Here is a 72,089-nt window from a genome sequence, read left to right on the forward strand (position 1 = left end):
TGACTTCCCTTTTACTGTTGAAAGTGCCATCGTCCTCCCAGTGACCCAGGCTCGCGACCCAGGTGTCATCCTTGATCCCTCACTCTCTCATCTCCCATATTCAATCAGTTGGCCAAGTCCTGTTGACTGTACCTCTGTATCATTTTGTATATAGGCTCCTTCTCTCCTTCTATACTTGCCACCACCCTAGCCCTCATCACCTCATGCCTGGATTACTTATTGCAGTAGCTTGCTAGTTAGTTTTCTCCTCCAAGTCCTGGCCCACTCCAATCTATCCTCCACTCAGCTACCAAAATAATTTTCTTCAAGGGCAAGTCTGACCATGGTTAGACCATGGACACCCCCCCCAATTCAATTGTTGTCTAGTATATTCAATGCCAAATATAAATTCCGCTGTGATTTTCAAAACTCTGCATGCCCTGGCCCTTTCCTCCCTTTCCAATCTTTTTTACATCTTGGTTCCCTCTAGTTACCGCATGATCCGATGACATTGGCATCCTTGCTCTTCCTCATGCATGACAAACCATCTTCCAATATGTGCCTTTTTCACTGGCTGTCCCCTATCCCTGGAGTTCTCTCCCTTCTCACTGCCCTGGCTTCCTTCAAGGCTCAGATAAAACCCCACTTTCTGCAAGAAGGTATTCTGGACCTCCTTTAATGCTATCCTGTTTTCTGTCTGAGATTACCTCCACTCTATCTTGCATGTATCTTGTTTGTACATAGTTGTTTTCATGCTGTCTCCCACAAAAGACTGTGAAATCCTTGAGAGTGTGGATTATTTTTGGTCTTTGCCTTCCTTCATATCCCCATAGTAGGTACTTAAATGCTTGCTGATGACTTATTATTACTGTAGCTTAATAGTAACACTTATTTTTTTTTTGTCTTGGTGAGGCAATTGGGGTTAAGTGACTTGCCCAGGATCACACAGCTAGTAAGTGTCAAATGTTTGAGGCCGAATTTGAACTCGGGTCCTCCAGACTCCAAGGCCCGGGCTCTATTCACTGTGCCACCTAGCTGCCCTTATTCTATAAGGGTAAACAAGTGCTTTCCTTACCACAGATCTATGAGAGAGGCAATGCAAGTATTTAATCTCCATTCCACAGATAATGAAACAGACACTCTTTGCTCCATAGTATAGGAATGATATAAATGTGGTCTTTTCCCTCATCCCCAATCCACCTCTCTCCCTCGCCCCTAATTCTTTTCAATCACTTTCCAAGGAATTGTGTTCTGGTTTTGAGATGGAGTCCAAATGGTTACAATTTTAAAACTTTTCTCTTTATCCCTGCCCATCATATCTCCTTGATGTCTCGCCATGTCTGTGATCCCTTGGAAGCAGGCTCCGGCCAGCCGGAGAGGGTGCACGCAAAGACTCAGGCAGATGCCTGCGCGGGACGGCTGGCAGCCAGACCCCAAAAGCTGAGGATGCTGAGATGCTTCTTCCCAACCAGGCGAGAGCTGGAAGCAGGAACCGGCGGGGAAGCACCAGGGCTGTGGCTGCACGGGTCTAGAGGAGGTCTGCTAGGCCTCCATCCTCATTCAATGACAGACTTCGAAAGGAGGGCGCAACTCTAAGCTGCCGCGAGAGGTCCGAGACGGTCCCTCCTAGCGCCCAGCCCATCCATCTCTCCGTGGCTGGGCGGGGCGAAGAGGGGCGGGCCTGGCTCTGTCCTCTCCTTCCCCTAGCCCGCCTCCCGCACTCCGGCCAGCCCCCAGAGCTGCCGTCACTTCCCCCAGCTGGTTCTGCTGCTCCTGCTCCTGCTCCTCGGCTTCCTCGGCTTCCCGGGGCCGCTGCCATCCGCAGGTGACCGAGCCCCTGGGGAGCTGTCCCCTCTCCGCCTGCATGCCCGACCCTCTCCTCCGCCAGGTGAAGGTTGGAGCCTCGGAATTCCGAGCGCGTCTTAAGACTCCCCCTTCCTACCTGCTTCCTTGCATCTGCCTCCACTCCTTCATTTCCTGTTTATTGCCTTCCTTTCTTCTCCTCCTCTCCCTTTCTTCTGGATTTATTGTGGTCCCAGGTGCTAAGTGAAGTCTCTCCTGGGTCTGCCACTTTGTCCCTAGCGTCGTTGTTTAGTGCCTGCCCTGGACTGATTGCATGTGGCCTGAGCTCGGCAGGCGGTGGGAGCTAGTTTAGTATAATTCTGGGAAGATCTTCGAGATACTCCATTAACGTCAGATGCTTCTTTCTTAATTTTGTATCTTTGATTAAATTAGGTGACACTTTGAAAGGGCGGGGCTCCCAAGGAAATGCCTTTGGGGAATGGGCAGGTATTTGGGCTTTAGAATTCTCGATTTGGAGGTGGGAAGGCCCTCCAACCCACTGATTTTAGAGTTAGAGGAAACTGAGACCCGGAGACATTCTGTGACTTGCTCAGAACCACACAGATTATAAGTGGCAGAATGAGAATTTGAAGTCAGATCCTCCGATTCCAAATCTATCTCTTTCCACTACCTATGGCACCCTGGGAGTCGGAAAAGGTTGATTTTACTGCTGGACAACTAGATTTTCCGTGAGAAAATCCTCAATGAACTCTTTCAGAAGAGATTTTGTTATTTTAGTTCATCTGGAAACATATTGATCGTAAAATTCGGAACTCTAAGGGATCTTAATGCAGTGGCTAGAGCGCTGGCCCTGGAGGCAGGAAGACCTGAGTTCAAGTGTAGTCTCTGAGGCTTACCAGCTGTGTGACCCTGGGCAAGTCACTCAACCCTGTTTGCCCCAGTTTCCTCATCTGTAGAATGAGCTGGACAAGGAAATGGCAAACCACTCCAGTATTTTTGCCAAGAAAACCTCAAATGGGGTCACAGTGAGTCGGAAAGGACTGAAACGATTCAACAATAGTCATTATGAATGTCATTTATGTACTTTAGTAATTCATAAGTCCATAGATTAAGCACTGGGAAGGATTTTAGAGACCATTGAATACTTTCATTTTACAGATGAGAAAACTGAGCTTGAGAGAAGTTAATGAATTACCCAGGATCATACAGCTAGTCAATATCCAAGGCAGGATTTGAACCCATCTTCCTGATTCTAAGTCCAGTGTCCTATCTACTATGCCAGTTCCAAAATTACTGTATGAACTATGTTGAGACAATGATGAAGGATTATTCCCCAGGGCATTGACTTATACAGGGCCTATGTATACTACATGGCCCCAGAATGCTTTTTCAGCTTTTTGAATTCTTAAGCATGCTTTTTATAATTTTTCTGTCCCTTTCTTCCCAGCTAGCTGTCATTACTTGCTGCTCACATTGAACTTGCTTATAAGCAATCTTTCTATCTTCTTTTAAGTTTTGGTGAGTTTGGAAACCAGATATCTATTAGAATTGTGAGTAAAATAATAGTAAATAAGCTTTCACTTCATTCATAGGAACTCTCCTATTGACATTGCCTTAATATGTGTGCTCTTTGAAAGGGAGAAAATTTATTTTTCCCCCCTATATAGACTTATATAATACTGAACAAATTAATAAAATATTGCTATTTTTAAAGTACATTTACTGTGAAAATTCTTTTAGACATTTATTTAAAATAATGATATTTTTCTTTTTTTATCATCACTTCATTTTTAATTTTTGTCACTTTTGCCAATCTCTTTTTAAGAACATTGTTATTATCAGTGGCATTAGGGTTTTATATGGGCCAGATTTGTAATTGAGAAACAAGGAGTGAGGGGAGCACAGCTTATATTTGGACTAAGAAGGTATGTGTTAATGTATATATGCATAGATATGTGTGTGTATATATAATGTATAAATTAATACAGTAATATATCATAAACATATATCATAAATTAGATTATTATAGTGTATATTGTTAATATATAATGTACACATACACACATTCACACATATACACATCTATAAATTTTATTTATATATAAATATATTAAGTAAATATGTACAAATGTTATTTATATATATATGTGTGTGTGTGTGTGTGTGTGTGTATTACAATTAAGAGGCCTTGATTACCTCCTGGTTTGAGGCTATTCTGCTGCTAGATAGCTGAGTTCCATTTAAGTGGGATGTTAATGTATTTGTACAAAGAAAAGGCAGCTATGTGGCACCGTGGAAAGTGTGGCAGCCACTCATGGATGTGACCTCACCATTGTTCAGCATGCAAACTCTGACCTGCTCTGTTTCCAACCTGCACCAGTCTGCCTTTTCTCAGGCAGCTGCCAGGCCTCCTGCCTCCAGGCAAATGCCGTATTGTTGCTAGGCTTAGCACAGACACCCAATACACCTTCACTCTACTACAGATCAGAATTCCTAAGATCCTAAGATCCACCAACCTCAAATTCCCAGTAACAGGGATTACAGTTCTGTACCACCATGTCGGTAACATAACTACATATAAATTGAAGTAGCTGAGGCTCCATCTCACATCCATATAATTAACAAAAATAAACAAAAATGATAAAGCCCCTTGCTAGTGTGACTCTGAGGCAGCTAGGTGGGGCAGTGGATAGCACACTGGGCATGGAATTAGGAAGACTCAGCTTCCTGAGTTCAAATCTGGCCTTAAACACTTACTAGCTGTATGATCCTGGGCAAGTCACTTGTTTATCTCAGTTTCCTCATTTGTAAAATGAGCTGGAGAAGGAAATGGCAAACCACTCCAGTGTCTTATACAAGGGCAGGTATACTATCATGCTTCAATTTGATTTTAAAGATAAAGTTAGTTAATACAAAATTTTCACTCTCTTCACTTTCCTTTCATATGACTCTTTCTTCTCTAATGCTTCTGTCCATTCTACTACTCTCTTCTCACAGTAAAACATGGCTGAAGACACTCAGAGAAACTTTCGTTCAGTGTATTATGAGAAAGTTGGATTTCGTGGTGTTGAAGAAAAGAAATCATTGGAAATACTCCTCAAAGATGATCCTCTGGGTAAGTTTTAAAGGATGATTCAAATAAGTGAAGATAAATTATCCTGTGAAAACCTTAAAAGAAACCTAGCCCTTAAAAGAAACAACTGCCTATGATATGTTTTGGGTGGAAGGATAGCCACAGGTTTGTACCTTGGAGGGAAATTTGAGTGGTCAAACTTTTATTTTTAATCTTCTTTTGAGGAAGAGTATAAATTTTATTTTTAAAAAGAACTTTTAAGTTCCTTTTTAATGTTTTATTCTTTCCTACCAGACTATTATATTGTTTTCTTTATCTGATATACTCATCATCATTGCATGTAGACACAGACTTTGTTTGTTTGCTTGTTTTTGGACTGGGTTTTCCTGACCAGAAATGCAGGGGCTTCTCACAGGCCCAATTCCACTCTGATCTGCGTAGGATCTTTGGCCTTCTCTGTTTTCCAACTTGCTTTGGTTTGCCCATCTTCAGGAAACCTAGTGCGGCCCCCCCCCTTCCCACTCCCAGGAACTTACCTTTTTATTAAATGAGCACACCTGATTGGCTTAGCCCATTGAAGATCTGAACTCCTGAGCTTATGATATTCTTCAGCTTAAGCCTCCAGGAACAGAGATTACAGGTATGTATCTCCAAACTTGGCTAGACATATACTTTACAAAAACCTGATCTCTAATGACAGTCATAATACAGAAATGAACAACAGCTAAAGAATAAAAATCTATTATATTCCATCCTTATGGTTGTATAGAGACATTATTTTTATGCTATTGCAATCAATTTTTAGATTGAGGTTTTTTTTCCTTTGTATTGTGTTACTTATATCTGGATATCTTCATATTTGTTAATCTTTACAGTAAGTTACTCATAATATGGTCAGCTTAGTCATTCTTTGCATACTAGGTATTTGGGATACACACACACACACACACACACACACACACACACACACATTTGCTTTTGTGTAAAGCAGCCATAATGAGAGGCGGTAAGTGTGGAATTATGTGTAGATGACAGCCTTGAGGTCAGGAAAACCCTTCTCAAGGTTCCCTTTCTGACATATACTGGCTGTGTGATACTCTAATACCCTAGGGTTACAAGTTACAGATGATTTCCCAGTCTGAATTGGTAAAGGACATTTGCTTGCTAGAAATTCCCCATATTGATGAAATAACACACACACAGACACACACAGACACAGACACACAGACACAGACACACACACACACACACACACACACACACACACACACACACACACACAAAATAACACCTCCTCCCTCCAACCATGTATATAACACAGCTGAAAACATCTTTGTAAAATTGGTCTTTACCTTTTTTCCCCTTGGGCTAGACCCTGCAGGAGGATTACTGGGCCAAAGGATGTGACTGGTCTTATGGTTCTTGCTTGGGTGTTGCCCATATATGATCTTGTGAATCTTGTAGAGTAATCCTCAGGCAAATGGCTACTTCTTCTCTAAGACTATACTAATTTGCACAGTCACCAGCTATAGATGAACAAATGTGTATTTTTCATTCCTTCCTTTCCTGAGAGATGCTTGTTGCATCATTTTAGTCATCTCCAACTCTTTTTGACCCCATTTTGGGGTTTTCTTGGCAAAGATACACTAGAGTGGCTTGCTATTTCCTCCAGCTCATTTTAAAAATAAGGAACTGAGGCCAGCAGGGTTAAGTGACTTGTCCAGGGTCACACAGCTAGTAAGTGTCTGAGGCCAAATTTGAACTCAGGAAGCTGAGTCTTCCTAATTCCATGCCCAGTGTGCTATCCACTGCACCACCTAGCTGCCTCAGACTCACACTAGCATGGGGCTTTATCATATCTGTTTATTTTTGTTAATTACATGGATGTGAGACGGAACCTCAGCTACTTCAGTTTATATGTAGTTATGTTACTGGACATGGACATGGACACAGGACTTTAATCCCTCTTACTGAGAAGTTGAGACTGGTGGATCTTAGGAGCTCTGGATTCTGATCTGTAGTAGAGTAAAGGTGTACTGGGTGTCTGTGCTAAGCCTAGCAACAATATGGCATTTGCCTGAAGGCAGGGGGCCTGGCAGCTGCCTGAGAAAAGGCAAACTGGTGCAGGTTGGAAACAGAGCAGATCAGAGTTTGCATGTTGAACAGCAGTAGGGTCACATCCATGAGTGGCTGCCGCACTTCCAGCCAAGGAGAAACAGAGAGACCCAGTTTCCTTCACTTCCCCCTACACAGTTACTAGCGATGTTGAACATTTTTCTAAGGATTTATTTACTCTTAGTGCTCTCTCTTTTGTGAATTCTCTATATCTTTTGACTTTTCCTTTTTCCTTGGGAGATTTGGTATTTTGCATGTAAATATGTAATATATTGTAAGTTTGCAATAACAGTGTGAATTTGTAGTAACTCTTGCCATGACTTGTGTTCTGAAAATGCTGAAGTATTAAGTCCAGTGTATTACATGTCATTTCAGATCCTATCCAAGAAGTATTTATGTGCATAGTTTTTCTGTAGACCATGGATTCTTAACGTGTGTGTGTGTGTGTGTGTGTGTGTGTGTGTGTGTGTGTGTGTGTGTTGGACCTTTTGGGTGCTCTGGCAAAGCCTATGGACCACTTCTCAGAATACTGCTTTTAAATGCATAAAATAAAATACACAGGCTTTCAAAGGAAACCAATTATAATGAAATAACTGTTATAAAAATATTAAAGAAACAAGTTCATGAACTCCACTATAGAGCAAGACAAACAACACTACTTATACTTTACATTTTTTCAATGCTTTAAGAATTTCAAAAGACTTTCTTGCTCTTTGATCTTATGTAATTCTCACTTTCTCTGAGCGGTTTGCAGTATAGGAATTATCTCTATTTGGGCAATATGAGAGCTGAGGTGGAGAGGCCCAGAGTGGGTGAGCAGTAGACCTTTTCTAAGATCTCACATTGAGGGGCAGAATGGGAGTTAGAACTCGGTTCTCCTGACATCCACTGCTGTATTCTTTGCACTGCCTCATATGTACTGTCCTAGATTTAGTTGGCCACCTAGAGTAGGGTGAATGAGACTTTTGTCTCAGATTAGAGACATTGCCCAAGAGTTTGAAATTTGCCCATGAGAGGGACATTTAAAGGGCTGCTGATAAATGCTCTGTAAAGGAGATGGGGCAAAGACTAGTGGTTTAATTTTGAGAAGGGGATGGGGAAAAGTTTGGTATTGAGGGGGAGGGTAGCATTATGGCTGGTAGGTGTGATAGGGTTGTGACAGTTGGGGCCCACTGGGGGAGAATCTTGATCATCCCTTAGGGAATCTCAGGTAGAAGTCAAGTCTTGTGGGACCCGAGCTCTGGTCTGTCCTGGAGATGAAGAGAGATGCCCACCCATGGCCCGGGGAGCTCATCTTCTCATTGCTGACAGTGGTGATCCAAAGGCCATCTAGCAGCTCAGCTGGCAGGGGACAGGGGGAATGCTTGAAAAGTCTTCTTTTCAAACCCTGACTATCCTGTTGGGGAGTGTTGTATGGATTAGGAGGGGAACAAGGCAAGGGAGAGGAGAGAACACCTTTTGTTCTTCTAGAGAGCTTCCTGGGGATTCTTCTGCCTTCCTGATCCTAGAGGATTTTGTCTTTTCCCCAAGTTTTGCCCTTAGGGTTTTTCAGAGTTTATGATAGCTTAGAACCTGAGAGTTGGTCAGCAGGGCTCAGTTGGAAATGTCATGGACTGCCAGGGAGGTAAACTTCAGGGGTCTCTGGCTTTCTGTAAGGGTTACCATTCCAGTTTACCCCCAGATTATCAGTTTTCTTGGATGCCAGATTTGAAGAAACAATTGATCTTATCAACTAATTATCAAGAATAATTAATTTACACAGGAAGCTACCAAGCATTCCAGTTCTTCTGAGGATGGAGATGGGCAGCTTCCATAGCAGTGGCCTTGTAGTAACCTGCAGCCTGTGTCTTCCCTGAATGTGCATACACAATCAGACTGGTATTCATTGTACTGTATGCCCTTAATATAAAAATTCCTAGTTCCGTCTCTGGCTGGCCAAATAATATTTCTTTATCTGAGCAAACAATTTCAGTTGTTAAAATGCAAAACAAAAAAATAAAACCTTACTTCTATAATTCTGTTATCATCCTCATATAAGTCTCATTCTAATTCTTTTTTGTTTATCTCCTCTTTTAGATATTGAGAAACTTTGTACGTTTAGTCAGCGGTTCCCTCTTCCATCCATGTACCGAGGCTTCGTGTGGAAGGTGCTTTTAGGTAGGACTTTAAAAAGCTGCAAGAGACTTAGCCTTAGGAATTATTGGGCACTGAGATAACTTGACATCTTATCAGATAGAAAGTAAACTTGCTGGATAATGATCTGCTTTGGATGTGGGAGGTCATGGCCAACCTGCAGAATATTCAGACCACTCCATTAGGTGCCCGGGGTTGCTTAGTGCCAAAGTTTTAGGGCGCTGGCTAGTTTTCTTCTTAGTGAGAGGAATATTTTGCTGCCTGAAGTATTGTGAACGATATTGGTCCTTGAAGTACTTTTGGGACTAGCAGTGTAAGTCCTGGTCATTGGTGGATGACTGGGAGGGTGGAACTTTAGAGGCAGCCAATTTCCTGTGGAAGAAGAAGGGTTCTCTCACAAAACTGTAAGTAACGAGTAGATACTGATATTAAGCGAAAAAAGGACATCAAAGGTCATCTAATTCATCCACCTGTATTATTTTACAGATGAAGAACTGAGGCCCAGAGAAGGCAAATCACTTACCAGAGTCACATGGGTAGTAATAAGAAGAGCAGGGATTCAAGCTCAGGTCCTCTTTATAAATCCATCACTCTTTTCCCTTGTTCAGTCACTTTTCAGTTGTGTCTGACTCTCTGTGACCCCCTTTGGGGTTTTCTTGGCCAAGATACTGGAGTGGTTTGCCATTTCCTTCTTCAGGCTGTTTTACAGATGAGGAGAATAAGGCACACAGGGTTAAGGGACTTGCCCAGGGTCACACAGCTTGTAAGTGTCTGAGGCCAGATTTGAATTCAGGAAGACTCAGGACCGCAGCTTTATCCATTGTGCCATCTATCTGCCCCACTCTTTCCACTGCCCTAAAGAAATTCCTCCAAGGCCAAGTGGTGCCTATGAACTTTTACCACTGTTAGGACTTCTGGAACAGCCACCCTTCCCCTTATGTTTACTAACTGTAAGCTGATGAAGTTGGAGCTCTATGAAGATGAAATAATTGGTAACAGTGTTAGAAAATCTTTAAGGAGTGTGAAGATTGGGGTTGTGATCTTTTGGATTCTGGTACAGAGTGTTAATAAGCTAGAAAAGGTTCAGTTTTTATTTTGTCAAGCCTTTGAAAGAAGAATCACTGCTAGATTTAGTTACTTAGGAGTGCTGGGTGTCTGACATCTTTGTGAATGACAGGCAGTAGCAGAAATTTTGGTGAGTGACTGACATCACTAGTAGGTTTATGGGACAAGTGGTCATTCGTTTCAGAACAGCACACTGTTTTTTACTAATTCAGATTCAATAATGGATGAAATCCTGCCTGCCCAGAGTCTAGTTAGAGACCCCATTTTCTATCATAAAACCAATTTCTTACAAACCCTTCCCAAGTCTAATTTATGAACATGTAGGAACCATGTAGAAAATAAGAGCTTTGGGGTGGAAACATCCTTTTCATGTGTTTTAAGTCATAGATGGAGAAATGTCTTACTATTTACCAGATAAGCTTAACTCTTTCTGCAAAGGATAGATTTTTGGTTGCTCAAAGATCCTAGCATTTCATCTTCATGAAGGTTCCTCTTATTTGGGTTAAGCTACAAAAAGGGATGGTAAAGACTCAGCACTTAGCAGCCTTACCATCTATACACAACTAGTACTGTGTGTGTGTGTGTGTGTGTATGTGGGTAGTTGAGTTAGAGGTTTGGGAGTTAACTTGGGGAAACCATCTGCCCTTTTAGTAGTATGATGGATGTTCAAATGAAGCCTTTTAATCTGTATTAAGCCAAATTTAGAGAATACCTTAATATTCTTTTGGCTTAATCACAGTTTAACACAATGTAGGTGACTAAGGTGAGTGAAGATTATGTCAGGGAATGAACATCCAGAAACTGATTGCCCTTAGTATTCAAAAGTAGAATCACAAATTTGGAATTTGAAGGCACATGGTTCCATTTCTGAAGCAAGAAAACTGAGGAGAAAATAAGTCTCTTGCCAAGGATTATGCAGCTAATTGATGACAGAACTAGGAGTAGAACCTAGATCCTGGGTACCATGACCAATTTTATTTCCTCTCCATCATATTGTCTTTCATTCCTTTCATTTTTCTTTTGTTATTGGCTTTTGTTTTTTACACCAAAGTCATTTCCTAATATATCTTCTTCATCATTGACCCTTCAACTGTAACAAGGAAAAACAGTTACTCAGAAGAATCAACAAAATGACAACATAGCATATGCAACTTTTGGCTCCCAGTAGGCTTCCATTCGCATATTAAGAAAAGAAAATTTAATTTGGTTAATTTATTGATGGCTTTTGTTTTTATATCACCTGTGAATTCCAATATGTCTCTTTCCTTCTCCTAGAGGGTCATCCTTGTAACAAAAAAACTTTTTGAAAAGAGAAAAAAACCCAGCTCAGTCAAAATAACCAGCATATCAGATAAGTCCATCATTATATGTAGGGTTCTATGCCCATAGTCCCCCACCTTTGCAGAAAAGGAGCAGAGGGATAGTCTCATCTCTTCTTTGGAGCCAATCCCAGTCACTATAAATTGATAGCATTCAGTATCAACTGTATTATTGTTATTTTTTCCATTTGTATTTTTGTCGTCATTGTGGATGTATTTTTCCAAGTTCTGCTTTTATTTTACTTTACATTAGTTTATGTGCCTTTACATGTTCCTAAGTATTCATCACATATTTGTTATAGCTCAGGAATGTTCCATTATGGGGCTGCCAGATGGCACAGTGGATAGAGGGTGGGGCTTGGAATCAGGAAGACTCATCTTCCTGAGTGCAAATCCAGCCTCAGATACTTTCTAGCTGTCTGACCCTGGGCAAGTCACATAGCTTGTTTAGCCATTCTCCAGTTGATGGGCTATGAATATTTTGCTCTATTTGAGATCATTTTAAAAAATCTTTGATTTCCTTGGGATATATTACTAGCAGTGGGATCTTATAAAAGGACAAGGCCATTTTAGTCACTTTCTTAGCGTACTTGTGAATTGTTTTCTAGAACGTTTAGACTAGTTTAGAGCTCCACCAATGGTGCACTAATGTGCTTGTGAAAAATGTGCTTTCCTAATACGTTCTACGGATCAAGATTGATCATTGCAATTGATTTGAGTTTGACTGTCTTTTACTGTGTCACATGTGTTTTCCCTTGATTCTACTTCCTTCCCTCTGCACTAGTTTGTACAGGTCTCCCTACTTTTCTCTGAAATCCTCACATTCATCGTTCCTTATAATACTGCCATGGATTTTCCATGCTCAGTATTTGAAGAGAAAGGAGTGTACATAGCTTCTTTCAAAGATTAAGCTATGGAAATAGAAGACCAAAAGAAAAATTGGTGAAAGCAGCACCAAATGCCAAACTCAAGAATTTAAAAACCTTAAGCCTGTCCTTCCTCTTAACTTTCCAGTTTTGTTGGGAGTACCATCATCCTTCCAGTCACTTAGGCTCAGAGTCCTCTTTGACTCCTTTCCCTACATACCTAATCAGAAGCTAAGTTTTATTGTTGCTCCCACAACAAACCTTGTACCTTTCTGTTCCCCTTCTCTCTACTCCATCTGTGATGCTCATTCCTGCTTGTCTAGAGTATTCCTAATTGAATTGGCTTTGATCTCCCCTTTCCACTTCGTTTTCCACACAACTGCCAAGATAACTTTCCTAGGGCACAGGTCTGACCATTACACTCCCTTAACTAAGAATCTTTAATAGTTTCCCATTATCTTTAGGATAAAATATTAATTCCTTGCTTGGTATTTAAAGCCCTTCATAGAGTTGTCAGTTTATGTTTTCAGGCTTGCTGTATATCATCACCCTTGAAACACACATTCGAGCCGTAGTAGGTTTCTTCAGAGTATTCAAACTCAGCATTCTATCTTCTTTCTCCACACCTTTTCATAACCTGACCCCATGCCTGGGATGTACTTTTCCCTCACTCTTGGAATCTCTGCCTTCCTTCAAGGCTCAGCTCATATATGCTTTTCCCAACTCCTCTAACTCTCTTGTCTCTTCAAATTATCTTGTATACACTCATTTGTCATATCCTGAAAGATCTTTGGAGGATAAAGACTACTCTATTTTTGGTTTTGTACCCCTTGTACCCAGCACACACTGTCTTTAAAGGGTTTTTAATTTTTGTTGGTTAGTTGGATAGAAAAAGTATTATATTTGGAGTCAAAGGACCTGGGTTTGAATCTGGCTTTATCACCTTTGACCTATGAGACCTTTGGCAAACCACTTGAACCTATCAATGTCTCAGACTCTTCACCTGTTAAATGATGGGATTGGGTTAGATAGCCTTTAAAGCCCCTTCCAACCCTAAATCTGTGATCCTATGAATATGTCAATCAATCAGTCAGCATTTATTAAGTGCCTGCTATGTGCCAGGTGCTGTGCTAAGCATTGGGAGTACAAAAAGAGGCAAAAGGCAGTCCCTGCCCTCAAGAAGCTTGTCTGTGATCTTTTTGGCATCTTGTAATTTCAAACCCAGATCAGCAATGATATTACTAACTAATGCCTCGGCACTTTAAGAATATGAAAAATGGGTTCTGATGGATAACTTCCTAAGAGTGATTCTCCACAGTTAGTAAATGTGGTTGTTAGTTCTTTTGTGTGGACCGAGCTAGCTTTTCTGTTTTCAAGGGTTTCTTTTCCTAGCAGTGCCTTTGTTAGGTAAGAAGAATTTGGATTACTGACTCTAGCTTAGTGCCTGGCTTTCTTCTCTTTCCTAGGAATCCTGCCTCCTCACCATGAATCTCATGCTCAGGTCATGATGTGCCGGAAGGAGCAGTACACGGATGTGCTGCACGCCCTGAAAGTCATTCGTTTTGTCAGTGACTCTACTCCGCAGGTGGATGTCTACCTGCGCATGTATCAGCTAGAATCTGGAACGTTGCCTCGAAGTCCTTCCTTTCCTCTGGTTGGTGGCTACTTTGCTTAGATACTTAATTTTGCTCTAGGCCATCCCCCTGCCATTTATAAACAATTAGGACCAGTCTTAAGGCCATCACAAAACTAAAGTCACTAAGTAGCAAAGGCATTAGCATGCCAATGTCCTCATGGAGTAGAGGCACAATTGTGAAAGTCTACAATAATTATATTGTAATGGGAACACAGATTAATCTTTCCTTCAAATATTTGTGTCTACATTAGCACAGAAAGTCTTTTTAAGGTCAGGGTTTTCTTTCTTTTTGCCTTTGTAGGGAGTGAGAGTGCAAGAGAGGGAAGAGAAAAGAAACCAGGTAAAGGAAGAATGGGGGAGATTTTTTTTCTTTAAACATTAAAATATAATTTTCTCAAAAACATATAATTTTTTTCCCTTCCTCTCACAGATTGAATTGTATAATCACTGGGAGAAGAGTAGTTCAGAGCCACCAAATGCAGTGATTTAACTATTAGTTGTAGTGTTCTCCAGTATTTATTTATTTATTTATTGATACACTAGATCTACCATGTTTGTCAACCTATTGAGCGTTTGATATTTAACTTGTTCTTTATTTGTAAAGTTATTGATGCAGGGCTACTGATAGACCTTACAGATAATGACCCTTGCCCATCTTTGTTATTGTTGTCAAGGGAAACAAGGTCTCTTTGGAAGTCATAGGAATGCTCAGCAATTTCCGTTAAATTTCACTTAGCATTAATAAAATGAAGTTGATACCATTGCATAGATTCTTAAGATTGGTTTAGTATGAGTAGTGCATATTTAGTACTAGATAGACCTGTTATACTTTTTGATCTATCCCTATTCAAAATTCCTTTTTACTTAGGTGGTCCTGTGGGCCTCCAGCACACAGTACTCCCTACTTTTAGACACAGAGTCCTTTCAGAAGCAACCTGCTTCCTCCTACCCCCTTTTTTAAATGGAAAACTGTCTTATGAGCATGTTATTAAGGATTTAGGAAAGTTGTCTTTTTCTGGTTATGACTCTTTGTTATACACACCTAAATTTGTATACAACTCTGAAACACATTGAAAAGTAGGCCTACAGATGAAAGAGCTGGAATTTTTAAAGGACTTAGTATTTTCCAGAATAAGAAGATAATATTTAGTTTGGCTTTAACTTTGAAGCATTACTACTGCTTAACGCAGATAAGATTCCAAAGTACTTTCAGCAACGTATAATATTTGAGAACAAAAGATGTTCATACACTCTTTCAGGCCTCTCAGAAGTCTTTTGGGGAAATGTACTTGAGGAATTTAGCTCCATGTTTTGAATGGCATTTTGCAAGATTCTGAAATGGTCGTTCTTTTGATCTGTATAATCTTGGTTCTAGGGCATATCAGATCAAAGTCACTTCAAGTTGGTTCTTAAAGGTAGAATAAAATATTGAAAGGCTTTACTAATTCTTAGAAGTAGGGCTTTTAAAATATTATTAAGTGTCCTCTTAATATATAGTATATAGTATTCATTGATTATAGTGTTGATAACAGAGACAGTTTAGTGTAGTGAATGGAGTGCTGATTTTGAATCACAAAGACCTGGATTCATCAGACTGTAGATTGGAAGGGACCTTAGAAGCTGTCAGATACATTATCCTCATTTTACTGATGAGTGAGCAAGGCATAAGAGGATGATTGAGTTGCCAGAGATCACATAAGTGTCTGAGGTGGCCCTTGAATTCCAGGCTTCCTGTATCCAAGTCCGTGGCACAGCCCACTAGGTGACTTCACCGACACTTATTAGCAAGTTGAGTCACTTAACCTTTATGTAATTCAGGTGGCTTCTTAGGATGCATTTACTGACTTACAGACTGGTTGCAATCTGCATTGGTGGATGGAGTCCTACATGCTTAAAAAATCACAGATCCATATTGTATTCACGTATTACAGAGACAGATACTTTCACTTGTAATTTTCACATCCCTTTTGATTAAAATCTGTAGTCCAGGGGCTCTTAACTTTTTTTGTATTGTGTTCCTCTTTGGCAGTTTGGAAAAGCCTATGGACCCCTTCTCAGAATAATGATTTTAAATACATAAAGTCAAACACATAGGATTACAAAGGAAACTATGTTGAAATGCAGTTATCCTTTTTTTTTTTTAAATTAAGTTTACAGACCCTAAGTTAAAAAGCCTTGGTATAGTGTAATTCAAACTTTATACCTGAGGATTCAATCAGTAAGCATTTATTAAGGACTTGCTATATGCCAGAGGCCACTAGGTGGCTCAGTAGATAGAGTGCTGAGGCCAGGAGTCTGGAAGACTCATCTCCCTGAGTTCAAATCTGGCTGTGTGACTGTGGACAAGTCATTTAACCCTGTTTGCCTCAGTTTCCTCATCTGTAAAATGAGCTGAAGAAGGAAATGGCAAATTGCTGCAGTATCTGTGCCAAGAAAACCCTAAATGGGGTCATAAAGGGTTGAACATGACTGAAAGCGCCTGAATAACACCAGGCACTGTATTGCGGGTTCAGAAAAAGAAACCCTGAATGTCTTTCTCTTCAAACAGCCAACATTCTGTTGTGAGAAAGAAAATGTTCATAGGCAAATATAATTAAAATATGTGTGAAGAAAAGAGGAATCCAGATGGTCTGTGAAACATGTGAACCGCTGACGATTTATCTGTGGTAGACCTATCATGGAACATGTACTAGGCTCACTGAGTGCTCAGACTCTTGCTTCACTATTTACAAAGCTGTCTTAGACTTCATGATTCCTCATCCTTCTTATCCATGCCCTCACTTCTCTTTTTAATGTTCAATTTGATGTGAAGAGTTTATGATTAACACTATAAGCCCAGCTACAATGAACACTGATCAGCCGATGACCATACCCAAAATGGGATCAACTTCCAACCAAGGCCCTCTGATTTCAACCTTGCTATGCCAGTCAGATAATCAGAAAGAAAACACTGATATCATACCACGCTCTTTTTCATTTTTATCCTGTTTACTGAAGTTTACACATATTTATAACAGCCATTCTATAAGGTGGGGCAGTTTTAAACTCAATTGGAATTAATTATGCGTAGATAAATTTTGTAAATTTGCCTTTGATTTAACTGGTGATAATTTAAACTATGCATTTTAACAAAGTACAGTCAATGAAAGTGTGGAGCTACAGGAAAGCTCCTGGATTAAAGAGCCCGAGGACCTGGGTTCAAATCCCAGCTCTCTTCCATTTACTACTGATGTGACTTTGGGCAAGTTCACCTAACCTTTGTGGACCTCTCATCCCTACTGAACTAAAATAATACTTTGGTCCTCTCAAGTTGTACCTTTCCTTGGGGTCGAGTTTTCATCTTCACATTCTTCTGTCAGGGTCAACCTTCCAGAAAAATGCCATTTCAACCCTTATCCAGCCCTAATTCTGTGATGCTATGATCAAACAGACAGACAGAAAATAGATTTACCTTGTGTGCCCTTTAAATCCAGCTCACGGGCTATTTCTTTGTGCTTTGTTATCTTTTCTTTTTTTTTTTTAATAGTAGTGGTTTTTTTTGTTTATTTGTTTGCTGATTTTCCTCAAGTCTTTTTATGTTTCCTTGTATTCTTTATACATATAAATTTTGTGGCAGCATATTACATTAATATACCATGAATTATTCTTACCATCTTTTAATTGTTGGACATGTTGTTTGTTAAGTTTTTCAGCTACGGAGTGAAGTAGCCATGGATTTTTTTTTTCCTTTTGGACAGAAGGCTGAAGACATATCCTTAGGGGGCACTTCCAGATTTAAGGGTCAGGAGGAAGATGAAGAGCCAGCAAAAGAGACAGAGAATGATTAGGCAGAGAGTTAGGAGACTCATGATGCTGCAGTATGTGCTATCTCAGGTGTTCAGGGAGCAGAAGGTACTGTCAGTACTATCAAATGTGGTTTGGCTTTTGCTGCTGGGGCAGCTAAGTGGTGCAGTGGGTGCTCTTACTGGGCCCAAGTTCAAATGCGGCCTCAGACACTTGTTAGCTGTGTGATCTTGAACAAGCCATTTAAACTCTGTGTACTTCAGCTTCCTCATCTGTAAAACGGGAATAATAATATCACTTTCTTAAGTCAGTTTTCTGTTTTCGCCACAACAGTGTAATTTGATTTCCAAAGAGGTCAAATGCTTCCTAGCTTTAAATGTTTCTGTCATTGCTCAACTGTATTGTCTGTAACAGAAACATATCTGGAATGTTTTTCTTTTCCCTTAGAGATTATAGTTCTTAAAATATTGCTGTTTTTAAAATTCTCACAGATTATATGATTTAAGCAATTGAATAATGTATATACAATTGTCTTACCTCTCAACAAAAGGTACTTATATAAGACACATATGTTCACCCACATGTACATATACACACATGCATACAATGCACACACAACACATGCATGCATACACATCCACGTGCATGCACACACATGTGTGTATACATATATGTACATATAGGCACACACTAACATATGCATGCATGCATGGTGTGTATATGTCTGTACATATTTTCATGATCACATACACATATGTGTATACAAACAGATGTGTATAATGCACATATACATGCGTGTGTGCAGGCACACAATATGCATATGTACACACAAAGATATGCATATACATGTATACATTTTGCATATACACATAATATGCATATGCATATATGTACATATGTATCTATATCCAATACATTTACATGCCACAGCTATGCACACAACAGAGAGTACTTATACACATGTATGTACATGTACACATGGTACACGTGGTAAACTGCACACACATACACATGTTCATACACACTGCATATTTATACGAACACATGAGCACAAATGTGTATATACACACATATACAGTGTATATATACACATATTATTTGTTATGAGGCTCAAATGAGACAATGTTGGTAAAGTGCTTAGCAGAATGCCTAGCACATAGTCAGTACTATGTAAATGTTAGCTATCATCATCGTCATCATCATCATCAGCTACAGTAAGGTCAAAAGCATGAGGACTGAAAACAGGCTTTTAGATTTTGCAATAAAGGGGTCATTCATCACATTACAAAGAGCTGTTTCAGTGCAATTGCAAAGATGGTTTCCTTCTTGTTAAGAGCATGTGTGGTGAGGGTTTAGAGGCAGTGAGTAGAGGCCTTGACAGGGAAGAGAGTGGGGATGAAAACTCAATGCCAAGGAAAAGGATATTGTCAACATATAACTTGAGAGGCCCAGTCAGTTAACTTAAAGAAAATACAATTTTATTAAAGAAAAATATATTCTCTCCCTCCTTCCCATCTACCCCCAAATTAATTTGTTCTTTTTCTTTCAGGAACCAGAAGATGAAGTATTTCTTGCCATTGCCAAAGCTATGGAAGAGATGGTTGAAGATAATGTTGACTGTTATTGGCTTATCAGATGCTTTGTGAGCCAATTAAATAACAAATTCCGGGATTCCTTACCCCAGCTGGTGAGAAGTGTTTTTTGATCTTGGTGGGGGGGGACGGGGACACTGGGGCTAATAGGTGTCCTAAAGCTACTGTGACCCTTTAGTGCTGCTGCTGGCGAAAGGTGATTCCCCCCAGTCACCTTGTTTGTGGCCCACATCCAAGTGACTATAGAAGGGGGCTCATCTTGGACACACAGCTGAGTGTCTATCCTATTGCTTTGGATGAGGAATGGTTCTTTGCCTTTTCTTTGTCATAATATCACAGTATCTTAGGTTTAGAGCTGGAAGGGACTTTGAGGGCATGCAAGCCAGAGCCAGGCTGACGGAGGCCTGAAAAATACCCACGTGCAGGCTGAACCAGATCAAAATGTAATTGGGAAATGTTTAACAAAATAATAAAAATACAACATACGTCATGTTTATTTGTGATTTTCTAAGTCATTCTACAATGGGCTTGGAATCAGGAAGACCTATTTTCATGAGTTCAAATATGGCCTTAGATAGTTACTAGCTGTGTGACCCTAGGGAAGTCACTTAACCCTGTTTGCCTCAGGTTCCTCATCTGTAAAATGATCTGGAGAAGGAAATGGAAAACCGCTCCAGTATCTCTGCTCCAAAACCCCAGATTGGTCACAAAGAGTCAGACACAACTGAAAATGACTCAGTAGCAACAACAAATCATTCCACTGCTAAATCAACCATCATGTTTTTACAGTTGAGGAAACTGAGACCCAGAGATGTTGAGTGACTTGCTCAGGATGATATAAGTAATGAGAAGCAGAACCAGGATTTGAATCCAGGTCCTCTGACTCAAGAGCCATTACTCTTTCCACTATACCATGATGCCTCACCATCTCTTTTTCCTGTTTCTTACACCTTTCATTTTCTCCATTTATTCTGACACCTTTTGAGGCATGGCATGATAACTGTGTATAAGGATATATATGAATAAGGATGACTATGTATAAGGATAACAAATAAGGATGAGGATATTTATTGATTTGATTAAAATAAAGCTTTATTAAGTATTACTGTGAAGTAATTCTTACTTCTTAACTCAATTATAATCTCCAGAATTTTCCAAGGCTTCCTTAGTTGCTCTTCCTGTGTAATCCAGTGACTTTGGACAGTTCACTGTTAACTCAAGGTGAAACACCAGGTTGCTGGGGCGACCACATTTAACGTGCTTATTCTTTTAGATTCTTGAAGTTTAAATAATGGTATAGTCAGTGCTTTTAAAGAGAGAACAGAGAAAATTGTGTCATTAGAAAGGTAGTGCACTTATAATCAATGGTAATTTCATTTTTGTCCAAGACATTTTACAGGTTTCAAATTTCCTATGGAACCCAATACCAGTAGAACTAAATAGTTATGAGGTTTTTAGAAAAATCTTTGCTAAGCATAAAGAAAAGCTAGCCAGTGATTGTGCTGATATTTGTCTTTGTCCTAAATTCATTTATTTAAACGTTTCTGTTTGGTTAAAGTGTGAGCTTCTTTTTCTTTTTTTTTTAAACTTATAATATGGATTTTTCCTACCCATCCTCTTACAAATGCAGAGTTGTCATTATCCTGTCATCTTCTCAGATTTTTAAAGCCTTGCCAAACAAAATTGCATTCACAAAGCAAAGATCATTCTAAAATCTTAGGGAAGTAGGCACATGATGGATAGAACAAGACATTTTGGCATCAGAAAAAGGACAGCACACACCTGAGCACTCTAAATATATTTCAACTTTGTGATTCACTGGATCCCACCAACACCTCTTCCCTTCAGACGGTTTACTGAAATCTTGTTCTCTCATAGATGAACTCACTGCCATATATAAAAAGACTTTGTCAAAATTGCATAAAATCATAAGGCACAAAAGGATTTCATAGGTAATCTCAGGGGATCTTAACCTATGATCTGTGAAATTTTCCCCTCCATGTTACTTCAATATAACTAGTTTCCTTTGAAATCCTATGTATTTTATTTTCTGTATTTTTGTATTTATGCATTTACTGTTCTGAGAAGGGGCCTACAATCCTTACCACATTGCAAAAGGGGTCTGTGAAACAAAAAGAGTTAAGAACTCTTGATCTATCTGATCTTAGACTATATAATGGTCAGGGGTTGCCTTCCTTTTGGCATAGCTATGCTAAGTCCTTGAAGATTCTCATGATAAAAAAAAAAGATTTTTATAAACAAGCTTATTGACTTGTTTCTAGTTTTTTCAATAAATATTAGGTCAGCATCATTGTCCATGGTACTAGGCTGGGTATGGAGGGGGAATACAAAGATGGATGAAAGTTCCTGTTTACATTCTACTAGGGAAGGTAACATGCACACAAATACATGTAACACAAGATAAATAGTAAAGTAGGCAAGAGAGAAGTCAAAGGTTAACCTAAATTAGTCCACCATGCAATTAAAACTATTTCCTGTCTTCTTCCCCTACCCCTTTCCTTTCTTGCCCCCAACCTAGTCATTGATGATATGGCATAGTGGATAAAGATCTTGAGACAGGAAACTCTAAATTCAAATTTTACTTCTGATACTTAGTAGTTATGTGATCGTACATAAGTCATTTTATCCCTCTGAGACTCAGTTTCTTCATTAATAAAACAGAGCTAGATTTTTGTCCTCATAAATTTTGTCCTCATATATTATGACAAAATAAGATTAAAATATGTAAAGCACATTGTAGACCTTGAAATGCTATATACATGCCGCCTTATTATTATTATTGTTGTTGCTATTATCAATATACATATTTACATACCTAATGGATATATCATAAGGCTTAAGTAGAATAATGTTTGTAAAGCAAACTGAAAGCTTTAAAGTGTTTGGTAAGTATCAGCTGTTATTATTTTCTTAAATTCTACTCATTCCTTCTTCCTGAAACTGCAGACATATGACATTGAAAATCTGTGTTAGAATTATACTCTACTGCTTCAAAGTGATGTGGATTTGACCTTTGGTTCTCAAAGGCCCTGCTCATCACCAGAACTCGGTGATGAAATTTTGCTTGCAGAAGCTCAGGAAACTGTCAACTAGAGCCAACCTTAGTGGAAGTCTCAGCGACCTGTGCCAAACTCAGGAAAGCTTTGAAAACATGGGAGATGTCATTGAGACCATAGTAAATATAGTCTTGGAGCAACTCTCCATTGATTGACCAAACTAGAATATTAAAATATGTAAATTTTAATGTTTTCAAGGTGCTGATTTAATATCTTTTTTTAAAAAAAATTCCTCTTAGTTTGTTCTCATAACTGTAACAACACTTAAAAAATTCTCTCCTCCACATCTTGCAGACTTCTGCTAACCTTTGGTGGTTTTCTTTGTACCAATTCTACATATTTTAATCTCATTTTATCTTGATATTTGAGGACAAAATTTATGAGGACAAAAATCTAGCCCCATTTTATCAGTGAGGAAACTGAATCTCAGAAGGATAGAATGACTTACCCATGATCACATAACTTAGTGGATCTTTCATTTTATAGACTGGGAAACTGAGAGGTTAAATGATTTATACAAAGTCATACAGCTAGATGTTATCTGAACTGGAACAATGACCTAGGTCACCAGTGTGACTTGAGGTCTTGAACCAGTAGGATTTTAGGATTATAGATTTAGAGCTGAAAAGGACCTCAGAGGTCACCTGGTCTAACCATCTCACCTTATAGATGATGATTCTGAGGCTAAAAAGGGATTCTTCCCGCCACATGTGTTTCTCTCTTCTTTTCCAGTTTTCCTGGACCTCCATTCTCATGTCCCATTTCTTATCTTTTTCTCTCTTGTTTCCACTTCTGTACTTTTCATATCCTTCCTCTAGTCTTGAGTCTTAGAGCTTAAAAAAAGGACTGCTGAATCAGGTTGGTCCGATTGATAGATTTTTGCTTGAGGGGACTATGTCTGCCCAGGTCTAGATGTGTCCAATATTAGATTTTTAGCTATTTGTAGCACTTGCTTTTATTTAACACTTAGAAGATTTTCAACATGTCCTACATATCAGCTGATATATTTTGTATCATTGGAAATTTCTCCCATCTCTTTCTGTCTCCTCTAGCCAAAGGCTTTTGAACAGTACTTGAATCTTGAAGATAGCCGTCTCCTGAATCATATGAAGATGTGTTCTGCAGTAACCAAACTGCCTTATGACCTCTGGTTCCAGAAGTGCTTTGCAGGTTGTTTACCTGAATCCAGTTTACAGAGGCAAGTATTTCTTTTGAAGGTAAACAACCTGTGGTTTTCTGTTGCCTTTAGGATCAAATATAAACTTTTAAAGCCCCTGCACAGCCTTGCCCTAGCCCACTTTTCCAGCCTCATTGGACCTTGCTCCCCATCCCACACTCTGGGAAGCAGCTCAAAGAGCCTTCTCTCTGGTCCTCATACAATACTCCCTCTCTCATCTCTTTTGCCTTTGCTGTAATTGTCCCCCATGCCTGGAATGCACAGTCTCCTCACCTCTTGATGATGTTGATGTTAATAATAATAATAATAGCCAGAATTTACATGAACATTTTAAGATTTGCAAAATGCTTTACAAATATATCATTTATCCTCACAACAACCATGGGAGGTAGATGTTATGATCCCTGTTTTATGGATGAAGAAACTCATCTGCAAACAGAGGGTTTAATGACTTGCCTAGGGCCACACAGCTGGGAAGTGTCCGAGGCTAGATTTGAACTTAGGTCTTCCTGACGCCAGGTCCATTGCACTCTACTTACTGTATCACCTAACTTCTTCCTTTAAGCCACAGCTAAGTACCTCCTTCTATCAGAAGCCTTCCCTGATTTCCCCCTAACTACTACTGCCTTCCTTCTTGTACTACCTTTTATTTAACTACTTCTTATTTATTTGTATTTATTCTTCATATATTTCATAGGTATGTTACCTCCCCTGTTACAATGTAAGCCCAGTGAGAATGAAGATTGTTTCACTTGTAGGCCGCTAGGTGGCACTGTGGATAGAGCTCTGACTCAGAAAGACTTCTATTCAAATCCTTCATCAGATCCTAACTAGTTATGAGACCCTGGGCAAGTCACCCCTTTCATCCTCAGTACCCTCATCTGTAAGAAGGGGAGGATAATAATAGCAGTTACCTCCAAGGGTTGTTGTGAGCATCAAAGGAGATTAATATATGTGAAGCACTGTGCAAACTTTAAAGCAATATATAAATGTTAGCCATTACTATTAGTAATATCAATATTGCTATTAATAAAAAATTTAAAAATAGTAATATAGCCATTCCAATTATTAATTATTATTAGCAATAATAATTGTCATTCATTGCTCAGAAATGCCAGGCATGTGGTTAATTGAACAAGCTCCTCACAGGACTGTTTCTTATTTCTCATGGTATCTTCTTCATCACTTGGTACAGTGCCTTGAACATGTAGGCACTTAGTAAATGTTTATTAAATGAATAAAAGAATGAATGAATGAATGAGAAGAGGATAAACCACAGTCTCCTGCCCATCAAATAAAGTGTGAATTTTCTCCTAAGGAAAAAAAAATTATTTGAAAACATCATTTTTTTGCAAAAACAAAATGGTACTATTTCTGCTTAGCAGTAAGATAGTATAACATTGCATGATTTATTATGGTTTCTTATTTGAGGGCCTTCAAATCGTAAAGGGGCAGCCAGGTAGCACAGTGCTGGGCCTGAAGACAGGAAGACTCATCTTCATGAGTTCAAATCTGGCCTCAGACACTTAATAACTGTGTGACTCTGGACAAGTCACTTAACCCTGTTTGCCTTAGTTTCCTCATCTATAAAAAGAGCTGGAGAAGGAAATGGCAAACCACTGCAGTATCTTTGCTAAGAAAACCCCAAATGGGGTCATGAAGAGTTGGACATGACTGAAATAACTGACTAACAAATCATAAAACTCATAATGGACACAATTTCTGAGACTTACATAGAAGAGCTGCTTTTCTTACTCATTAATGTAGTGGAGATCAGTTCTGAGAATGGATTTAGAGACATAGAACTTCACTGCAGTATCATTATGAGCTGGTTTATAAAGAAAAAGAACTGAACATGAGGATGCACTTCCAAACACCATACCAGTCAATCAATGTGTATTGAACTATAAATCTAATTTTTATTGCTATTTTTTGTTTTTACAATACCCTAATTTCTGAATGCATCCCTTCCCCTACCCAATAATCTATCCTATATAGCAAAGAATCAAAAAAGAAAGATTTTCTAAAAAATCAGTTCAGCACAATTAACCCACACATCAACAACATTGGATGGTGTGCATAGTGTTTCACACCTATTGTCCTCCATTTCTATGATGAAAGGAGGGAAGTGTGTTTTTGTTTTCTAAATTCTTCTCCAAGGCCAGGCTGAGTCATTATAATCATACAGGTAGTGTTTTTCTTCCATTTACCTTATTGTAGACATTGTGTATATTGTTTTTTTGGTTCTGCTTATTTCATCATTTATCAGTCCATATAAGTCTTCCAATGCTTCTCTGTATTCATCACATGCTTCATTTCTTCAGTAATATTCCACTATATTCATGTACCACTTGTTTAGCCGTTCCCCAGTTGAGCATCTGCTTTGTTCCCTGTTCTCTGCCCTACAGAATGGGTTGCTATGAGTATTTTGGTTTGTATGGGAACTTTCTATTATTGAGCTCTTTGGGGTGTATAATTAACAATAAACTCTCTGGGTCAAAGAATAGGGCCTCTTTATTACCTTTCATAGCATAAGCTTAGGTACCAGTTTGTTTTGTTTTGCATTAATTACATTAAAAAAAATTTTATTATTGTCTTTTGTTTTTATGTCACCTATAGTTCTCCATATATCCCTCTTCCTTCTCTGTTATAGAGAACCATACCTTATAACAAAGAATAAAAAAAGGGGGAAAACGTGTTTCATAAAACTAACCAATATATGGAAAAAATTCTGACATGTATATGCACTACTCTTATAGTCCTCCACTTTTGCAAAGAAATTGCAAATCTCCAATTTCAAAGGGAACATTAGAAATGAAATTTTTACTAGATTTATTGTAGACCGGCATATCTAGATGGTGTTTTTCTTCTTTTCCTTCCAATTTGTAACTATATCTAAGATAAATTCAATTGAACTCGAAATGCTTCATGAATGTCCATTTTGAAATTTAATGATGATTCTCTGGCAAAATTAATAGTTAAAACAAGGAATAATTTTGGATTTTGAGGGAATTTCAATAATTTAAAATTCAGCAGTATCACTTAATTAAATGTTTTTATTTTTGTAGAGTTTGGGACAAAGTTATAAGTGGTTCCTGCAAGATCCTAGTTTTCGTTGCTGTGGAAATTTTACTAACTTTTAAAATAAAAGTAATGGCATTGAACAATGCTGAAAAAATCACAAAGTTTTTGGAAAATGTAAGTGTACTTTATCTTCTTTTGCTCATTCAGCAAGTATTTCATAGAATTGTAGGAGCATAGATAGAGAGCTGGAGGCAGCTAAGTGGCTCAGAGAATGGAGCACTGGGCTTGGACTCAGGAAGACCTGAGTTCAAATTTTGCCTCAGACACTTATTAGCTATGTGACCCTGGGCAAATCATGTAACCTCTGTTTGCCTTAATCCACTGGAGAAGGAAATGGCAAACCACTCCAGTATCTTTCCCAAGAAAACCCCATAGATAGACAGTATTGGTGTGCTATAGCCCATGGGGTCACAAGAGTCGGACAAGACTGAATGACAAAAGATAGAGAGCTAGAAGGGGCCTTGGAGATATTCTGGTCCAACCCTTTTGTTTTATAGAGGCATTTGTTTTATTTTGACTAACAAAACAAAGTAGATTCTCCACCTAACCAGATTCTGCCAATACACAAGCTATTACTCCCAATAATAAACTATAGTATTTGTTGGATAATAAAGTATCTAGTCAAGAAGAAGGCTACAGATATTGTTAATCTGGATCTCAGCAAAGCAAAAGGCAGAGTTTCTCATGCTATCCTTGTGAACAAGATGGCAAGAGGTTGGCTGGATGACATTGCAGTTAGGTGAATTAGAAATTGGTTGAATGACCAGTCGCAGAGTATAGTACTAGCTTGATGGATCACTATTGGTTTTGTAAAGGATCATGAGTGTATTGTCCTAGGGCCCTATTCTTGTCCCTGCTCTATTTAATGTTTGTATCAAGTATTAGAAGAAGGCATAGATCACATTTTTAATCAAATTTGCCGATGTCACAAAGATGAGAGAGATAGCTAACGTGTTAAATGATAGAGTGAGGATCTAATACAGTCTTGACAAGCCAGAACATTGAGATGAATCTAATGAGATAAAATATAATAAAAGATAAATGTAAAGTCTTGGCCATTAGAGTGGAGGATGAATAGAGGGCTGAACTTGCAGTCATTCAGATGCTGGCTCAAGTCCTGCCTCCAATATTTATTAGCTGTGCAACCGTGGGCAAATCGCTTTCCAATCAACAGTGCCTTTGTTTTGATGGCTAGAATTCCTATCCCCCTAGATGGAATCACAGATGCTTGATGTATTTATGTAAATGTAAACTCCTCTGCTTGGGTTAAAAAAATATAAGCTTCAAAACATATTATTAAGTAAAATAAAATAAAATTTCCTAATGTTCAAAAAAAAAAGAAAAAGAAAAAGCAGCTTTGCAAGGATCCAGGTTACAGGGAGGGGGAACCTGTGGTCTGGAGGCCACATGTGGCTTTTTAGGCTCTTAGGTGCGGCCTTTTGACTGAGTCCAAGTATTATAGAACAAATCCTTTTATTAAGGGGATTGACTTGCCCAGGGTCACACTGCTAGTTAGTGTCTGAGGCCAGATTTGAACTCGGGAAGATGAGTCCTCCTGACTCCAGGCCCAGTGCTCTATCTACTGTGCCACACTTGCCCCCAACAGTGTGATAGGACAACCAAAAAACCTCCAGAAAACAAGAAAACAAAAACCCTAATTTGGTCTGCAAGTATGTTAAAAGAGGCATAGGGTTTACAGAAGGAAGTAATAGTTTTCACTGTACTCTGCCCTAAGCAGATCCCCACTGGAGTATAATGTTTGGCTCTAGGTATCCCTTTTTAGGAAGGACTTTAAGTATCCTTCCTGGATGGTGAAGGTCACATGGATCATGCTATTGGAGCATCAGTTGAATGAACTAGAGATGTTGAGCTTGGAGAGGAGGTGATTTGTGGAGGTCATGCTAGCTGTTGTCAAGTATTTGGAGGGCTAGAATAGAAGATGATTAGATTTATTTTGCTTTGACTAAAAAGGGCAGAATTGGGATCAGTGGTTGAAAATTGTAGAGATGCAGATTTTGCTTCCAGATAAGGAAAAATTTCCTGACCATAAAAACTGTCCCCAAATGGAAGGGACTGCCTTAGGAAGCTGTGGGCTTCCCCTTCACTCTATCTAGACTAGGAGTTCTTAACCATTTTTGTGTCATGGACACCCTTTTGGCAGTATGATGAAGCCTGTGTCACCCTCTCAGAATAGTGTTTTAAATGCATGAGATAAAATATATAGAATTACCGTGGAAACCAATTATATTTAAATAGTAAACAAAATTAAACAAACACACAAACAAACAACTAATACATTTACAGGCCCCAGGTTAAGATCCCTGCTCTAGAGGCCTTCAATTAAATACTGGATTGTTCATTCTTGAGGGTGTTTAGAAGGGATTCCCAGGTGTGACTGGGACCAGACGGCATCTGAGGAACTTTCCAACTCCGACATTCTGTGATTCTTCCTCGATTTCCTCGCTCCTCCCCAAAGGAGAGTTGGTATAAAGTTGGCCTATGTCTTAGAATCATGTTATCCATCGCATCCTTTGGAGGTGATGTCCTGAACAACATGCAAACGTGGATTTGGGGGCATGCAAAATGGGACTGTCTGCCTAGTGCAATCTTTGCTTACAGCTTGAGGTGCCTTGGCACAAATAATTTCTGTCAACGGAACAGGAATCCTTGGAGGTTAAATAGAGTCTAGGGAAGATTATTTGGGTCCTTTCTTATTTCCAGTTTAGTAATGAGCCAATGTCCGCTAGAAACTACCAATTCCCAAATAAACACACGGTATTCCTTCTCTCTGTTGCTCAGAATCCCCGATAGTTAGATGTAATAGCAAAAGGGGGTTCACAGGGATTTGGGAGCTGTTCCCCTTTTTGCATGGGGTCACTTCTTGGACCATTTTATTTGATCCTATTTCCTTTGTCTCCTCTTTAGTAGTAATTAAAAGACTGTTGGAAAGAACTTTCCGTACCACAGTGAATGGGATGTTTTCATATTCTATACTGTGATTACAAATGTATAGATTTCCCAAGTACCTTTTTTTTTTCTTTCTGCTCTTTCACAGATCCCTCAGGACAGTTCAGATGCGATTGTGAGCAAAGCCATCGATCTGTGGCATAAGCACTGTGGGACTCCAGTGCATTCCGTGTGAGCCCTTCCTCACTTTTTAAACATCGACCTGGTGCACTCTGACTGAATGCATGCTTGTCAGAGGCTGACTACAATTCACTGTGCACATTCTCCTGAGCTAACTGAAAGTGCTTTGGGATTTGTTTTCAATTTTTGTTTTTTTTGTTCTAATGTTGAAAATGTAAATATTTTTTCAATAAAACTATTTAATTAGAACACCTGCTATTTCTGTGATATGGATCAGGGTGCTTTTGGGGAGCTCAGGTACAAATTCAATTCCCTCTGGCAACCATTTATTAATGGATAGCATTTTCCATCATGAGTCTTTTGGAATTGTCTTAGATCATTGTATTGCTGAGAAGAGCTAAGTCTGTCAAAGTTGGTCATCACACAGTATTGTTACTATGTACCTCCTGATTCTGCTCACTTCACTCAGCATCAGTTCATGTAAGTCTTTCCAGGTTTTTCTGAAATCTACCTGCTCATCATTTCTTATAGGACAATAGTATATACCACAACTTGTTCAGCCATTCCCCAATTGATGGGCATCCCTTCAATTTCCAATTCTTTTTTTTTTTGAAAGGCAATTGGGGTTAAGTGCCTTGCCCAGGGTCACACAGCTAGTAAGTGTCAAGTGTCTGGTCTGAGGCCAAATTTGAACTCAGGTCCTCCTGACTCCAGGGCTTCACCGCCTAGCTGTCCCTAATTCCAATTCTTTTGCCACCACAAAAAGAGCTGCTGTAAATATTTTTGTACATGTGGGTCTTTTCCCCTTTTTTATGATCTCTGGCATACAGACCTAGAAATGGTATTGCTGTATCAAAGGGTATGCACAGTCTTATAACCCTTTGGGGGTAGTTGGAGGAGTATTTTTTAAGGGCTGCTGGGAAATGCAGCCCAGTCAGAATGGATGCATTAACAAGCAAGGCAGGAACAAAACTCACCACTCTGATTAGCATCAAGCTAGTTACTTTCTAAGGTCTATTTCAGGAAGGGAGAGACAGTTCCTTTTATTAATGCTTCAGAATTTGGCTCTTTGTTGGTATAGTGCTTGTTGGTGAAGGAGCAGGCTCTCTGTTAGTTTCAGCTTGCTAAAGATACTTTTTTTTAAAAAGAGATTTGCATTTTTTTTCCACTCAGTTGCAGAATGAAACATTTACCAAATTAACTCTATCTAAATGTATTTTGTTGGAGGGAATGTGTAACCCATACAACAATAACAATAACAATAGCTAGCATTTATATAGCATTTTGTGATTTGCAAAGCACTTATAACTATCTCATTTTATTTTCACAACAACTCTGGGAGGTAGGTGCTATTTTTGTCCCCATTTTACAAATAAAGAACCTGAGGCTGAAAGAGGTTTAGTGACTTTCCCAGGGTCACTCTGCCAGATTTGAATTTAGGACTTCCTGATTCCAAGTCTAATGCTCTATCTACTAAGCCACCTAGCTGGTGTTTGTCCAGTTTGAGACTTTCTATTGATAGATAATTAAATGCCCTGGGATGTAACAGCATGTACTAAGAATGAAAGAAAGCAAATTAAGGTTAATAACCCCTCAGTTGCTTCGTGCCTGTGGTGACAGCTGTGCATTGAATAGGTTGCCCAGAGCATGAGACAGAGTTGAATGAAAATGTGCCTTTTCCTCTTCAGACATGGAGGGGAGGCGAAGGGAGAAGGAGCAAGCAATGCCACTGTGCTAAGCACTTACAAATACTATGTCATTTGCTTCTCACAACAACCCTGGGAGATGGGTACTATTATAATCCTCATTTTATAGTTGAGGAAACTGGGGCAAACAGAGATTAAATGACTGCCCAGGATCACATAGCTAGTGAGTGTCTGAGGCTGGATTTGAATTCAGGTCTTCTTGAGTGTCCCACCTTAATCCACCCTCTACTCAACCTACCCAGTGCTCTATCCGTTGTGTCAGGTAGCTATCCCTGAGCATAAAAGACTTGGCATAAAAGATCATAGCATATAGAGATATCAAGCCAGCTATCAGACATGTGGTAGGCTGGATAGTTTGATTGTTTCTACCAAAAAAAAATATGAACTATTTGTGCCCAATGTGTGGTAGAGCCTTCTGAGCTTATGTCAGTCTGATTAATCACAGTTGGACACAGTGTACCTTGAATCCAATACAGTGATATCGTTTTGGTCTCTTTGAGAACACAGGACAACAAGCCAACCAAAAGAAAAAAAAAAGGAAGAAAGGGATTTTGAAAAGAATGCAAACTAGATTTATCATAATTCTCCTGTGTATTTTACCCTACCGTGGTATGCAAATGGCTGCTCAGAACGATGACAGAGAGGAACAGAGTGTATCCAGACAGCTGTTATTTCTGAACATTATCATATGTCAGAGTTTTATATTTGTTAAAACAAAACAAGTTGCTAATTGTAGAAAAATCTCTTTAAGTGTGCAACTCATGACCCCAAATGGCATCCCTACCTCAAGCTTATATAGATTAGACTCAATCTTGGGCCCAGCCTTAAAAGATCATTGTCTGTCTTTGTTTCATTTTATCCCCTCTCAGAGTCTAATCTAGGAAAATAGAGCTTGTGTTCAATTTGCATTTAGGTTTCCAGGTCTTCTTCAAGCACTTAAAATAGCAATGCATATGTCAGGTACAGGACAGCCTTTATATTGCCTCACAGAAAATTCAAAAAATAACATAAAGGATTCACAAGAGCCCATAAACAAAGCACAAAGCACATAAAGAGACTTACATCATTTTACAAGCAATCATCAGATTTTTCTTCCTCTCTGAAGAGGGCTGCTCTCCCCAGGGTCCTAAAATCTTTCATACTCGTAATGTCATCCTGTGGCTTAATCTTGTCTCACAAGGCAAATGAACTTGGTACTTCTAAATAGGTAACACCCTCCTATTCTGATAAATCGTATTTACTTTTGCCCCCAGAATACCAATGCAATCTTAGGGTATTATTGTGACAGCAGAGACTTTCCTGATAGGAAGACAAACCTGAATTTGCTGGAAAGACCACCCATTTTGCATTGGACATATACCATCTAACAGCAGAGACCAAACTTTGGTCAGTCAGTCACCAAGCTTTTATTAAACACTTGCTAAGTGCTGGGGCTAGAAAGAAAGGCAAAAGCATGGTCCCTGTTCTCAAGAAACTCAGATTCTAACTGAGGAGACAACACACAAGTAATTACATACGTTACAAAATATATCCAGTGTAAATGGAAGGTGATTTCAGAGGGAAAGCCCTGGTGGAATGGGTGGGGAACACATCAGCAGGAGCCTCCTGTAGAAGATGGGTATTGAGCTAAGTATTCTAATAGTATTTTGTTTTTTCCTAATTATATGTAATGACAATGTTCATAAAATTTTGAGTTTCAAATTTTTCTCCTTCCATCCTTCTCCCCCCTCCCCTCTTCCTAAAATTGTAAATAATTTGATATAGGTTATATATATGTGATCATGTAAAACATATTTCCATATTAGTAATAGTTCTGAAAGAAAAAAACAGCCCAAAAAGAAAAAAAAATGAAAAACGTTAAAGTGAAAATAGTATGCTTCAATCTGCATTCAGAGTCCATCAGTTCTTTTCCTGGGTGTGGATAGCATTTTCCATCATGAGTCCTTTGTAATTGTCTTGGATCATTGTATTGCTAAGAAGAGCTAAGTCATTCATAGTTGATCATCACACAATGTTGCTGTTACTGTGTACTATGTTCTCCTGGTTTTGCTCATTTCACTTTGTATCAATTCATATAAGTCTTCCCAGATTTTTCTGAAATCTGCCTTGGGCTAAGTATTAAAGTAAGATAAGGAAGCCATATGAGAGTGGCATGGGGGACACTCAGTGCATAAATATGGAAATAGGAGTTGGAGCATCATGTGTGAAAAACAGAGAGGCTAGTGTGGGTGGATCTTAGAGTACATGGAGGGGAATAATAAGGTATAAGAAGACTGGAAAGGTAAGAAGGGGCCAGATCCTGAAGGCCATTGGTAGCCAATGGACTTTATTGAGTTAAATATGTGATTTGGTCAGACCTGTACTTTAGGAAACTCACTTTGGCAGCTGAGTGGAGAATAGATTGGAAGATGGCAGGGAGACCAATTAGAAGACTGTTGATATAATCTAGAAAAGAGGCGATAAGGGCCTGAGTGAGCAGAGAGAAGACAATGTATAGAAGAGATTTAAAGATGGAAGGATCTGGAAGTCTGCCAATGGTTTGGATGTGTGATGTGAATGCAAATGAGGAGGTGAGGATGGCACTGAAATTGTGAGCTTGGGTGAGTGGGAGGATGGTGGTGACATCCTACTTGGCCATAATAGAACAGTTGGGAAGAGGAAAGGATTTGGGATGAAAGATACTGAGTTCTGCTTTAAACTTTGAGATACTTAAGGAACATCCAATCTGAGATGTTCAAAAGGCAGCCCTAGAACTCAGGAGAGAAGTTAGGGCTAAGAATCATTTATGTAAAGATGCTAATGGAAGCCATGGGAACCGATGGGATTGTCAAGAGAGATTGTCTAGAGGGAAAAGAGAAGACAGGTCAGGACAAAGCCTTAGGGAATACCTACAGTTAGTGTGTGTGAACTAGTAAAGATCCAATCAAGGAGAACCAGGAGAGAGCAGTCACACACTGAGAGTCACCTGCTTCTCCCAATCCTGGGGGCCTCAAGGAACAGCAGATAGGAAGAATTAAAAATGGATGGAAGATTTGTACAAAGTGACAGAAAGTGATGAGAGTGAATCCAAAGGAACAGTACATGCTGACTATCATTGTGTCACTGAAGATAGCTTTAAATGGTCACAAGTCTCAGGTTGGGGACAATGAATAGTGTTGGTACTGCCTTAGTCAACTGAGAGCATGTGCATCCTTCCTTTCTTGATACAAATGGTAAATTACCAAAGCATAGAGCGCTATGAACTTAGTCTCAATCTCTCTTCTGTGCTAGTTTTGCACAATTGTGCTATTTTAGGGGGATTATACTTGGTGATTTATGCGCACATTTATGTTTGTCTGATTTGTTAATGACAAAATTTATCCATTAGAAAATACTGCATTCTCACTTTGGACTGAAAGGGCATCTGTTTTTTGTCTTTTAATTCTCCTGCTTTGCTGTCACATTGTAAGGGAGAAAAGCAGTCTCTGAGGAGCTGGTTGGGAGTAAGGTATGTTCACTGTGAGATTCTTTGGAGGAAAAGGATGAAACATCTTTGGCTTTATCTATGTATTGTAGAAGTGAGGAGCCAGAGGTGAAGGGAGGGCTTCTGTTATAGCTTCTCACAAAGATTATAGGGAGAGTTTTCTTTCCTTTTAGTAAGCTAGAATCCTAATGCAGATAGATAGATAGATGTAGAGACAGATAGATAAAGATATCTCTATGTATCTACTGCATTACAGTTTAAATTATAAATATACTCATTATGTTAGAATTTGGATGGGTGACTGATAGGGAAATTCCAAACCACAACATTCAGAGAAAGACATAGATTACATTATAGATGCATTCGTTCAACAAGCATTTATTTAAGCCTCTGCTAAGGAATTCTTAACCTGGAGTAAATTAATTTGTTATTAAAAAATTATATTAACAACTACATTTCAACATTAACAACTATAACTGCATAACAACTAATTGGTTTTCTTTGTAAATCCTATGTATTTTATTTTATTCATTTAAAAACAGTATTTTGAGAATGGATCCATAGTCTTCACTAGACTGCCAATGAGGTCCATGACTCAGAAATGATAAAGAATCCCTGGTCTACAACGTTCTAGTCATTGTGTGTGGGACTGGGAAAACAAAGTGAAAAAGGTATCCTCAAAAAGCTTACAGGCTACCGAGGCAAAGAACGTAACAGTTTTTGGATTAGTCATTGAAATGATAATTGATGGGGAAATACCAAATCATGTGATTCAGAGAGACTTCCTTAAATTTTTGTTACCTTCCCCTTGAAAGCATACTCACTATATCTTCGATTGCTTAACATCTCTCACATGCTGCTAAATTTATACAATGTGACAATCTTCTGTTTTTCATAGGGTACTTATATATGTAATCTGTGAGGTGAGTAGTACATATATTATTTCCATTTTACAGTTGAGGAAACTGAGATTCAGAGAGATTAAATGACTCACCTGAGCAAAGCTGGAACTAAAGTCCATCCTTTTTCTTTTGTCTTTAAAAAAAAAATAGAACTCTTGTACCCATAGTGATCACCTCCCAGTTTTCCCTCCTCCTTTTCTCTCCTCCCACAGACTCCAGCCTTGCAACAAAGAAATACAGTTAAGCAAAATGAAAATATTAGCTCTGTCTGATATTCTGCCCCTATGGTCTGCTACCTCTCTGTGGAAGGGAGACCTGTGTTTCATATTTCATTCTCTGAAGTCAAGATTATTCACTGAATTCATCAAGTACTGATGTCTTTCACTGTTATTTTCCTTTACATTATTATAGTCGTATAAATTGTTTTCTTGGTTCTGTTTACTCCATTCATCATCAGTTCTTACAAGTTCTCCCAAGTTTTTCTGGATTCTTCATTTTTGTTGTTATTTATGGTATAATAACTTTCAATGTTCTTCCTACTATGCCCATTTTTCATGATGTCAATATTTTCTTCTCCTATTACTTTACTTGGCATTTCTAGTTCAGCAACTGCTTATTAGATTCTGACTATGAGAGAACCAAATAGTTCTGCTAAGGGCTGCTGCAGACAGAGGAGAGATATGAGAAGATAGATCCTCTAGCTCCTTTGCAAAGATGGGGGTCCGCAGGTGTGGAACAATGTGTATAATGTCTGGTTTTTCAAAATGTTTTTGGTTTTGATGAATTTTTTCTCTTATTTTTCTTAATTTTTTTTTGTTTTGTTATAAGAGCTGGGAGCAGGGTGGGGGAAGGGATATAGAGGGAAATGTAGAAAAAAAAGATACCAATAAAAAACTATTTTTAAAAAAGAGACTGGGTGTTTACAAAGCTCTGTGTTAGCTGACAGCAAATTACAAAACATGGTTTTTGCAGAAGTTGTGAAATTATGAGATATAATACTCAGGCTCATGATAAATGTACTCCTTGTATTAGATGTTTGACTATTAAATGGTAGGGAAATCCCAAGTCATAATATTAGACAAAGAGTTACTTGAGCCTTTGTAACCCAGGGCTTACAGACCACTCCCTGTCTTTTATTATATACGTGCTGTCCCCTTACACAATGTAACCATACTCTTTGTCCAGTTTATGTAACAGCATTTTGTCACTCTCTATGATGACCACGCAAGTCAGAGAAAGTTGTTGGAAGAAGAACCACCTCTTCCTTGATTGGAGCTTAAGACATGTCTGTGATCCCCACTGAGACAGCCACATATCTCATTAGGGTCTGAATCTATACCCACAGGCTGCTTCTCCTGGCCCGCAGTCAGGCTCAGAATTTGGCAATGCATAAAGTTCAGGTCCTATTAACTTCAGTCAGAGTTGCAGACAATAGGGCAGGTACACACAGCCTGCGTCTACATTTTGTATCAGCCTTTGAGCATACACAGTGTTTCAAGATTAAGAAGCTTTTTGGTATTCTAACAGAGATCTATTTTTCTTTGTTTGCCTGTTTTTAAAAAAAAAATTTAAAAGATTTTTTTTTTATTGCAAATGCCACCTTTCTGCCCCTGGCATGTAAGAGATAAAGGGAAGTTTTATAGTAGAGTTTAGGAGAATTCTTCCTCCATGGATGAAACAAAGAGCATTTGCTCCCTGGGACTCATGCATGGCCAATCGAAACTGGCCTGTGGCTGTTGGAACAAGTTATATCTTTCTAGATCAAATGTTATTTTTCCAAAGTTGATGCTTCTGCGGTTGGCTCAGAATGCAGAGAGAAGGAGAGGGAGTCAATTGCTTTCTACTACTTTAATATGTTATGGTTGAACCAGTCTACAGCCAGAAGTACTAGGATAGCATCTCAATTCTACCACTTACCAGTTACATGACTATGGGCAAATCACTTTATCATTCTTAGCATTAGCTTCCTCATCAGCAAAATGGGAATAATCAGCTTGTGATGCCTTCCTCATACGGTTGTATTGAGGAAAATAATAAACTCTAAAGACTGTAATATTGTTATTATTTCTTTATATCTTTTAGTCAATCATGAAATGGTAAAGATGTGTGATGTATAAAAAGTTTGAAGATATACAGTTTCTTGGTAATTAATCTTTTATTAATCACGCTAACAATAATTAATAGAAGGGGTTAATGACACTCTTGAATGCCAAAGACCTCTCATAGAACTTACTCAATGCTTATATGCCCTTGGATGAGTGGGCATTCCTAAGGGTGGCAGTTGACTCTGATTGGTTAACTATTAACGAGAAGAATGAATATTATAATGAGAGAGGGACCTATTCTAATGAAGGGCTGGGGGACATGACTGATCACTCAGTCTTGGACAAAGAGATTTATCTTTTATGCTAGCTACCCTTGCCTAGGGCAATCTAGACCAAAAGGAGTCTACCTCTGCTCAGGCCTGGCTTAGTGGAACACAAGGGGCTGGAATTCACTTTAGATCAAATTCTTTGTAAAGTTCTCTAGTTGGGTGGAGTCTCCCTACCAAATACTGTGGGTGGCATACACCACATATGCCCCAGGGATTTGGGTAATCTCATCCATTAACAATGCCCTTTGGTTCCATGTAACTCAAAAACTGATTATTATTATATAAGAAAGAAATAATCATTTCTCACAGATGTTGATTACGAGGAAGTATTTTGATTTGCTAGAATGAAACTCTTTTAAAAACTTTTTACAACAAAGTATCTCTTGTCTATCCATCAAAATCATGCAAAGATTCTTTAAAAGTTGCAATAACAGAAATAACCCTTCTCAATGACCCTATGAGGTCATTAATGACACATTAGAGAAGGTATATATAGAACAGGAAGAAGTAGGCTCACCAAAGGTCTCAAAGAGGGATTCCCTGTGTAGGTCCTTTAGAGCTTCCTGTTTGTGGATGACATAGTGTTATTGCATAAAGTCCCAGAACATTGCAGAGCCTCTTGGAAAATATGTGTAATCACTGAAAAGAGTTTGGCCTAACTGTCCACCCAAGAAAGATGAAGTAGATGAAGACTATCTATTGCCCAAATTTTGAATAACCTATAGGGTTTGTCAGTTGTGTGTCTATTGGCAACAGATAGTACAGATGGAAAATGATTTGGGCCCATGGCTGAATACGAAAGGGAGACTTTGCTGGATTGCCTTTGGGAAATTGCAAAGCTTCTTCAGTGACCCCAAGCTCTCCATGAAAACAAAAACTCATCCTTTTAATACCAGCACTCTACTGTTTGGTTCTGTGTGGCAGTGATAAAGGGAATGTGATAATCTCTGAGGAATTAAAAGATTGAAAAATAATCATACACAGATCACTGGAGAGGAACATGGAATATAGGGAGTAGGGTGCAACATATAATCAATGAGTCTCTTCAAAGAAGAATAGGAGTAAAGAATGTCATTGGGGATACATATGTATATACACATATATTTATGTACATATATGCACACACATACACACACATATATATGTATATATATGAAGAGAAGATGGTCCAGTCACATATTGAGGGCAAAGGAAGATGGTGGATAGTCTGAGTGCTTCACTGGTGCCCTGGCAATGTCAGGAGAAAGTGAGGAAGGCATCCAGCACATTGGGTGGACTCCCTCTGGCAAACTTATGGAAGAGCATGGACAAGTTGCGCAGGTGTCAGGTGCAGATGGGTCGTAATCTGAATTGATGGTGGGAATTTCCGAATCAATGAAATCACAGATCCATTTGAATGTTATTGTTATTGTTGTTATTGTTATTATTGTTACTACTATTATTATCATTAGTAATGGGGGTATTTTTTATGCTTGACCCATGGAGATGAATGTCAAGGGACAATTGATAGTGCAAATAATGTTCTTCTAATTCCACTCTTTTAGGTTAGTTTAGTGCTGGATTAATGCATTGATTTATGCATTAATGTGAAAAGGGTAAATAAGGGAAGGTGGTAGACAGAGGAAAAAGGTCCCTCTCCAGAGGGACAGACTCAGATCATCATTGGTTTAGAGGATCTTCATGGGCCTAGGCTAAGAGTGATATTACTCTAGGACTTGACCTACAGCCAAATTTCCTCTAAAGGGATGTAGGTGTGGGTAGAAAAGGCAGGGAGGTGGTGGTGGGGAGGTATATTTATAGAAGTATGTCTCTAGTTGCTTCCAGAGTTCAGAACAATGTTGGCTCTAATCCCTCTATCTGAATTAGGCTCTCTATTTCCTACACTCATTCCCATGTTTCAACTTAAAGGTATATGCTATAGACTTAGATACAGGAGGATATCTGATCTAAATTCCTCATTTAACATAGGAGAAAGAGGTTCCCAGAGGTGAAGTGATGTCATAGGATTTCTGAATTGGAAGGGTTTTCAGAGGCCATCTAGTTTAAACCCTCCAAGAACAAGAATACCACCTATAACATCCCCAACTAGAAGTGAACTACCTTTGGCTTGAATAGCTCCATATTAAATCCCTCCCTTCCTCCCTGCTTCCCCCAGCTAATTTCACTTCTCAACAGTTTTAACTGGCCTGACCTGCAACTCTAACTATTTTTTTAAAGAAAGTAATGAGATTAGTTTGGCATGACCTATTCTTGGTGAAGCCATGTTGTGCCATGGTGATCACTGCTTTCCCATTTGAGTGCTTATTAAATGACATAGGTTGGACTCAATGAGGTTTCCATTCCTGTCGCTATCCTAATCGCTTTCCTCTGTGTTCATGCTTCAGCTTGTCAGTATCCTATCTGAAATGGGGTGCCCTGAACTGAACACAATACTCCAAATTCAGTCTGGGTCTGACCAGTGCAGAGTACAAAGGGACTGTCACCTCCCTTATTCTGGATGCCTTGCCTCTTTTAATACAGCTGAAGATGGCTTTAGCTTTTCTTTTTTTTTTTTTTGGCTTCCAAATCACACTGTTAGATCATTTTGAGCTTGTAGTCCACTAACGCCTACAGATTTTTTAAGCTGGGGCTAATCATATCTACTAAGGTGTCTCCCATCTTGTACACATGGAGTTTGTTTGTTGAACATGATGGACTTCACATTTATCTCATTAAACTACAACTCGTTCAATTCTGCCCATTGGTTTAAACTGTTGGGATTTTTTTTTTGAATCATAACATGGTCATCTAAAATATTGCTCCTCAGTTTTGTGTCATCTATAGATTATATATATATATGTAATGTACATATATGCCATGTATATCATTTTACAAGTCACTGATAAAAATATTGAATAGCAAAGAGCCATCACAGTGAGTGATCACTTCCTTGAACACTCCACTGGTGACCTCCTTCCAAGTTAACACTGAACCATTAGTTGACTATACTTTGGTTTCAGTCATTCAACCCATTCTCAATCCACCTAACCTATATAGTCAATTAGCTGACATCTCTCTATCTTGTCCATGAGGCAGGTTTTGTTATGAAATCTAGGCATCTTTTGCCTATAACATTCCCTTGATCTGCCAGCCTGGTTATTCTATCAAAAAAGGTAATGAGGTGAGTTTGGCATGAAACCATATTATCTCGTAGGGATCACTGCTTCCCATTTTAAATATTCATAAAATGATATGGATTGGATTCAATGGCCATTATGAACTCTTCTACTTCTGAAGTTCTGCAAATTCTGTGGACCATCCCATTAATAATGTGATACAGAATTTTGCCAGGAAATGAAATCAATCTCTCTGATCTTAGTTTGAAGGCTTTATCTGCTTCCCTTTTAGGGAAATTGGAACATTTTCCCCTTTCTAGCCTATATCATTGTTGAGGTTGTCATTTGTCCTTCATTCTCAATGAGGACCCTTACATCAGAGAAGTGATTCCATGAGATGCAAGTGAATTGGATTTAAGTGAGGGAGGGCTATGCAAAATCACCAGCCTCATTTTATCCTCTGGAGCCATCTGGTTCCTGTAGCCAGATATAGATCAGGACAACTGGAGATGGCCCTCTCTAGTCCTGTGAGACGTCTTTTTTTCTCCATGATCTTTCAGAGATCAGAGAGAGTGGTTATATAATTACACTGTCCATTTTTTTCAGGACCCAAGGGTGTTTGTCTGATCTGGTGAATTGAACTATTGAGGGTAGCTAAGTGTACTCTTGCCATCTTTATGCCTATTGTGGTCTCACTTGCCAAAGGCCACAGAACAGAGCAGCAAAATGACCATGCCTCAGATGCTTCCTCATCCTGGAATGTGCCCAAGTTTCCCTCTTCTTCTATAAGTGAGTTTCTCCTGGAGCCTTCATTTTGAGAAAAGAGCTCTAGATCTGCCATCCTTCATTTATCTCGCTTCTCTACTTCTGACTCTCTGGACTGAATTCCCATGATTTCAGGTGGGATTTAGAATTGGAAGGAACCTTAATGATCATCTCCTCTAACCCTTTCATGGTAAAGATGAGAGGCCCACAGAAGCTGAGTCATTTGTTGAAGACCACACCGGTAGTATTTAGCAGGATCAGGATTCTAACCAGGTCTTTTAACCCCAAATCCAGCATGCTTTCCACAACATTCTGGCTCTCAGTCATTAAAGGTGAATGACTGAGATCTGGTCCTTTGTTCAGAGCTGCTTTTCAGAGGATTTGAATCCTGGGCTCTTAGAAGTGGGCAGAATGCTCTAGAGTGGGGAATGGGTGCAGAAATAGCAAGGCGGGGGCAGCAGGACTCACCAGTTTGGAAGGTCTGTCCTGTGGGCAACATCTGTGGTTTTTAAAGAAAGAAAGAAGTGACTAAATTGTCCTGTACACATTATTCTTCTTGAGGTCATTTTACTTCCCTAGTTTCCTCATTTCAAAATGGTCCTCATTTCTGAGAGGAGGTGTGGGAATTGGGTAAAGTTTCTCAAATAGCCCTATCAAAATAATGAGAGCCATCTTGAAGAGTAGCAGGCTCATCTTGGTTCAAGTATGTACATTTGCACACCGGCTGTTTGAAATATAAAGAACCTCAGAGTTTGTATAATCTAAACCCCTTGTATATATGAAGAAATTGAGGGTCAGAGTGAGGAAGAGACTTCTCCAGAGTCATATAGAAAATAAATGGTCTTCTAGCTGTTGAAGTCTTTCCCCACCCCACCCCTCCCACTCCAGTTGTCTTCTGTTTTTGCTCTGTATGTGCATTGTAGCATCCTATGTATATGTGTACTGCCTCCCCCATTATCATGGAAGTGCCTTGAGAGCAGGGACTTTTTCATTTCCCTCTATCCCCAGCACCCTTCTCAGTGCCTGGAATGTAGTAAATGTCTAATATATGCTTGTTGATTGATTGATTGGTTTGTGGCAGAGTTGGAGCTCCCCTATAGCAAGCTAAGAGCACTGGAGGCTTCCTTATCTTGGCCTCTCTGAGTCAGTGGACATTGTATCTCTATCAGAGCCTTAGGCCAGGGTTGAGTTCTCAGCCATAGCCAGACAACCTGAGCAAAAATGGCACTTGCCCACATGCTGGCCACAGAATTGAGCCCAGGTCCATCATTCTCCTTGACCTTTCTTGCAGGATTTGTTTCCTCTTGGAATATCAGATTGGGAACATGTATAGGTTGACCTTGGCTGCTCAGAAGGCAGCAATATCCCCTGGGGTCCAGAGGTGATGCTCTTTACCTTTCCAAAGGTTAGTTACCTTTGGGTCAAGTTTTTTGGCACAAGCTCTCTTCCCACAGGGATGAGTAGAAGCTTTCAATTTGTATTGATCTTACTGCTTCTTCTTCCTCTGTGAAGCAAGGCTACTAAGAAAAGAGTAGCAGTCTCATCCCACGAGACATGTATTACTACATTGTCAGTAGCACCCACAAGACTGGCCTTCCTCATTGGTAAAAGAAATGAATTGGAATAGATAATCCCTAGAGTTCCTTTTCAAGGTCTACCAGGGGTGGGAAACCTGGGGCCTCAAGTCCACATGTGACCCTCTAGGACCCCAAACTTCACAGAATAAATTCTCTTAATAAAAGGATTGTTCTCTAAAACTTGGATTCAATCAAAAGGCCGTACCTGAGGACCTAGAAGGCCACATGTGGCCTCCAGGCCATAGGTTCCCCACCCCTGAAACCCTATGTCTTTAGTAGGTATCCTAGAAACCTCCTATCTATGTGCTCTGCCTGACATTAATTGGTTCCATAAAAACATGACCTTAGGTGAAACACTATCACAGGTGGCAGGAACTATGTTAAATTGGGTAGGCAATGTTATCACATGATTTTGTGTTGCTAGGTTGAGATTTGGGGCTATTTTGAAACAATGTAGTCAGGGTGGCCTTTTGAATGGACTATATACAATAAAATGCACTCACTAGAAAGGTTTGATTAATTTAGAATTCAACCACATATTAAGCAGCCACAGGTATGTAAGGCCCCACTCCTGGCCTGAGTTTGTGGAGGTACAAGTGGATGAGGGAGAGGAGTGTAGGGTAGGGTTGATGCCTACATAAAAGAATCTCTCACAGATATCAAAATGTTGGAGGTGCAAATTAGGCCACCAGCATAACCAGAATTTAAATCTTGAACTCTCTCCAAATAACTCAATTCAATCAGTATTTATTAAGTACCTAATATATTACGACTATATTAAGTCCCCTATGACCCTGGGACCCCTCTGAATGGAGTGTAGAGGGCCTCCATTTAAGGAACATCTCCAGGCCAGCCATCTCTCATTTCCCACCCGGCTATACCACTTTGGGCTTCTCCATCATGCCCTGGGCCTGGTACCTTGCAACCTCTCCTGCTTCAGCTTCTTTTTAATGTGTCATCTTCTCCCGCTAGACTGTTAGCTTCTTTATTTAAATTTGTTTTTTTAAAATTTATTAGCTTCTTAAAGGCAGAGACTGCCTTTCTTTTCCATATTAGTATCCCCAGAACTTAGTAGGGCACCTGGCACACAGTAGGCACTTTATCAATGTTTATTGACTATTGATTTTTTTTTTGGCTCTGCTAACTGTTTCTGCCTAACTTCATAACACCTCTCTAGTAGACCCCCTCCTCTCCTCTGACACTGCCACACCACACCCTGGAACAGGATCTCACCACCTCACACTTGGACTCTTGCAGTAACCTGCTGATTGGTCTTCCTGCCTCAAGTCTTTCCCCACTCCAATGCATCCTCCATTCAGCTGTCAAATCCATGTTCTTCAAGAGCAGGTCTGATCACGTCCCCTCCTTCCCCATTCAATGAACTCCAGTGCTCCCCACTACCTCTAAGATCAAATATAAGATTCTCTGTTGGACTTTTAAAGCCCTTTATAACATAGGCTCCTCCTACCTTTCCAGTCTTCTTACATCTCAATTCCTTTCCCATATTCTTCCATCCAGTGACACTAGCCTCCTGGCTGTTACCCTGAACAAGATGCTCTATCTCTTGACTCTGGGTATTTTTACATAGAATCCTATGCCTGGAACTCTCTCCCTCCTCATCTCCACCTTCTTCCTTCTCTGGATTCTTTCAGTTCTCAGCTAAATTACCTTTCTAAAAAAAAAGTCTTTCTCTATTTCCCTTGTGCTAGTGCCTTCCCCTAGAGGTTATCTCCAATTTATCCTGAATATATCTTGTTTATACACAGTCCTTTGCATGTGATCTCTTCCATTACATTGTGAGCTCCTTGTCTATTTTTTTATTTTTATTTTTAGGCAATTGGGGTTAAGTGACTTGCCCAGGGTCACACAGCTAGTAAGTGTCAAGCTTTTGGTCTGAGCTGGATTTGAACTCAGGTCCTTCTGACCTCAGGGCCGGTGCTCTATCCACTGCGCCACCTAGCTGCCCCCTGTTTTGATTTCTTTGTATCTGTAGCCTGTAGCCTAGCAAAAGCAGATGCTTGATGTATAAACTACATAGGATTGCTTAATGTCTCTGGGAGGAGGGAGGGGAGAGAGGGAGGTTTAAAATTTGGAACTCAAAACTTCTAAAAAAAGTTAAAAAAAACTGTTTTAACATGTAATTGGGGACAACATAAAATATTATGTAGGTATAAATATATATCATATATATATATATAATATGTATCATATATATATATGATAATCTGCTCAAAAAAAGTGGGTGCTTAATAAATGTGTTTCACTTAACTGTTTGCCCAAAGTCACACGGTCACTGAGTATCACAGGGGAAGTCTGAACCCCTATCCCTAATACGGTCTTTAAATCCATTTCCTAATCTCTGGGTCCCACTTAGAGAACATCCGGGCCTGACCTTTGCCACTCTCCCTAGCCTCCTTCCCATTCTATTTCCTCTGTGACTGTGCTTCCTTCAGGTTTCTACTTTTTGGATGTCCTTGATGGCACATAATGTGAATTCAGTCCTTCTTGCCTCACCTAGTTCTCCTCCAAAAATATCTCTCCAAGAGTTTGCCCATTAGACAGATGGGCCACAGCTCTCAGGAAAGCTTCGGCCCCACTTATCCATCATGGTGCTGCGGCTGCGGCTCAGCTCAGGCTGGGAAAGGCCCGTTGCGTCCAAGGCTCCTTTGTTGTGACCGATGGATTCACAGCCGCCCCAGAACAGCTACGTGGGAACATTTCATTGTCCGGCCTATCCCAGCTTGGTGTCTGTGTTCATTTCTCTGGCCAGCTGTTGTCTGATCGGCTGTTACCTATGTCGTAAGGTCTCCTTGCCCCAGAGAACATGGTCATTTACTAAGTGGAAGGAGGGGAGGGTCTGCATTCTGGGTACTTTTTCTACAGAGACAAAGGACAACAATGACCTATTGCCTCTGGGTTAACAGCCCAGTAGCTTGGCATCCATCACTGGAATTGCCGCAGCCTGCTTTGGGGCACTAGTCTTAGCCACGCCAATGACACTGGAGTTAAAATGAAACAAAAACGTGATTAACCAAGCCACAAGGAACCTTTGTTGGCAAGATCCAAGTGAACCATGAGAGGATGGGGCTGGGCTGGCAGAGACCATGGTAAACATTTTAATGAAGGCTTGGAGAGCTGGCCCCAACCCTGAGGCAGTGCTCACTGGAGCCTCTGAATGAAGTCTGTCTCTCCCGCAGCACTTCGAGCAGACTTGAAGCTGCTATTGTAACCCCTGGGTCTCCTCCCCAGGAGGTGGCCCCAAGCCTTTGTTTATGCTCCAGGGGCAATTCAGAAAGCCCAGGTGTTGCAATGGCATTCCCCTGGTGCTTTGTGGTTCTCTGATAATCACTGCTGGACAAACTGCAGAGGAAAGGGGTAGCTTAAAGGAACCAGGATTATCTATGGAGCTTCTAGGGGAGAGAGGAAAATTGGACTCTGGCTGAGGCTGGGAGTAGATTTTTTTTTTTAACTGAGATAAATTTTACAAAATTATAAGGTGCTTAAGCCACATGGCTGAAAAGCTGCTGTTGGCCATTCATTATCATGACGAATAGGACTGGTTTATATATCTTTACCTCCTGTAAATTGTTAGGCTCTGAAGACTGGTACTTTATGCAGCATTGCTCCCCTTCAGAGAAGACCCCAAGCTACAAGAGTCCAGTTTCTAACATCATCCTCCAGGGTTAGAATTGGCTTTGGAGTTAGGGTTATAGGTTCAAATTTCCCCCGTGATGCTCAGTAACTGTGTGACTTTGGGCACGTTCCATCATCTGTAAAATGATGGGGTTGGATTAGATGGTATCTGTGATCCTGTGGGGTTCTAGATCTATGATCCCAAACACATACCATGCTTCTTGGTAGCTATCTATTCCTTGTCTTCAAAAACAAGGAAACTAAACTACTGAACTCATCTCTAGTCTAAAGTCATTACTCTTAGGAGTCACCTATGGAGTCAGGATAGGCCCCCTGGTGTCCTCAATTCTCCGCTGGTGTTAATTCATAAAAACTTTGTCAGGCCATCTAGCCCAAGAGCCTCCCTGGTGTAGCAGACCCTCCTGTAACACATTTGATAGGTGACCTGTGAGATGCTGCCTGAATGTTGCCAGAAATGATTCATAGATTTAGAGCTGGAGGGATTTTAAAAGTCATCTGGTCCAACTTTCTGATTTCCCTAAGTGTCTCATAGGCACTAAACTGCAGAGCTGAGATTTAAAACCAGGCCCTCTGTCTTTGCAGTAGATAGAGCACTAGGCTTGGAATCAGGACGATTCATCTTCATGAGTTCAAATCTAGCCTCAGACACTTACTAGCTGTGTGACCCTGGGCAAGTCACTTAACCTTGTTTATCTCAATTTCTCATCAGTAAAATGAGCTAGAGAAGGAAATGACAAACCATTCCAGTATTTTTGCCCCTCAAATGGGGTCATGAAGAGTTGGACATGACTGATATAATTGAACAGCAGCTTCTGACTTCAAATCCAATACGCTTTCCCATGCACTTCATGAGGGGAAGCTCAACCTTATAAGATAGCCCTGCCCACTGGACAGCACTAATTGTTTCGTAGTGCTCCATTATATCTTTATCTTCTTCCTTGACTAATGTTCACAATGGGGAAATTAAATGAGCCAATTCTCCAGCTCTGTGCTCTGTTATATACTTTCAAAGACTATTAGTTAATTTCATTGAAGTCCTTTGTCTTGGCAGTGTTACTCCATAAATATATTTGATGATCCTGGCTCCTTGCTAGGAAATACAAACAGCTTTCATTTATACTAACAGCATATAGTCTGAGTAAAATCTTGTATTTACACGAGCAGACATTTAGCTTTAAGAGTAGAAGTGGAAACAGAAACACAGTTGAACAATTGATGAGCTGTTCTTCCTTGTTGAACATTAGCCAACATGCCTTTCTTAGCCGACTCTCTAAACAACCCATTAGTAGGTTGCATATAATTTAAAGCCTCTGTGAATGTTTGATCTATACTTGTTTGACATGAACAATTATGGAACTTTCACAACCTGTCCATATGTGTGCCGCTGGGGAGATGGGTCAGGTATTGCATAAGCCTCCAGTAGAATCAGAGAATCTCAGTGTGGTGGGGTCTTGTTTTGTTTTGTTTTGTTTTGTTTTTGGCTAGGCAATGGAGTTAAGTGACTTGCCCAGGGTCACACAGCTAGTAAGTGTTATGTGTGTGAGGCCAGATTTGAACTTAGGTCCTCCTGAATCCAGGGCTGGTACTCTATCCACTGCGCCACCTAGCTGCCCCGTGGAGGGGGTCTTTGGAAGTCATCTCCACCATCTCTCACCTGAAGCATGAATCCCCTTCTATTACATTCCTTAAGCAAAGCCATCCAATCTTTTCTTGAACTCTTCCAGTAATGAGGAATTCAGTGTTTCTGGAGGCATTCATTCCTCCTTTGAAGGAAAACCATGAAGTCTTTCCTAATATCATGGCAAACTTTGCATCACTACAAATTCAACCTTTTTTTCTCTTTCTAGTTTTGTCTTCTGGGGCCAAGCAGAACAAGTCAAATTCCTTTTTCACAGACTGCAATTACTTGAATAAAGCTACCAAGTGCTCTCTAAGCCAAAACACCCCTAGTTTCTTTGAGCTTTCTATGACCTGCTTTTAGCCTTTTTAAAATTATGGCTACCTTCCTCTGGATACTCTCTAGCACATCCATGGCCCTTCTAATATGTGGCACTGAAAACTGGACATAAGATTCCAAAGTGATCTGATTAAGGCAGAGTATAGTGGGCCTATAATTTCTTTCATTCAGGGCAATATTCTTATTATAGTAAGGCAACCAAAGTTTATAATTACAGTTATCCATTTTACATCTTGGGGGAGTGGAGGGTGGGAGTGAGGTTAGGGGTGTGGTGCCCTTGAGACTTAGAAAATCCTTGTAAAATTTTTTGGCCTTTCCTTTATACCAGAGAAGAAGTCTGAATTTTTTCTTTTTTTGTAGGGTGTTTATAGTACTTTATTGTAAAATTTGGGTTAAGTATTTGGTCATAGGCTCTGCATCACTTGCTGGGCTTCACGTCATCTGCAGCTTCCACAAAACTCCCCCAAAATTCCCACTTTATTTCTTATGTTGACCCGAAATAAGCAAAAATAAGTAGCTATGTGGAAGAGACAACTGTAGTTCTTTTGGCTGCCATATTATGGTGTTAACTCACCTTGAACTTGTAATCTATTAAAACCAGAAGGAAGCAGGGATAGCAGAAGCAGTATGATGGAAGGTATTGGTAGCCTTGCATCACTGAACATGAATTGTCTCTATATATGTGTGTTCTCACATAAGTTCCCTATTTACGTATCCCTCCATTTGGGCACCTAGGTGGCAGAGTGGAGAGAGTGCCAGGTTTGAAGGCAGGAAGACTCATCTTCCTGAATTCAAATCTGGCCTCAGATACAGGGGAAGCCACTTAACTCTGTTTGCCTCAGTTTCCTCACCTGTAAAATGAGCTGAAGAAGGAAATAACAAACCACTCCAGTATCTCTCTCCAAATAATGTCATGAAGAGTCTGAAATGACTGAACAACAACAATAACCATTTGTTTCCCCAAGGTGTGCATACCCTTCCCATTGATGATATAGGTATTTATAGGAGAGTAGGCCCCAGGTTTATGGAAGAAATGTTGTATTATTACTTTTATTACTATGCTATTTCATTAAATGCTTTTCTTTTAAATTAGTTTAATGCTTTGCCTGACCACTAAAATAAATGCACTTGTTGGGGGCTGGGACTATGGCTCTGAGTGCACAGTAGGGCCTTACATGGAAGAAAGGGTATTATTGTGCTGTGCAGATAAGGAAACGAAGCCAAGAAAGGAAAGGAACTTGTTCAAAGACACAGGCTATGTGTCAAGGGGCCAGTCTTGTTTGAATGAAACCCACTGGATTGAAGATCTATTCCCCTGAGCTAGTGACTAGCAGGCAAATGGAAAACTTTCAATTATTCATTAGTAAAGTATGCCTTCCACCAGAGCAAGTTTCTGGTACAAAATATCATACATGACTAGTGGCAGAATAAACAATGTATAGGAATCTCTCCTCCTCCTCTCCCCTTACTTGGACGTCACTTATCCAATATCCTTATTTATTTGGAACATAGCAAGAAATATTCCCCCCCCCCGAAAAAATAAAAGTATCTCAGTAGCCAAAATAGTTATCACAAAGCCCAAGCACTTTACTATATAGGCCAAACTCTCTGGCTTCCATTCAAAGAATTAAAACTTTAATATACTTAAACTATTAACTTTAAATTTTTAATTTTAATAACTTAACTTTAATAAATTTTAAATAAAATTTTTTAGTAATTTTATAATTTAAATATGTTTATGCATTTTAATTTTATAAAGAACTCAGATAAGTCTGTTTATATGGTTCTCTAGCCAAATGCACATCTAATATGGAAGTGAAAGGAGGTTGGTTGAGTAGTCAAACAGTAAATACTGATAGCCTGACAGCAAGGGAGAAGGTTAAAAAAAAACCCTATAAAAACATACTTAAACTTCAAACATCTAGTAGTCTGGCCATATAGTAGACTTGGCCATATAGCCAAGTCCTTTCTAGCTCCAAAACTAAAATTTTATGGTTCTGGAGTAAACAGCTCTATATGACTCAGCAGCTCCTGAGAATATTGCTTGACACAGTAGGGAGAGAGCAAGGGAATAAGCATTTATTAAGTCCCTACTATGTGTCAGCATTGTTCTAAGCATGTTACTAATATTGTCATTTATAATAAATTATTTCAGTATAAAACAAGTGCTCATACTGATGTACTGAAATGTCAAGAAAACTAAATTACATTCCCAATATTCAAAGATGGCAGGAAAGAATTATAATACATTTTAGAATAGTTTCCATTCTAAATGGTATGAAATGAAAAAATAAATATTTTAAGGTAAGCTTCAGTTATCTGGAACCTGAGTCCCTACTTTCCCCAGGGAATGTTAGATGAGAAGTTTTCCTGTATCTCTTCTTTCATCTATATCATTTCTCTACTAATGAGAGAAAGCCCTGTGGAGGTAGAGAACCTGGGTTCAAATCTTCTGATGTTTACTTTTTGTGTAACCGGAACAAGTTGTTTAATTTTCCTGGGCCTCGGTTTCCTCACCTGTAAAATGAGGGTCTTAGAGTTGATGGCCTTTGGAGTCCCTTCTAGCTCTAGAGTTATGCTCTTCACTGGGAGCAGAGTGGCAGTTCTGTGAATTTGTTTTATTTAATATTTTGGTAACTATATTCCAGTAGAATTGGTTTCCTTCGTAATCCTGTGCATTTTATTTTATTCATTTACAACCATTATTCTAAGTAGGGGGTTCCATAGGCTTCCCCAGACTAACAGTTAAGAACTCCTTTAAAACGTCAAGTGCCCATAGGTATCTTCTGCTTAAGAATGAGCCCTGTAGCTGAAGAAAACAGACAAGAGACTGTGACACTTTTTTTTAAAACCTTTTTTTGTTGTTAAAGAAACTGCATACATCATCAGAGACAAACAATAATTTAAATACCATGCAGTTTCTGTATGTACAAAACCCAGGATACAGAGATCCAGTTTAATTGTTTTCCTATTTACAGATAATTTCTTGTTCATGATCTGGTCAATTACAATACTTGAAGAGCACAGGATTTGACAGCCACCACACTCACTCCTATACAAAGACGAGCTATGTACAGACACTGCAGCTGGTTCTGGATTTAATAGACACATGGGAAAAAGCCATTTCAGGTGCCCTCGGCTAACTCTCTGTGCATGAAGGAATGTTAAAGATACCATTCTTCTGAATGCGTGCCACCATATTGACTCTGCAGTTTGTAAATGCTACTTTCTCAAGAAGGGAAAAGAATGAAACCTTGACAGTTGTTTCTATTTCACTGACCATCACTCTGTGCAATTCCTCTAATTGAATGGAAAGCCCCAGGTTTGGGGGATCCACTATGTCCTTGGATGCAGAAACAATGTCATTTATGTGGAGTAGTGGCATCAGACTTGGGAGTCAAGAGACTTAACACCAAATCCTAGAGCCTCGACTTACTATGTGACCTGGGGAAAGTCTTGACCTCTCTGAGTTTCAAATTAAGAGGTGGAGCTAGATGATTTTAAAGGTCCCTTCCAATTCCATTCTGTTGTAACTGAGGACGAACTGGCCTTAGAACGAAAAAAAAAATGGAAATATACATAGTGATCTTTTTCATCCAGCATTAAGGAAAGTCTATGTTTGGTAAAGTTAACTTTGGCTAGAAATATCACATCATCCCCCCCCTTCTTAAAATAAGCCAGATGTTCAAATATTCGTTTAGAAATAGTACATATTTTTCTTATGATAATCCAGATGTTCAAATAGATTTTTGAGTACTGGGAATTCATATCACATGAAAGAAGCCTTCATTAAAAAACTACAGCTTCCTCTGAAGAGGGATGCAGTTTAAACAGAATCTAGGCCACACCTCTTCTGTCTGCATTGGAGTTAAAGTCTTACACAGTAATGTGTATTGGCTCAGTTGACATAGCAATGTGGTAAAAAAGAAATGACAGATTTCCACAGAGAACTCAAGGTATTGCAAAAACAGCCATAGATTAGAGGGCCTCAGCCTGCAGTCCATATTTGTTGGTGCTACCCATGGCAGATGGTGGGAGTTGGGTGGGCATAAGAACCATATAAATGAAGCTGGAAATAGCCCACCTTGGCTCTGCAAACACATTCCCACTGTTGTCAGAGGGCTGTGAGGACACACATCTGACAGTGCAAATGATGCCTGGGAAAAAGGTGCTTTGCAGGAAGGCAAAAACAAATTTGGTTAATCTTCCTGTGTATAAAGTGGACTGCAGCAGTTGGGCACTTTGGGGAGAAAACCCAGATATTCTGCTGGTTGGCTCCTTGTGAGATACAGGAATGTTGTTACATCGAGCCCTCGGAAGACTTGAAAAGCAGAGCAGAGGCATCGATAAACCTTGGTGAGAGGTATCTAGCCTGCAGAAGATGCTTCCCCCTACTCCAAGGGAAAACCAGGGGTATTGTATCTCTTGAAGAAGTTACTGGAAGTTACTGGAGACAAGACTGGGGTAGGCAAAACCAATTCCCCTCAGCCTGGAAACCAACACAATTCCAGCACCTTCAATACTGGGTAGAGGAATCAAACAATAGGGTCCTAAATTTTTCATCAAGTCACTTTCACATTCACATGTCAGTAAGCCTTTTGGGAAGATCTTATTTACAGAGGTATTAAAATCCTGACACATTCTCCCTGAACAAAATATCTCTCAAGACAATAAATAGTGGAACTCAACATTTGAATAAAGACAAAAAGCCTCAGGAATAACATACACGCCAAGATGACCCCCTGCAATGCTCCTTCCTGATGGCATGGAGGAACTCATGGGTGAAGGTCCCTTAGCTGGTGAGCTCTGCCCTGAGGAACTATCCTGAGCTGGCCTAGATATATGCTGACCCCCTGAAAGCAGCACGACCCCAGCTACTGGCAGGAATTTGAAGAGGGATTTCCTCCTGCCATAAATCAAGTATCCTGTGTATGGTGGTGGTGGTGGTGGAGGTGGGGATGGTGATGGGATTACCTCTCTTTTTGCTTGTATGAAGACCTAGTTAGTTTACCTCTAAGCAAAATGTACATGAGGGGGAGAATCCAAGGATCACAATAAGTTATTAGAGTGACAAGCAAATTTTCACAGATATCTGGGTAGAACTTTGCCATTCAGGACTTTTGGCTCTCTCAAAAGCAAAACTAAACCACATATAATTCCCTTGAGAGATAGTAGTTGTTATGCCCAGAGTTGCCTTTTTCATTATAACACATTGAGAGATCCATATTCCCCCAAGATCAGTGCATTTTCTTTTTACTGCCCAGATCAGGCCAACCATCTCATAGATAAACTCATTCTTATGTGCATTATGAAAGAGATGAAAAAAAATTCATGCTGGTTTTAAAGGATCGATAGGGTGCACCATAGGATGGCTGGTGTTCATAGCTGTACAGTTCTGATGCATGCTGAGCTCACGGAGAATCGTCAATATGTCTCCAAGTGAACTTTTCAAAGCAAAAGATGAGGGAATGGAAAGTCACCAAGTGTGGTGTTTTTAGAGGAGGGGCCCATCTGTTATTTAAGGACCAATGTCAGTGGCATGAACTTCTGCATTCAGCCTTCAAACTCTGGTGCTGTGCCCAGTTCACTTCCAAGACACGTATAACCTTAAAATGGTGCACTTGACAAAAACAGCATTGGAGCATGTTAGGAAAATTAAGAACATTAGCTAAGCAGAGTAGCTACCTAGGCCCTTGTTCCCATAAAGCAGGTGTTACATGTACATGCCCACATAGCCATCATACCTCAATAACATTCAGGGATGTGTGTGTGTGTGTGTGTGTGTGTGTGTGTGTGTGTGTGTGAGTGTGTGTGAACACCAGTGACATTCTGATCTCTTAACACTTGTGGGTCATCCACTTTTCGTCAAGAAATAAAAATGCTGACTTTATTCATTCTAAGCAAGTTTTGTGGGAAGGAGACACAGCTTTGGTCTGAGGTGATTCTATCAGTTACCCAGGATGAACTTTCTTTTCTTTTTTTTTTTTTTAGGCAATTGGGGTTAAGTGATTTGCCCAGGGTCACACAGCTACTAAGTGTCAAGTGCTTGGTCTGAGGCCAAATTTGAACTCAGGTCCTCCTGACTTCAGCACCCATGCTCTACCCACAGCACCACCTAGCTGCTCCCAGGATGAACTTTCTACTCCTCAAGGCGCACACACCTCTTGTGACCAATAGTAGATTATAAACTCAGGTAGAAAAGGGTTTTCCATTGTGTTCAGTACGTGGAGGATGGAGACAGGGATGGAATGCAGGGAGTGTAGGGAAAGCGGTCACTGAGAGCAGCACTCCCCGACTGCTTCCTCCTCCCAAGGTGCTCCCCAAAGCAGAAGCCACGTTTGGTTTAAGTGCTTGGGACTTTACTTAAAAGGCCAGTCTGAACTTTTTTACTTTGTACAGTCATTCCCGGAAAGAAACCCATTGCCTCAGCTTTCTTTGGAGTTGAGTGATAGACGCTTGCGAGGATGAGGGTGGCTGAAGACAGAATGGATGCAGTTACCAGCTGGGCTTGGACAAATAGGACACATCCACATGCCAGAAAGTCTTAAAATGAGGACGCCAAGCTGTTGTCCTTGGCCCTGCCAGGAGTGGGGTGAGGGGTATTTCACTGTCAGAAGTTAATGTCAGCAGGTCTGATGACTGAATGGTAACCATCAAGTTTACAGATATGTATAATATTATATATAATATATATATAATCCTCATTATGTTTATTTTTTCTTCTTTTCTCTTCTTTTAAAAAAAGGCAGTTCAGAAGATTTACATGGTAATGGGAGAAGTGAATAATACCAGCACTTATGGTTCTTATAAATTCATGTTTTGAAGACAGCATAGCACTCAAGTGGAATTCAATTGCTAAGGTCGGTGAAACCTAAGGAAACAAAAGCCAAAAAAACAGGGAAGTGAGTGGATAGGTGATGACATGACCCCTCACCCCTCAAAATGGGGTCCTCAGGCACACTTGTCTTATTTGTAATCCTGCCTTTACAACATTAATCAGTCTATAAACATTTGTTAAATGCTTACCATGTTCCAGGCACTGGAGGTATCAAGACAAAAAAAAAGGGCTTTTCCCTCAGGGAGCTTCCATTCTAAAATCTCCAAAAAGTGGTTATCTAGCCTCTGAAGGACTTTAGTGATGAGAAATTTGCAGTAATTATATTGGATCATAAGCTTCTTGAGGACAAGATTGAACTTAAAAACCCAAAAAACTTTTTATATACAGTATCTAGCATAGTTCCGTGACATAAAGTGTCTAATAATTGTTTGTTGAGTGCAATTGGACCCAATTTTTATCTTTGTATGTAAAAAAGAGGAAGGCTCACACTGACCCTTTGTTTGAAGCAAGGTCAAATACCCACAGGGAATGGAAAAGAAACTGATGGATGACTCTCAAAGAGCAAGGCCGGGGAACTCCTAACACTGAATACCTGACAATACCTGACAAAGGCATTTTTACCTTTTTTTTCTCCTTTGTAACTAAAGACCAAGAAATGGACCAAGTATCATTTTAGGTTCCCAGTGATCACTGGAAAAGTTGCTACCTCTGTGGGCCTCAGCTTTTCTATGTCACATGTTGATGATAAATATCTACTAGCTCTACCTCAGATACTATAATAAGCCTTCTGCTCCTCTGCCATCTTCACAATCATCCCACTGGAACCCTGGATTCTAATCTTGGATCTCCTAGCTCTGATAGATGAACTTTCATCTTATTTTGCTGGGAAGGATTCCATGCCACTTCCCTGTTGTCTTCTCACCATGTCACCCCCCACCCCCACCCCCCACTCAAACTTCCAGTATCTCTTTATATTTTGTCTTTCTATGCTAGAATGTAAAATCCTTGAGGGCAGAAATTTGCTTGCTTGTTTGTATTTATATCCCCACCACTTCATGCTAAGGAACAGTAGTACCTGACAAATAGTAAGCATTTAATAAATGTTGTATCTCTCTGTCTATATCTGTCTGTCTAATCTATCTTATCTATCTATCTATCTATCTATCTATCTATCTATCTATCTGTCTGTCTGTCTGTCTGTCTGTCTGTCTGTCTGTCTGTCTGCCTGCCTGTCTGTCTGCCTGTCTGTCTGTCTATCTATCTACCTACCTATTTATCTTCCTACCTACCTATCTATCCATCCATCCATCCATTCATCTATCCATCAATCATCTATGTTGATCTCTATATCATTTATTGGGAGAGTCAAATTAGATTAGACTTTGGAAACTGTAATGTGCCAGTCAAATCAAAGGTCATGATCCTTTTTGGTATTTGGCTTTCCTTCTGGGGGAGCCTGATAGGTGTCAAATGCATAGAGATGATTCTTTTTTTCCTGCTTTTACCTTTCATAAGAATAGTCTCAGGGATGCCTGTAAACGAAATAAGCTAGGTATTTACATTTCTAAGGTATTTTGATAGCACTCCAGCATGTTTTTGAATTTGGAGTTTATGTCTACCCTCCTCTGGGGAGGAGGAAGAAGATAATGGTCCAAGAGTAGAAGGCTTACTGTGGTTGGCCTTCTGAGCTAGCCCCCATAGGTAGTTATCATTGCTGTGTGACATGTAGAGAAGCTGAAGGCCACAGAGGTAGCAACTTGCCTGTGGTCACCTGGCTAGTTCTAGAACTAGAACCCAAGAAAACTAAAATCTAAGGTTCACAGAAAATGGCTTTTAGCCCACATCTGACTTTTTTCCACTGAAAAGCATGACACAATTTCACATCCCTAGGGAATAACCTAATGTTAAACTCTTTCCTTCTGACCTTTGATTCCCTAGTCCAGAACAGTGGGCTGGGAGTCAGGAGCCCTGTGGGTTAGTGTCTAGTCATAGAACCATCATTTTCTAGCAATGTGACCATGGATAAGTCACTTGGCCCCTTTGAAGGTCATTTTCTTCATTTATAAAAAGGGTGATAATAAGTTCTACTTCCTTCTCAGGGTTGCTATGAGGAGATTACGTTATAAAACGTCACAATGTAAGTTCTCATCATTATCTGTTAAAAAAACAGATACCTGTCAACAAGATTTTAGTAAAGATAAAATGAGTTAAGATACTTTCACAGTATTTTCTAAACTCTTAAGCACTAAACCAACCATGTCTATGTAAGGCAGCTTCAGGGATAGAGTGCTAAGCTTGGAGCCAGGAAGACCTGGGTTCAATCCAGTCCTGAATACCTTTTAGCCATGTGACCACGAGCAACTCACTAAACCTCAGTTTCCTCTCCTGTAAAATGGAGATGATGACGCCTCATCACAGAATGCTTCATTCCTTCACCACTTCTTCATTTTCCTGGCTTCCTTCCAGACTTAGCTCAAATCCTACCTTCTACAGGAGGCGTATTCTGGTTTTCTAAATGCTAATGGCTTCCCCTTTCAGACTTACTATTTAACTCATGTGTTGTCTCTCCCATTAGAATGTCTGAGGGCAGTGCCTTGCCTTGCCTTTCTTTTCATCCCCAGTGCTCAGCACAGTACCTAACAGGTGAAAAGTGCTTTGATAAACTGCTTATTGACTGACTGACTCAAAGGCAGTGATGTTTGTCAAGCAACTCTGCAGACTTTAAAGTGCTGTATGTTTTAAATGCCAGTTATTATTATTAATAACAATGATGATTATTATCATTCCTCATAACTACACCAAGGACACCAATCTTGAAAGCGGGAAAACTGTCTAGTTTAGAAGCTGACATTGCTTACTGGTAATTTTAAAAAAGTTCTTAAAAAGCACCTACCACCCACCTTGTTAGATGTCTACTTAATTCATGAACTTCCATTTCAGTGCTTTTAAACTCATTGAGCTCCTTCCGAATGGCAGCCTGAAATGAAGAGTGGCCCGTAAATATGTAAATAGGAAGACGGAGAGAAATACATTAGTTTTATTTCAAGCAATAAATTTTCTTAAGCCATGGAAATAAAAGGGCCATAAAATGGATTCCTTTACACAGAGAAGAAAAAGCCCAACACCTGAGAAGCCCCTTTAGAACCTACAAAAGAATACCTAGACTCTATAAACTGCAAATCATGGAGGGAAATGCATTTCTTTCCCCTCTCCTGTCTCCCCCTTTTCTCTTCTCTTTCTTTTTTCTATCTCTTTCTGTTTATTTTTCTCTCTCCCTCTGTCTCTGTCTCTGTGTCTCTGTATGTCTATCTCTCCAGACCGTCTACATATAGTCATCAAGTCAATAATGGATGTACATCTCCATGGATAAATCATGACCATGCTCAGGCTTAAGTGTCAACCCTTTTTCTCACTGAGGTGAATAAACAAAGTCGTTGCCGGCTACCAGGATTCCTCCAAAAGCAAAATGCAAAAATACATCGAGAAGTGCAAGAGTTCACTAGCTGTCTCCCGCTGCCCCCTCCCCCCATTCTTTATTTATGAATACTTTCTCTTGTTACTTTATCAGCTCCAAGGTAATATACTGTCATTAGCCTGCAGAAGCAAGTATATGTTTGGGAAAAAAATAAATCCCAATGTTTTCTACTCCACCCTTCACAAATTCATTCCCACTGCCCTGCCCAATGGTGAGGTTAGAACAGAGAGTGATCAGGATCTTGCGGTGCTGGGCATAGTGAGGAGAGGATGAGGTTGAGTTTGGGAGAGGTTGAGGGGGAAGATAACAGTAAGAAGTTCTCATTTTTTTCTTAGGGGTCAAGACTTTAAATAAATGTTATTATATTAGGTATGCCCTTCATGTTTGATTTTATGGATAGATTGAACAGCATGGAAGCTCAAATATGGAAAAACACCAGGTTCTCAATGACAGCAGACCCACAGGAAAGGAGAAAGAGGCAGAGAGGGGGAGGAGGTGGGGGCAGAGAGACCATTATCTTTAGCTAGCAAACCAATTACGACAAATGTATGCACGTCTGTCAGGGTGTTACTGTTTCCTCTTCTGTTTCCTGTTCATGTTTCTCTCCCTAGCCAAATGGGAACATTTTGAGGAAGTAGGTTATCTTATTGCTCAAATAATTAGACATCATCTTATCATTGCATATTCACATAGAAATGGGCACAGGTCTATATGATGACATCAGTGACATCAAGCCTGTTCCTGGGGTGCTTTTTCTGGATTTGAGATGATTAGTCACGCTATGCTGTGGCAAGAATACTGGACTTGGAGATATTTGATGGTCTGAGTTTGAGTCTAGACTCTACCACTTTCACATATGAGCTATATGATATTTAGTAAATCACTTGCCTCTTCCCTTCACTGTTTCCTTTGCTGTAAATCCTCATATCTTAGAAAGTCACTATGAGATGATATTCTCATTATGTATTACAGCCAGTAAAACAATAGAAAACTCCAACGCTAGATTTGGAATCAGGAGACATGGCTTCAAACCTCAGTTCTGCCACGTATTACCCATGTGACTTGCCTCTATGGGCTTCAGTATCATTATTTTTAAAATGAAGGGGTCGGACCAGATTTCTGAGGTTCTTTCCAGTTCTAAATCTATGATCTTATCTTATGTAAGCTCTTAGCATCCCTTGGTAAACTAGCAGTTGCTGTATTAATTGAGAAGTGAGAGGAAGGTACATGGAGAGCTGGGCACTGAGAAGCTCAGTTTCAATACCTGCTCCAGGTCCAAGTGCCGTAGTAAGAGAGCATCGTTGTTATTGCTGTTCAATTGTTTCAGTCTGACCCTTCGTGACCCCCTTTGGAGTTTTCTTGGCAAAGATACTGGAGTGGTTCGCCATTTCCTATTGGGTCACACAGCTAGTAAGAGTCTGAGGCTGGATTTGAACTCAGGAAGATGAGTCTTCTTAACTCTAGCCCCAGTACTCTATCCATTGAGTCATCTAGCTGCCCAATAAGAGAGACTGGATATATAAATTGCTTCCTTTATGTGGAAAGGAAGAATTAATCTATTCTGCTTTCATAACTGTCCATATAAAGCTGTAACTAGAAATTATATATTTAGAAAAAAGCATCAATAAATTAAGTTAGGAGAAAGAACAAGAATGGTGGTCTCTCATGAAAGTTTATAATTTGTGATAAGAAAATAATACAAGAAGCAATTAAGACAAATTCAACTGAGTGTGCGTGTGTGTGGGGTGAGATGAGAAGCGGAGTCAGTCATTATATTGGCTTCTTTGCTACTAAAGGAGTACATGTGTTAGTTTTTTGCACACTCTAAATTTTGGTGCTCTAGAGCAAAGCCTTTGTCCTAGTTATAACTCTGGATCACACAACGACATCAGTATATTAGGGCCAGGAGAGACAGGTACACATAGAAAGTACTGGTTGCCCAATCTACTGCCATGATCATGAAGAAGTTATACTCTTGAAGAATTTGTTATAAGATACGCTTCAAGAATTCATGATATGGAACTACTTTTAGAATCTTTGGTCCAATTTGCCTAACTCTTTAGTCCCTACAATGCCAAGTGGAAATACGGAAGTTCTTCCTTTAGCAAGGCCAAGGCAGACCTAGACAAAAACAAGGTTTAGGTGTTGCCATTCTTATCAGTGAATTTCCCATAGTCCTTTCATTAGGCATAGGACATAATGCATAGTGAGTTATTTCTCCCCCTCTCCCTCTCTTACTCTCTCTCCTTCCTTCCTTTCCCCCCTCTCTTTCTCTCTGTCTCTGTCTCTCTCTTTGTAGAATGAAATGTGGGAAGTTCGGGATATACTAAGGGCAGTACCCGGAGCCCAATCCTTGGCAAGAGTGTTCCCACTTAGATAGTACCTGGAACTACCAACACTTGGCTGTTCTTTAGGAATTTATTCCTCTTACCTTCAATCTAGTGGAGACAGTAGGTAAAAGAGGAGGTAGTAGTAGGAAACATATATTAAGCACCTACTATGTACCAGGCACTGCGGGAAGTGCTTTCCAAATTTTATTTAATTTGATCCTTTCAACAACCCTGGGAGGTTGGTGCTGTTATTATTCCCATTTTACAGTTGAGGAAATGATGGCAGACAGAGGTTAAGTGATATGTCCAAGGTTCCATTGTTAGTAAGTGTCTGAGGCTGGATTTGAACTCAGGCCTTCCCAACTCTAGGTCCAATGCTTTATGCCTCTATGAAGAGAAGGACCAGAGTAACTCTAGCACAGATAGATAAGTGTTGCAGGGCTAATGTTGCACTGATGCTTTTGAGGGCCAGGATAAGGACAGATGTATGTGGGGCAATAAGTGATTGGCAGTCTTGTAAAAATATTGAATTTATAATTCAATCTATTTAGAATTTACTAAGTACCTACTAGGTGTCAGGTATTGTGTTAGGTGCCAGAGCTACAAATACAAAGACTATTTCAGTCTTTGTCCCTACTCTCAAGGAACTAACACAGATCACTGGAAGTTGGGCACAGATTGAGGTTGGCATCAACCATACACTGTATCTTTTCTGAAGAAATCACTCTAACTTGCTTTATTCTTTAAGAATGAGGATTAGGTTAAGAGTATGGCCGAGAGGTCCACTGCCTCAAGATGACTGAGTTAAAAGTGCTATAAGTAATTATCTGTCACTGACTTTATTCAGAAGGCTGGCAGGAAGAGGGAAAGGCAGAGCGTGAGGAGTGGTGGCTGGTCTATCAGTTACCGGTAGTGAGGAACTAGGACGCAGAAGGGCCTACCTCTTTTGGAGAGTGCAAGCTCCTACCAAGCATATCCTTTAAAGATCAGCTTTTGAACAACATCTAGCGTAGTGTTATATAGGGTGTACCAAAAAGTCTTAAAGTTTACTTTTGAGACTCCTTGTATATACACATAGGTTTTTAGTTAAATTTTTTAACTGATTAAACTATATAAAGTAGAATCCATGTGCAGGAGAGTCCTAAGCTCATCTGGCCATTTAGCAACCCCTCTGCAAACATGATTACTATTAAAATTGCAGTAAATTACAGTAAAAACTCATTGAGATTCCACTAATTAAAACTAGTGTTACTGAAGACAGAGGATGGGTTAAAGTTTTCAATCTAACAATCAAACATTTATTAAGGGCTTACTATGTGCCAGGCACTGTGCTAAGCCCTGGGAATATAAAAAGTGGCCAAGAAAAAGTCCTTGCCTTCAAGGAGTTTACAATCTAATGGGGGAGATAATATGCAAATAAATATATACAAAGCAAGTTATATACAGGATAATTAGGAAACAAAAGAGAGAAAACACAGCAATTAAGCAGGGTTGGGAACAGCTTCTTGTACAAGTTAAGATTTCAGTTGGGATTTAAAGGAAGCCTGCAATGGTCAGTAGTTAGGGTGGAGGAAGGAGTGTGTTTCAGGCATGAGAAACAGTTTAACTTTTGTAACTGATTTTGTTCAAATGAGTTTAAGTTTTGCAAACTTAAAAGTGCTATGTAAATGCTGATTATTATTATTATCACTATTATTACTCTATTTAAAAGGGGGTGTGCTAAATGCAACAGCAGGGTAAATAAGATTTGAACAGGAATGGTAGTTTTTGGTTTTGTTTTTACTGCCCTTAACCATGTAAGAATATATATTTTAATTCAAATATTTATTACAAGTAATCTCTACCTCTTTATTAAAGCAAGTTCCCCAAGACATCTGGTTCCTAGCAGTAACTAGCCCTGAGTATATCTTGAGCAAGTCACTAAATCTTTCAAAGCCTCCATTTCATCATTTGTAAGATGGGGATGATAACTCTTGATCACTGCGTGATAGAGTTATTATGAAGATCAGTTGAGATAATGCACAGAAAAACTTTAAAATACCATGTTGGTTATTACCAACTATTAAAAAGGGCATCTAGAGTCACAATATTAATTATTTTTGTGCCAAGTATAACATACTTTTTCTCCCTTTCTCTCTAGTTAATCCCAAAGAGTGAAGTTTAACTGCAATTATGTACACAATTCTGCTTTTTGTGCTCTTATACATTTTTTGACATATCTATTATGACCTGGCTGAAATGAACAGATAAATTGAAAGAATTGGGGAGCTGAAAGGTGGACGTCAGGGGCTACCTGGTCCAATTCACACCAGCAAAGGAATCCCCACTGTATTACAACTGACGAGTGGTCATTTGGCCTTAGCTTGAAGACTTTCATAATACGTCAGTTAGTCAATAAACATTAATTAAGCACCTACTATGTAGCAAGGCACATGGTATTATTATTATTATTAGTGTTATTGTTATCGATACTATTAGGGCAGCTAGGTGGCACAGTAAGTAGAGTGCCAGGCCTGAAGTCAGGAAGACCCATCTTCCTGAGTTCAAGTCTGGCCTCAGACACTTACTAGTTATGTGACCCCAGTCAAGTCACTTCACCCTGTTTGCCTCAGTTTCCTCATTCGTAAAATGAGCTGGAAGAGGAAATGGAAAATTTCTCCAGTATCTTTGCCAAGAAAACCCAAATGGGATCACAAAGAATCAGACATGATGGAAATGACTGAACAACAACAACAACAAATTACATGCCAGGCACTGTGCTAAGTCTGGGGATACAAAGAGGCAAAAGGCAGTCCCAGCCCTCAAGGAGTCATCCATTCCAACTCCCATTGCCATCAAACTAGTTCAGACTTTCACTATTTACCTAGACTTCTGAACAGGTCCCCCAGCCTCCAGTATCTCCTCCTATCTAATTCATCCTCCATTTTATCAAAAAGATATTTTAAAAAACCTGTTATTTTTAAATTGTTTTAAAAAATTGAGTTCTGAATTCTCTCTCTCTTTCCTGCTTCTTCCCTACCCATTAAGAAGGCAAGATTATGATATCAATTATACATGTGAAATCATGCAAAACATATTTATGTATTAGCCATGTTGCAAAAAAAAGCAAGAAAAATAAATAAAGTTTAAAAATTATGCTTCAATCTGTACTCAGACTCCATCAATTCTTTTTCTGGAGGTAGACAGCATTTTTCATTTTAAGTCCTTCTGAAGCTCTCTATCTCTTGTTTGGTCATAAATTCTTCCCTTATTCATAGTTATTACAGGTAAATATTCCTTGCTGCCCTAATTTGTTTATGGTATCACCTTTATGTTTAAAACATGTACCCATTATCACTGTACTGATCAGAATAGCTAAGTCATTCAGAGTTGTTCGTTGTAAATATTGCTATTACTGTGTACAATGTTCTTATGGTTCTGCTCACTTCACTTTGTATCAGTTCATATAAGTCTTCCCAATTTTTTTCTGAAACCATCCTGCTCATTATTTCTCATAGCACGATAGTTTCCCATCACAATCATATACCACAACTTGTTCAGCCATTCCCCAATTGATGGGCATCCCCTCAGTTTCCAACTCTTTGCCACCACAAAGAGAGCTGTTACACATATTTTTGTACACGCACACTTTTTTCCTTTTCCTTTGATGTTTCTGGGATACAGACCTAGTAATGGCATTGCTGGGTCAAAGAGAGTGCACAATTTTATAGCAATTTGGGCATAGTTCTAAATTGCTCTCCAGAATGGTTGGATCAGTTCACAACTCCACCAACAGTGCATTAGTGTCTGAATTTTTTCACATTCCTTCCAACATTTGTCGTTTTCCTTTTCTGTCATATTAGCCAGTCTGATAGGTGTGAAGTGGTACCTCAGAGTTGTTTTAATTTGCAGTTTTCTAATCAATGGTGATTTAGAGCATGTTTTCATATGACTATAGATAACTTTAATTTTTCTTTTGAAAACTGACTATTCATATCCTTTGACCATTTATCAATTGGGGAATGACTTGTATTCTTATAAATTTGACTCAGTTCTCCATGTATTTGAGAAATGAGGCCTTCATCAGAGAAACTTCCTGTAAAAATTTCCCACTAGTTTCCTGCTTTCCTTCTAACCTTGGCTGCATTGGGGGGTTTTTTGGGCAAAATTTTAAAAATTTAATGTAATCAAAATTATGCATTTTATATCTAATAATGCTCTCTATCTCTTGTTTGATCATAAATTCTCCCTTTATTCATAGTTATTACAGGTAAACATTCCTTGCTCCCCTAATTTGTTTATGATATCACCCTTTAGGTCTAAAATATGTACCCATTACCTTGGTATATCTTGTGAGATGTTGGTGTATAACTAGTTTCTGCCAAGCTACTTTCCAGTTTTCCCAGAAATTTTTGTCAAGTAGTAAGTTCTTATCCCAGAACCTTGGGGTCTTTGGATTTATCAAACACTAGATTACCATGGTTATTTACTATGTATTGCATGCCTAATCTACTCCACTAATCCACCACTCTTTTTCTTAGCCAGTACCATATTGTTTGATGATTACTGCTTTGTAATACAATTTGAGATTTAGTGCTGCTAGGCTGCCTTCCTTCACATTTCTTTTTCATTGATTCCCTTGATATTCTTGATCTTTTGTTCTTCCAGATGAATTTTGTTATTATTTTTTTTAGCTCTATAGAATAACTTTTTGGCAGTTTGATTAGTATGGCACTGAATAGCTAAATTAATTTAGGTAGAATTGTTATTTTTATTATATTGGCTTGGCCTACCCATGGGCAATTAATATTTCTCCAATTGTTTAAATTTGTCTATCTGTGTGAAAAGTATTTTGTAAATATGCAAAATAATATTTCTAATGGACAGGTCTAACCATGTCACTTCTCTGCTCCAACATCTTCAGTAGCTCCCTAGTGCCCACCAAATAGGTGACACAGGTTACAGCAGTTAGCATTTGGAGGAATCTTAGGGGGCCGTCTAGCCAGTTCCCTTCATTTCACAGATGAGGAAACCAAATCATGGAGAAGTGACTTGTACTTCCCAAAGCAAATAAATATCAGACTGTGGAGTCAAGCTGAGCTCCTGTGACTTCATGCTGGGTACTGCTTCTACTATGCTCTAGCATTTGAAGCTCTCCACAATCTGGCTCTAGCTTTCCATTCAGATGCATTTCACATTACTCTCATTCATGTACCTTAGTTTTGAGCCAGACTGATTGACTTGTGAATCCCAACCCAATTCTGCCCCACTCTCTCCTGCCTCTGTCTTTGTACGCTTAGAATGGCTCCTTCCCCTTCTACCACCCAAATCTCCTTCTGTTGAAATCTTCCTCTCTCCTCAAGAACTAGCTTAGGTGCCACCTTGAAGTCTTCTCTAATCCTAGCCAGGAGCGATTGATTGCCCCCTCCTTGAATCTTAATAGAGGTTATTTGTATGACCTGTATGATTTCTCCCATGGATTCCATTCTATTTTAACATCACCCATATAGATACTTACTACCTGTGTGACCTTGGGCAATGGCACAACCTGTCTGGGGGAAAAGGGATTGGATAATATGACCTTTGAGGTTCTTTCTCCAGCTCCAATTATTTGGATAAATATCTTACCTTCCCATTAGATTATAAACTCCCTGAAGACTTGGACTCTATTTTTGTTCATCTTTGTAATCCCAGCACCCAGCTAGGTATATTGCAAAAAAACAAACAAACAAAAAACCCCAACAAAAACCCCCCCAATTTAAGGAACTTTTGCTGAATTATATTGAACTGAGTGAATCAATCAATCTGTAGTCATAAAGCCCTGTTTCCTACTCCCCGTCTCCCTGCTATGTACCAAGTACCATGCTAGGTGCTGAGGATATAAAGACAAGAAAACAATTCCTAATTCTCGTGGAGTTCATGTTTTATTGGGAGGGGACACCATCCACAAATGTAAGGATGCACAGAATAAGTATATGCATTTACTTAAATGTTAAATAAATACAAGAAGATAATGGTCACTACCCTTGGCATCTCCCTCTCCTTTTCTGTGGAATCAGCCTCCTCTCACCTCCTTTATTCCCTTCTGTAAAGTGGGTGCAATTGTATTCTTCCTCTGTCTATGACTTTCCTAGAGTGGGGAGAATTAACTCCAGCGATGATGACAAGTTATTTGGAGCACTGGTAGAAGGTGTGATGGAAATAGTTCTATTATTTTCCCAGCTGTTGGACCTCCCCACTGGCATTCAGTTGCCAGCTGAGATTGTGACTAACATTTTGAGGCCTGTCTCATTAGAGAGCTCCCTCACACCAAGTGTGAAATGCAATAACAAATTCCTCATCCCCGGGGCAGGAGCTAGACTCTGCTCTCCAGCTATTTTCTTTCCCTCTCCCTCCCTTATGGCTCTGTTTACTTTGTCTGCAGCAGTGAGTCGAGTCCAGGGCTTGTCTGCTCTCCTGTCATAATCCTGAGCATCGGCCACTTCCACATAGTCACTGAAGCGAATGAGAATCTTTCTCTCACGGAGCTCTTCAACTGTAGGCCTCTGACTGAGCTGTAAGGGAGAGGAGGAGAGATTAGGTACCTAGTGTACTGTCACAGCATCCAGTGCTTTTTAGCTCCGGAATGGACCCCAGAGGCCGTCTGGTCCAATCCCCCCATTTTACAGATGATGCCCATGGAAATAAAGGGACTTGGAAATCATATAGGGAATAATCATTGGTGGTGGAATTTGAACCTAGGGTCAGTGATCTTTCCTGATACCATGCCTCCTCCATCCTGACTTATCTAAGGTCATAATTAGTTAGGGCCAGAGTCTTGTACAAAATTTGGGTCTCCTGACTTATTATAATCTAGAGTTCTTTATATTATGGTACAAATGAGTGCCATTTTCCTTTCTTAAGGCTATCTTTCAGGTTCTATAACTATGGACACAGGCATAGCTGCAGTCAGAACACTTGTTATGCAAAATAAACAAACACATTCTAGAGACTGTTCTTTTTGACACCATTCTGGCATCATGTGGTTCTTGGCTAGAGCTGGAAGGTTCATTCCGTACTGCCAGTTGGAGGACACAGGGGAAGCAATAGGCATTGCATGGAAGCCAGATTGGGTAACAGGCTTGTGTAATGCTCCCAAGGCCATTAGGACCTGGGGAAGTCTAGGTCACAGGGTTGGATGACCTGAGGCCTGGAGGCCACATGTTCCCCACCCCTGCAGGTCTCTGGAGTCTAAAGCTGACCTAGAATACTAGGAGAATATACATAGAAACACCAGAGGGTCTTAACCTGGGATCTGTGAATTTGGTTGTTTTCTTAAAAAAAAAAAAGTTTAACCAAATTTCAATGTAATTGGCTTCCTTTGTAATCCTATTTTATTTTATGTCATTTTATAACATTATTTTGAAAAGGGCAGGCTTCACCAGACTGCCAAAGGGGTTCATGAGAGGTAACTTGGGGTGGCACAGTGGATAGAGCACCGGGCCCGGAGTCAAGAAAACCTGAGTTCAAATATGGCCTCAGACACTTATTAACTGTATGACCCAGGGCAAGTCACTTAACCTCTGTCTCTTTCCCATTTCCTTAATTGTAAAATAGGGATGATAATGCACCTACCTCCCAGGGTTGTTGAGAGGATCAAATGAAATCATATTTGTTTATTTTTTTTTCCCTTTGGCGAGGCAATGGGGTTAAGTGACTTGCCCAGGGTCACACAGCTAGTAAGTGTTATATGTCTGAGGCTGGATTTGAACTCAGGTCCTCCTGACTTCAGGGCTGGTGCTCTATCCACTTTGCCACCTAGTTGCCCCAAATGAGATCATATTTGTAAAATGCTTATTATAGTGCCTGGCACATATAGGTATTATGTGAATGTTGATTCCCTGCTTCTCTTCCTCCTATGACACACAAAAAAGGTTAAAAACTCTGGGTCTAGAGGGTGCTGGAGATTACCTACTCAGACTGAAGCTGGTCTCTAGAGAAGCTTCACATCAACTCTGGTCTCATTCGGTCACCCTAAGATGTGGAGCTGAAAGCAGGTAGCATGATCTGATGTAACCTGCCTTGTTGCAGTGAAGGCTGCAAGGGGAAGGTGCGGCATTTGGGGTGCCCCTAATTACAACAGTTTCCTATTATAATCATAAAAACAATAAAGCAAAACATTCATTAAGGTCCACTGCTCTTAGAACAGCTAAGCAAAGAGGCTTGTGGCGACTATAACTCCTGTTCTAAGCTCCCTGTCGCCATCGGGGCTGCAAGTAAGTGTAGCTCTCTTGGCATTTACGGAATTGGTAAGGCTTTCAATGTCCAACTGCCCTGCAATCCAAAATGCTGCATTCCACTGAGCTGTTTGTTGCAGGCTTTTTGGCATGAATAGCCAACTCAGTTTAAAAGCTAATGATGGGCAGTGGAATTTCTGCCCTTAGGTCAAATAAAAAGCCAGAGAAAGCCCCTTGCTGTGTGGAGCCCTTGTAATAAATGGATACTAAAATCCATCTTATTAAGACTGAATCTTTCTGCTGGGCCTCAATGAGGAGACACAACTGTGTGTCTGCAGCTAGTTATGCACATGGTGTTAGGCTGCGGGGAAAGGGGACTTGGGGAGAGGACATGTGGGAGGGAAGACATGTCCATAGTTATGCTCTGTGTCATCTGAGGGAATCAGATTTTCCTCCAAGCTTAGGTCTGTGGGGAGCAGTGGTGTTTTGAAGTGGACCAGGGGTTGGGAGTAGGTAGCAGTTTCTTTCAACTTGTGGGCTTTTACAATAAAAAGGTATAATTTCACACCCACCAAAGCTAAGAAATTCATTGAGACCAAAGAGTTGCTAGTTTCTAAAAGCCAAACCCAAGGCAGGGAGAAAGGAGGAAAGGAAGGACCACTATTCTCTCTAGGTTTGCTCCTCTCTGGACACAACCAAACTAAAAATCTACCTTACTTAGTAGGAACGTTATGATGGATGCAGCTGCCACTGCTACTAAAAAGCCCACCAGGCACTATACTATTTGCTTTCCTGCCTTACAGAATTTATTATAAACTTAAGTGGGGTGATTTATTGAGGAAAACAGAGGGCTAGGAGGAAGGTGTCTAGTAAGCAGCAGCAAAACCAGCATCTGGCTTGTCTGTGATAAGGGCTCAAAAGAAATAGAACTATGGGACAGGAAGCAATGTATATTCCCCACCCTGCTCATCAACTTCCTCACTTCAGCTCAGCCTCTCACAATTTGGGGCTGCAAATGGAGATATGTGACCACACTGTATTCAGGGAAGCTGCCTTCTCATGCTTCCCTCTCTCACACCACACTGCACAAAGTCGTCCCTTCACTCAGGCAGGCACCCACAATTTAGTTCTCAGGCAGCAGACTTGATAACTATTGAGGGTGGCTAAAAAGGAAATGATGATGCAGGAAGTGATTTCCTTTGGGAAGATGGGAGGGGGTTTAAATCTTGCTTTGGGCACCTGAGAAAATGACCCAACTATTGTTGCTTTTTAGGGTTGTTTCCTTTTGGATTTGCCTGGTCCACCATGAAAAATTCATCACCATTGGCCCTGACAATGATAAGTTATTGCTTAGGTGTTTGACCTGAGACTCCGTAAAGTTGTATAAGGCTTACTTCACTCTTTCAAACAAACCTGAAATTTTAAGGAATTGGTGTATCTAATCAATCATGACTTCTAAATTTTAAAACTTCTTTTGAGTTCCTAAAATTTTGGGGAGCAACTAGTTATTTTCAATCATTTCAATTAAGCTGTTAGGCTGTTCCTTTTAGAGACATAAGCCAACTTGTTTTACTTGCTACAAAGGCCAAGGAAGGGGTGGAATACAGAACCCAGGGGAATATGTCCAAGCCCTTTGCTGGAGATAGTTTATGCCTGGTTAACACTTTAACTTTTTTTGCAAAATACTTCCCTCCCATAGCTCTTATGAGGCAAGGAGTAGAAATATTATCATCCCCATTTTAACGATCAGGAATCTTGAGTCTCAAAAAAGGTTAAGTGACTTGCCCAAGGTCCTTTGTGCTTCATTGGACTGATAATCTCCTTTTTATGAATGAGATATACTAGTCAGCCTATAGCCCAGGGTCATGGGGTTAGAGCTGAGCTGGTTGATTCAAACCCAGGTTCCCTGAATCTAGGCTCGGCTTTCTTTGCACTATATGCCACACTGCCTCTCCAACAAGGTAGTGTT

The 72,089-nt window shown here is 39.8% G+C and overlaps 2 protein-coding genes across 15 annotated transcripts in view; one reads left to right on the forward strand and one right to left on the reverse strand.

The window, feature by feature from the left end:
- Window positions 1–1,697: 1,697 nt before the first annotated feature.
- Window positions 1,698–30,038, forward strand: TBC1D7 (TBC1 domain family member 7). 6 transcript variants are annotated; one of them, XM_078153590.1, is made up of 10 exons: window positions 1,698–1,867; window positions 3,296–3,332; window positions 4,780–4,897; window positions 9,047–9,127; window positions 13,820–14,007; window positions 14,291–14,329; window positions 19,322–19,459; window positions 23,494–23,639; window positions 26,687–26,816; window positions 29,758–30,038. In XM_078153590.1, the coding sequence occupies exons 3-10, from the start codon at window positions 4,786–4,788 to the stop codon at window positions 29,842–29,844; spliced, it is 921 nt and encodes a 306-aa protein (XP_078009716.1). In that variant the 5' UTR covers window positions 1,698–1,867; window positions 3,296–3,332; window positions 4,780–4,785; the 3' UTR covers window positions 29,845–30,038. The 6 variants fall into 6 exon arrangements, with proteins under 6 accessions (XP_078009716.1, XP_078009715.1, XP_078009718.1 ...); XM_078153589.1 differs by lacking the exon at window positions 3,296–3,332; XM_078153591.1 differs by lacking the exon at window positions 3,296–3,332 and having other exon boundaries at window positions 1,707–1,804.
- Window positions 30,039–52,118: 22,080 nt separating this feature from the next.
- Window positions 52,119–72,089, reverse strand: part of PHACTR1 (phosphatase and actin regulator 1) — a 655,396-nt gene continuing 635,425 nt past the window's right edge. For 5 of the 9 annotated variants that reach the window (XM_078153594.1, XM_078153598.1, XM_078153595.1 and 2 more), the window contains 2 exons: window positions 68,318–68,458; window positions 52,119–56,153 (listed from right to left, as the gene is read on the reverse strand). In XM_078153594.1, coding sequence (XP_078009720.1) covers window positions 55,893–56,153; window positions 68,318–68,458 — 402 coding nt within the window. In that variant the 3' untranslated portion in view covers window positions 52,119–55,892. Of the gene's footprint in view, window positions 56,154–59,020; window positions 59,098–68,317; window positions 68,459–72,089 lie in introns of all 9 variants that reach the window. The other 4 variants (XM_021009872.2, XM_078153600.1, XM_078153596.1 and 1 more) reach the window with 1 other exon arrangement.

Source organism: Phascolarctos cinereus, unplaced genomic scaffold, assembly GCF_003287225.1.
Source record: "Phascolarctos cinereus isolate Bilbo 61053 unplaced genomic scaffold, phaCin_HiC Scaffold_4;HRSCAF=312, whole genome shotgun sequence".
Lineage (NCBI taxonomy): Eukaryota > Metazoa > Chordata > Mammalia > Diprotodontia > Phascolarctidae > Phascolarctos > Phascolarctos cinereus.

What these genes read in the sequence shown, in the direction of transcription:
- TBC1D7 (XM_078153590.1), top strand. Translation starts at nt 4,786, where the DNA reads ATGGCTGAAGACACTCAGAGAAACTTTCGTTCAGTGTATTATGAGAAA. An exon ending in CGTGTGGAAGGTGCTTTTAG is followed by an intron (nt 9,128 to 13,819) that starts GTAGGACTTTAA and finishes TCTCTTTCCTAG; the next exon opens with GAATCCTGCCTCCTCACCAT. An exon ending in GGGATTCCTTACCCCAGCTG is followed by an intron (nt 19,460 to 23,493) that starts GTGAGAAGTGTT and finishes TGTCTCCTCTAG; the next exon opens with CCAAAGGCTTTTGAACAGTA.